At 45.5% G+C, this 72,089-nt stretch overlaps 5 protein-coding genes across 5 annotated transcripts; 1 reads left to right on the top strand and 4 right to left on the bottom strand.

The window, feature by feature from the left end:
* Nucleotides 1–21,200: 21,200 nt before the first annotated feature.
* On the bottom strand, nt 21,201–23,529 carry LOC136480768 (pumilio homolog 1-like). Its single transcript, XM_066478225.1, has 7 exons — nt 23,027–23,529; nt 22,791–22,932; nt 22,528–22,635; nt 22,074–22,286; nt 21,638–21,949; nt 21,375–21,549; nt 21,201–21,235 (listed from the first exon to the last, which is right to left on the bottom strand). Exons 1-7 carry the CDS (start codon nt 23,527–23,529, stop codon nt 21,201–21,203), a joined length of 1,488 nt encoding a protein of 495 aa, XP_066334322.1.
* Nucleotides 23,530–37,537: 14,008 nt separating this feature from the next.
* Nucleotides 37,538–38,092, bottom strand: LOC136480767 (RING-H2 finger protein ATL39-like). Its single transcript, XM_066478224.1, has one exon. It carries the CDS (start codon nt 38,090–38,092, stop codon nt 37,538–37,540), a length of 555 nt encoding a protein of 184 aa, XP_066334321.1.
* Nucleotides 38,093–50,600: 12,508 nt separating this feature from the next.
* Nucleotides 50,601–51,317, bottom strand: LOC136480766 (E3 ubiquitin-protein ligase Os04g0590900-like). The gene has a single exon (XM_066478223.1). The coding sequence runs from the start codon at nt 51,315–51,317 to the stop codon at nt 50,748–50,750; it is 570 nt and encodes a 189-aa protein (XP_066334320.1). The 3' UTR covers nt 50,601–50,747.
* Nucleotides 51,318–57,591: 6,274 nt separating this feature from the next.
* LOC136482809 (protein ALP1-like) lies at nt 57,592–59,032 on the top strand. The gene is made up of 2 exons (XM_066480002.1): nt 57,592–58,699; nt 58,775–59,032. The coding sequence occupies exon 1, from the start codon at nt 57,592–57,594 to the stop codon at nt 58,666–58,668; it is 1,077 nt and encodes a 358-aa protein (XP_066336099.1). The 3' UTR covers nt 58,669–58,699; nt 58,775–59,032.
* Nucleotides 59,033–60,112: 1,080 nt separating this feature from the next.
* LOC136482807 (ethylene-responsive transcription factor 1-like) lies at nt 60,113–61,245 on the bottom strand. Its single transcript, XM_066480001.1, has 2 exons — nt 60,996–61,245; nt 60,113–60,848 (listed from the first exon to the last, which is right to left on the bottom strand). Exons 1-2 carry the CDS (start codon nt 61,243–61,245, stop codon nt 60,178–60,180), a joined length of 921 nt encoding a protein of 306 aa, XP_066336098.1. The 3' UTR covers nt 60,113–60,177.
* Between the last annotated feature and the right edge of the window lie 10,844 nt (nt 61,246–72,089).

The raw sequence follows: 72,089 nt of genomic DNA, 5'->3' as shown, positions 1-72,089 counted from the left end.
ACTTTTGCATCAACAAAACTCCACCTGATCCATGTCCTTGGCCATCTCATACACCTTTGTCCCCCAACTAGTCTGCGTCGGTTGATCACGCTGCGGCTCGTCCTGATTGTCAAAGTATTTGTTCATAATACTTCTTCTATACCTGTGATTTTTTGCGAGGAACCGTCTATGCCTCGTGTACACCATCTTATTGGATCCCTTAAGGTAAGTGTAGCAGGTCCCGTCGATGCAAATTACGCAGCTAGTCTTCCCTTTGATCTGCCCCGACAGTGAGAAGAGACCGGGGTAATCGGTGATGGTGACAAAGATGATTGCTTTTAGTGTGAACTTCTCCTTGCGGGATGCATCCACTATCTGGACCCCAACATCAAATAGTATCTTCATTTCCTCCTTGAACGGCTCTAGGAACACATCTATATCGTTGCCGGGCTGCTTCGGTCCGGAGATAAGCATGGTCAGCATAAGGTACCTACGCTTCTGACATAGATGGGGAGGTAGGTTGTACATGGTGAGCATGACGGGCCAAGTACTGTGCGAGCTGCTAAGCTCACCGAACGGGTTCATCCCATCGGTACTTAGCGCGAACCTAACATGCCTGGGCTCCTTGCCAAACTCTAGGTAGGCCTCGTCGAAATCCTTCCACTGCTTGCCATCGGATGGGTGCCGTAGCTTGGCATCATCGTTCAGGCGGTCAGCTGATGCATGCCAGGACATGAGCTTGGCATCGTCCGGGTTCCCGAATATTGCACGTAGGTGATCGGTCATGGGCAGGTACCACACCAACAGTGCTGGACTTTTCCTGTGCGTGTAACCCTCTTCTTCATCGTCCTGCTAAGCCGAGATCTATTTGGCCACACTGCTCTTCTTTGCCCCCTTCTTGTTCTTCTTCTGACCACCCCGCAAGCCTCCCTCGTCTTCTGCATCCACGCGACAACCAGCATTTTTCTTGTACTGACTAAAGCAGCAGTGCGGACAACTCGTCAAATTCTCATACTCATTGCCCTGATACAGGATGTAGTGGTTAGGGCATGCATCAAACTTTCTAAGCTTCATTGCCACTGGCCAGATCAGCTTCTTGGCCCGATAAGTATTGGCGGGCACCTTGTTAGCCGTTGGGTACGTGGTGGCAAGGTAGCTTAACAACTCATTGAAGCTAGTGTCAGACCCACCATGATGAGCCTTCAATATCAACATATGGAGGTTAAAACGGAGCGCCGTGCACTCCTTTGGACAATCGCCGCCGTCCTTATAGAGAGGATCAACTGCCGCCTGCTTCAACTCTCTGAAATTCTCCAACCACTTTGGGCAACCCAACACAACGTCGTCTTCATTGAAATGTTTGACTAGATCTTCAACAAGCTGCACATCCTCGGGTTGGCTCATAGTATCCTGACCATCCCCACCGTCGCCGGCTTCATCGGCCATGTCTTGCATTAGATCATCCATCATGATGTAATCACGACAACTGTTGTCACTGTCGGCTGGCGCAGCTGCTGCTGAAGATGATGAGGAGCTGGGTGCTCCTAAAGGATCTTTATTCACCGATGGTGCTGTCGTCGTCGGCGTCGAAGAGCTCACTCTAGATGCACCGCCACTCGCACCAACTCTTTCGCCGTGAAATGTCCAGACGGTGTAGCCCTCAACGAAACCATACATGATCAAATGAGTTTGCACCTCACTGTCTCGGTGGGCTTTCAGGTTCTTGCAACGAGAACATGGACATATGGTTGTCATCCGCTTCAGTCTCTCACGGTGAGCTTTAACAGCAGCAATAAACTTCCTTAATTCAAAGAGGTACCGCGGATCATTCACTCTATCGATCCAGTACATCCATTCCGACCTATCCATCATACCTGCGAACATTATCCGTCACAATCAACAAATAAAGAAGAATTAGGAGAAATTGATGATTTTTACATCCAAAATCATGAAAAAGAGAGGAAATAAATATGTGAAAGATGAAGCATGCATCTATGATGAATCTAAGGTTAAAGAAATACATGACATCATTTTTTCCATTAAAATTGATGTAGATCTAGATATAGATCTAGAGAGAACTCTAGGTGATGGAAATAGAGAGAGAGGATGGAAGGAGAGAGGGGGAGCCTTTATGAACCTCTTATGATGTCCTCCTCCCTCAAATCCAAGCCCTTCAACTCAAATCAAAAGTTTCTTCAAATTTTAGGGCAAAACCTCCCCCATGAGTTTGAGAGAGAGGAAGATCCGTGGAGAAGACGAAGGGGCGGCGGTGATTATTTGTACAGGCTTTACCGCGGCGGGCAATATAAAGCGCCCGCCGCAGGAAATGCACTCTTTACCGCGGCGGGCAGTTTAAAGAGCCCGCTACGGTACATCGTATTAACCGCGGCGGGTGATTCATACTGCCCGCCGTGGTAAATAACGATTTCCTGCGGCGGGCAAATAAGGTGGCCCGCCGCCGTAAACCATTTTCCCGCAGCGGGCGCCTCAGTGGCCGGCCTCGCTGGCCGGCCACCGGTTAACCGTGGCGGGCAAAAGAGGTGCCCGCCACGGAGCCCATTTTGGCCACGCTGCGCAAATTGATTCCTGTAGTAGTGTTTACTCATATATATATACTTTATTTCTTTAGAATCTTCTCTAAGTATACACTTGAGATAGTTCTAATACCCCTTTTCTTTTGTCTCGGTAAGTTCCAATTTCTGAAACGAATGACGCTTTACCAAGATCATTCTCATTGAAACTTGAGGACAAGAACTGTTTCTTCTCCAACAGTAGATTAACACCACTACTAGCGAGTAAGGTGCTACCCACATGTAGGATTAGGAAAATAAATTTCCCATGTTTAAACTTTGCATAAATACAATTGTCCTCTACTTTCTCTTTAAACCCAAACTTTCTTATTGTACTGTCAAACTTCAAGTACCAATGTCTTGAAGCTTGCTTTAATCCATAAATGGATTTCTTTAGGCAACATCCCTTATGTTCTTTTCCTTCCACGACAAAACCTTTTGAGTTATGCCATGTAAACTTTTCTATACAAATCCCCGTTGAGGAATGTGTCTTTACATCCTTCTGATGTTACTGTAAATCATAATGTGCCACTAACACCATTATGATTCTAAAAGAATCCTTGCATGCTCATTATAATCTATTCCTTCTCTTTGTGTAAATCATTTCACCACAAGTGGCGCTTTATTGCTTTCCATATTCCCTTTGGAGTCACATTTGTCTTGCAAACCCATTGCAGCCTACTGTTTTGGCTCCATTGGGAATTTCTTCTTAGTCCCAAACATCATTGGTATTTATCAATTTCATTTCATCTTCCTTTGCTTCTTGCCATTTAGACGAGTGAACGCCACTCATGGCTTTTTCAATTGAGGTGGAATTACCCTCCATTTGAATTTCTTTCTTAACATTGACTCCTTAGTCACCAGAAATATCTGATTTTCTTATTCTTTGAGACCTTCTGGGGCCTCATGGCACTTCTTTCATATGGGGCTATTGTTACTCTTCATTGCCAAAAGGCAATTGTTCTATAGCCTCCTATATCACAAGATCCTTATTTACTTATTCATCTTCTTTAAGAGCTAACATCAGGTGTTGTATATGTCATACAACATCAACATGTATTAAGCAATTTGTTGCTCTAAAACACTGTAGTGGATATGTAATCCCACTTCTATTCAAGCCTTAGGTATCTACATACCATGCTCCCCCAGATTACTCTATCTTCTGTAAAGATGGTGTATCTTCAAATTTCTTATTTTGGGTTTAATCTGCTAAAAACTCATATGACGCGTTTAGCACTGCCCTGATAACTCTGAACTCGTCCAGTATGAATACTAGCCGACTATGCTATCTTCCTATTGGAACTGTAAAAGATCTAGGAATTTAGCTATTTCTTTACTTTAGGGGTATCGTTATTATGACCATCTTACTTCCTCAACGATCACATTCATCTTTTATAGATCACTTTTACCTTCAATGCATAGTATGCATTGCATTATCTGAAGTATGGGGAAGTATCTTTCTTAATTGTCTTTCTTAATTAATCTTACATTTCTCCCCCTTGAAATGTTGTATGAACTTTTCTACCACAATTTCGAAACATTCAGAACTCTTGTGAATGAGGAAACTTTGATTACTTACTTCATCCACATGATTACATCATGCAAACAAAATTTGTATGGGAGTACATTTTCCTCATTACACTTCAAAACTCAACATAGTCTATTATTATCAATACTTCTGCAAGTCACGCTTGCATATCATTCTTATCTTTTGGTTCACATGCAACTTTCTTTTGTTCTTAAACTCATTGAGTACTTAATAACCATGACACAATCAGAGTGTACGATCAATACTAGGATAGCATAATAGCTACCCTAAACTTCTCTCCATGTGCCACTCTTAGAGCACATGAGTCATCACATCCTTCTCCCGCCATGCGGGATAAGTACTATGCCAAAACTCTCCTGCCATGCAGGATTGGTTAACATAAGTACTATTCCAACTTTACCCCGCCATGCGGGTATTTTCTCAAACTTTTCCCACCATGCGGGTACTATCACAAACTTTTCCCACCATGCGAGATAATTCCCTTGAACGGACATAACTGTCAGGATTGGCTCGTGTTCAATCATCAAATTCAGAAATAAATCCGAATATTCTTTAACACACATGTTTAATCCAACGTAGGTCAAATTAAACATGCATGTTACTGATTACATTTCTTAAACAAACTCTTATTGCTCTATCTTCTTTCTTTGATCAATATCCTTTAATTCTTTCCTTTCCAAGCCATTCTTTAAAGAGAACACAGTCCCTTAAGCAATGGCATTCTTTCATACATAACTTGCCCTTAGGCATTTCATCATCTGAGTCACAAGTACCCAGCTCATTTCTCTTACTGTCTTCAAGAATGAAAGCATGGAGGTCTTTTGTCTGAAAAAATATTCAACAATAATGCTCATTAAACTTTAAAATCTTTATGTTCTATTCTATATCACCGTTGGGCAGAAATAGAATAAAACATCATTCTTCTACATTAATTCCACATCACCGTTGGGCAGAAATGGAATTAATGTATAGAACCTCAATAATCTTGAAAACATAGAACTGCTCCTCAGAATTAAATTCTCCCGTTGGTTCGAATTTAATTAGAAGACAATCAACTTCATTGCAGCAGAAACATGAAAATACATTTCTCTACTTTAAGAGCATTCCTTGATCTTTATCTTTTCTCTGAAAAATTGGTCACTTTGATGCAAAATTCATCAGAGATTTAAACTTTAAACATAGAACTCATAGAATTATAATATTGTTATCATCAACGTTGGTCAGAAAATAACAATACAATAATTTAACTTTAACTATCAACCGACTATTCCTCCAATTAAAATTTTCCCGTTGGTTCCAATTTTAACTGGAGGATTAACTTTTCATCATTTACTGAATAACTACAACTGCTCTTCAAATTAAATTCTCCCGTTGGTTCGAATTTAATGAGAAGATAATATTCTTTAACTTTGTAGCGATAGCATGAAAATTCTTGAAAATAATACTAATTCAGAAGCATTTTTACTTTACTCATCTATTCTCTAAACAAATTATCACGTTGGATCAAATTTGAGTAGAGATAAAACATTTAAACTTAACTTTATTCATTCAAAATAGCTTCTGAAAAAAAAACTGAAAACATCTCCTTGTTCATTTGGCCTGGAGGCCTGCTTGGCCCGAAGGCCTGATCGCTTGTTCGCCCCAGCAGCCGCTCGTGCAGCGCGCACCCGTGCCCAGGCCACAACCTGGGCCTGGGCCAGGAAAGTGGCATCCTGCCTGGGCCGCTTTCGACCTAACCGTGCTCAGCCGTCGATGGAGATCGAACGGCCGTCCGTGCCCAGCGGAGGATCAAAAGGCACCCGCGGCCGTCGTTCCCCTAAACCCTAGTTCATTCCTTCCCTCCCCTTCTCTCTCTCGCTGGTGAGGGGTGGTGCCACCCGAGCTTGTCCAGCTCCCCTTCCTTTCTCTCCACTGCGCCGCAGACAGTAGCCGCAGCAGCCGCCGGTGAACCGTACGACGATGGTGACCCAAACCCGCGACGTAGGAAGAGATGGCGCCATCATGGCGCCCCTCACCGGTGCATGTGTGCGGCCTAAGCCACGCGCGACGCCGTCGAGCGGTACCGTGGTGGTGCCCTTTTGGGACCCCGAGCTCGTACGCACGGCGCAGCGAAGCGCCGGCGAGGTGGCGGCTCGGCACTTTCTCTTTGCTCTCGCGCACACAGACACTACGGTGACCCGAGGCAGCGACGACCACCCGAGGTGGCCGGAGCGGCAACGGCGTCCGCGTGTGGTGACTCGGCTCGATCCGCCCGCGTGACGGCAGGCCTTCTTACCGCTCTACGGCGGTTCTCTTCCGCGCTACGGCGGTGGTGACGGGGTGGAAGAGACTCGCTGTGGGGGTATTAACACCTATACCCTTACGGCTAGGCTTGGGCCGGCCCAGATCAGGGGGTCCGGTCTGCTAGAAGACGACGCGCGGCCCGGCCAACCTGTTTGGAATCCCGCACAAGGAGTCAAGGCAGATTTGGAGATCAAGCAAGATCCTGGTCGGTTAGAATAGGAATCCTTATCCGGCCACCTATGGCAATTGTAACTGGCTAGGATTAGTTTCCAGATCTGTAACCCTACCCCCCGGACTATATAAGGCGGGCAGGGGACCCCTCTAAAAAACATCTCTCATTGACATACAACAATACAATCAGACGCAGGACGTAGGTATTACGCCTTCACGGCGGCCAAACCTGGATAAAACCTCATGTCTGTCTTGCATCACCATCTTGTTTGTGGCTTGCGCATCTGTCTGCCGACAATCTACTACCTTGGGCATATCCCTAGGTAGACTACCTACCATATTTCGTCGACAGTGGAGCACCAGGTAGGGGGTGTGCATACTGCTCTCCAAGCGAACAAGATGGCCATCATCTCCGGCTCCATGGCTACGCCGAACGGCCTCACGTTCACCGTCGGCCAGATCACCTGGACCACTGGCTCTGACGACTTCATCGCCATGACCATGGAGGAGGCACGGATTCAATCTGCGTCGACCACTGCATCACCTGCATCGGCTACGGCTCCGACCACGGTGGATCTGGCTCCGACCATGATGGATCTGGCTCCGACCACGCCCGCATCATCTTCAGCCATGCCGACAACCTGTCGTCCGCTTCCTCGCTACAAAGGGAAGCAGATCAACAACACCGACCTGCTCGACTCCATCGATCGGGTTGGCACACAACTTGCTGAAACCCTAGCTCTGGTAAGTTCAATTCAAAGTCAACCTAATGAGCAGGTAACCGCTACCCACAACAGATCTACCCGACTAGCTCGGGCCAGTCGTCCTGCACGACTCGGTACGGATCTCGTGGTCACATCTACTCATGAAGGGCGCTTCGCTCGTCGCCGGCCAGCCTCCGCGATGGGTCTCTGGCTCTCCGAGTACGAAGCCTCGATGGAGAACTACTAGGCCCAGCCCTACGGCCTACACAACTTCATCAACATGGTCTGGATTGAGGATTATCGAGAAGGATCCGTCCACACAGTTCAAGAGGGTGGCTCCAGCTCTTCGTCTGGCATCGCATCCAATGCCTCCGTCCACACCGAGCTCCAGCATCATGACGATGAAGGTGTTGAATATGATCTGGATATCCCAGACCATGCCCCAGGGTTCCCACAATTCTCGTCTTTCCCACCAAGGCGAGGGGACTTGATCAATGTTGTCAGTAATGATGAACCACCGGTAGTTGGCAAAACAGAACAAGAAAGGCTTGCACGCGAAGCACGCAATATTGATCGGTTTAATCACCGACAAATCAAAGCCAAGACAGAAGAGGAGGCACGACGCATAAGGGTCTAGCCACACGACCTTAACAATGCCTTCGACAGGGTGGGGGACAAATAGGCCTTTAGGACTCCAAGCGCCAACGTAGTTGTTGCTATGGTGAAATTGCAACGACTACCCAATACCCCGGAAACCCAGGCAGTTCGTGATGATATACAAGCTTATCTGACGGCTGCTATGGCTCAGACAGCAGAGATTGTAAATCAAGCTCGGGCTCCATCTGTCTCAGTCGAGTCAAGCCACAGCCGCCAGTACTCAAGTCGCTCACAGCCACTCAACGAACGTGGCTCGCGCAACGATGACCCCTCAGACAACCGTCAAGGCAGAAACGGTGGCCATGATGGTGGTCGGGACGACAACCGCCGCAACTATCGGGATGACAACCGCCGAAACAACCGTGACAATCGCCGTGATATCCGCGGTCACAAAGTTAACTAGGGTGGCAACCGGGATTACCGTGATGGCAATAATGATCTCTGCCATTACCTCGGAGAACGCGATCTGCGTGATCGCATCAACCAGAGAGCCCACGATCATGCATCACATGAAAGCCATCGCCGTATGGAATACGATACTACCCACGGCCCTCTGGGTTTGAAGCAGTTTACTTCTCACCTTCGCCAAGTCATATGGGCCAAGAACTTCAAGCTCGAGAAGCTTCAGAAGTACGATAGCAAGGAGAAACCCGAATTATGGGTTATGCTCTACGAAACCGCGTGCAGATCAGCCATGGCTGATGAGCACGTCATGTCTAATTACTTCCCAGTCGCCATCGGCCATGCAGGCCACCAATGGCTGGTCAGCTTGCCGGTGAACTACTTCGATTCTTGGCAGGAGCTCAGGCAAGCTTTCATCGACAACTTCATTGCTACTTGCGAGCAACCGGGCAACAAATATGATCTGCAGCGGATTCGAGATCAGAAAGATGAGCCACTGCGCGAGTACGTCCGGCGTTTCTCAGAGATGCGCATCAAGGTCCCGTCAATCTCCGACAACGAGGCAATCGAGGCTTTCATCACTGGCCTCCGCTTCCACGATGCCCTAAGGGACAAGCTCCTCCGCAAGAGACCGGAAATAGTCACAGCGCTCCTGGCCACTGCTAAGAAATATGCGGACGCCGACGACGCTAAAAAGATAATTATCGAAGAAGCAGCAAGGGTTCCACGCTCCGACCACCCTCCACACCACGACGACTACCACGGCAACCGTGGTCGAAACGACAATTTTGACCGCCGCAACCAGCGCAACGACTCCCACGACCACCGCGACCAACGTAATCAGTGGCGTAACCACCGTGACGATTACAGGGGCAAGCGTGCTCGGGAAGATGATGGTGAGGTCAACACCGTTAAAAAAGGTGGCAGACGTCGTAACTACAAAGAAGTCTACGCCAAAGCATTAAAAGGGCCCTGCTAGCTCCATCCCAAGTCAAACCATGCCATGGAGAATTGTTGCATTCTCAAGTCTATCTACGCACGTCAACAGGCTCCGGATACATCCGACAAGCCTAATGATGCAAGGGAACAGCGTAACGAGGACAATGACGATGAAGACGCAGATCCCCGTCACAAGTACGTCAAGCCAACCGATCGCGTGCACACCATCATTGGAGGCAAAGTTTCCATCGAGACCAAGCGAGAACGCAAGCTGCTTGCCCGCGCCTACTTGAACATGGCCAACACCGACAACCTCATCACCGATCCATGGCTCCCTCCTTGGTCTCACCGTGAGATCTTCTTCAGTAGAAAGGACCAATGGGCTACAATACCTAAGCCAGGACGTTTTCCCCTGGTCCTCGATCCTTGTATCAATAAGGTTCAGTTCGACAGAGTGCTGATTGACGGCGGTAGCTCCATCGATATACTGTTCAAGAACAGTCTGCCAGCATTAAAGATAACCCAGGTGGATCTCAAGCCATACGAGGTACAGTTCTGGGGTGTTCTCCCCGGACAGAGCTCTACACCTCTTGGGCAGATCATGCTACCTGTGCAATTTGGGACCCCGGACCACTTCCGCACCGACTACGTCAACTTCATGGTCGCTGACTTCGACAGCACCTACCATGCTATCCTTGGTCGACCATCACTCACCAAGTTCATGGCCATACCTCATTACAGGTATTTGGTGCTCAAGATGCCTACCGAGAAAGGGGTTCTAACTCTCAAGGGCAACGTATACGCAGCTTATACCTGCGAGGACGACAGCTTCAAAATAGCAGAGGCTCACGACCTCTCTATTCGCATGGCCGAGACCATGCTCAACACCAAGAAGACCTCAGCCGACCACCTGGAGATCCCAGAGCTCGAGGCTCCACGCAAGAACATCAAGTCCAAGGAGCACAAGGTGATCCAGCTAGTTGACGGTGACCCCAGCAAAACGGCCCTTATCGGGGCCAACCTGAATCCCAAATAGGAAGACGCGCTCGTTAGGTTCTTGAGGAGCAACGTGGATGTGTTCACATGGAAACCTGCTGACATGCCTGGTGTACCTCAGAAATTGATTGAGCACTCCTTGAATGTCAACGGCAAGGCCAAACCTATCAAGCAGAAGCTATGACGGTTCGCTCGCGACAAGAAGGAGGCGATTAGGGTAGAAGTTACACGGCTACTGGCAGCTGGATTTATCAAAGTGTATCACCCGGAGTGGTTAGCCAACCCGGTTCTTGTACGCAAAAAGAATAATGAATGGAGAATGTGCGTTGATTACACTGATATCAGCAAACACTGCCCTAAGGACCCCTTTGGTTTACCTCACATAGACGAGGTCATAGATTCAACCGCCGGTTGCAAGCTGCTTTCCTTTCTCGATTGCTACTCTGGTTATCACCAGATCGCTCTCAAAAAGGACGACCAGATCAAGACATCTTTTATCACGCCTTTCGGCGCCTACTGCTACACGACCATGTCATTTGGGCTCAAGAACACCGGGGCTACCTACCAACGCGCCATACAGGCTTGCCTCAAAGACGAGATAAAAGACGACCTCGTCGAGGCTTATGTTGATGATGTAGTTGTCAAAACCAAGGAAGCACATACCCTAGTTGACAACCTGGAACGCACCTTTGTAGCCCTTAATACATTCCAATGGAAATTAAACCCAAAGAAGTGCATCTTTGGTGTTCCTTCTGGTATATTGCTTGGCAATGTCGTCAGTCACGACGGCATACGCCCTAACTCGGAGAAAGTCAAAGCTGTCTTAGACATGAAGCCGCCCAAAAAGGTGAAGGATGGTCAGAAGCTTACCGGATGCATGGCTGCTCTCAGTCATTTCATATCAAGATTAGGAGAAAAAGGACTACTGTTTTTCAAGCTGCTCAAAGCCTCTAAGAAGTTTGAGTGGTCGGAGGAAGCAGACGCTGCCTTCACACAGTTGAAACAATTCCTTACATCACCTCCGGTCCTCACTGCTCCCAGAGAAGACGAAACCCTCCTACTTTACATTGCAGCAACTAATCGAGTGGTCTCTACCGCCATGGTGGTCGAGCGCGACGAGCTTGGCCACGCCTACAAGGTACAGTGACCAATCTATTTCATCAGTGAGGTACTCAATGAATCCAAGACTAGGTACCCACAGATTCAGAAACTGATCTACGCCATACTGATAACATCCCGAAAGTTGAAACATTACTTCGATGGATATCGTGTGGTGGTCATGACCGAGTACCCTCTGGGAGACATCATTCGCAACAAGGATGCGAACGGGTGCATCGTCAAATGGGCAATGGAGCTATGCCCTTTCTCCTTGGAATTTGCAAGCCGTACTACAATCAAGTCTCAGGCACTCGTCGATTTCATTGTCGAATGGACAGACTTAAGCATGCCTGCCTCTTAGGGGCCCGATGAGTATTGGAAGATGTACTTCGATAGCTCTCTCAACATCGACGGTGCAGAAGCAGGAGTCCTCTTCGTGTCACCATCCAAGGAGCAGCTCCGGTACATCCTTAGGATTTATTTCCCAGCATCTAATAACGCCGCCGAGTACGAAGCATGCCTACATGGTTTGCGCATTGTGGTCGAGCTCGGTGTTAAATGTCTCTATGTCTACAGAGACTCGTCTCTGGTCATCAACCAATTCAACAAGGACTGGGACACGACCAGCGAAAAGATGGACGCATACTGCAAATCGATCAGAAAGCTAGAAGGCAAGTTCTATGGCATCGAGTACACACACGTGGTCCGGGACAAAAATCAAGCAGTAGATGCGCTGTCAAAGTTAGGATCATCCTGAGCCAAAGTCCCACATGGCGTATTCGTTCAAGACCTGCTCACGCCCTCCATCGAAGAGGAAGATTCCACGGTCGACAAGCCTCCAGACCAGCTATTGGTGGCTACGGTTCCGGTGTCAAGCACCACCAAGCCACCTCCGACCACTAATGAGCCTGACTAGAGAGTACCTTTCATCAAGTACCTAACAGATGGCAGCGGTTACACCGATCGGATGGAAAACGAGCGCCTGATCCGTCGCAGTAAGCAGTATCTGCTCGTCGATGGCAAATTATGGCGCAAGAACGCAAAGGAGGAAATCTTGATGAAGTGTATAACCCAGGAGGATGGTGAACATCTCCTAGATCAAATCCACTCTGGCTCCTACGGCAACCACGCGGCCTCGAGAACGCTGGTTGGCAAGGCTTTCCGAGTAGGGTTCTATTGGCCGTCAGCTGTAGCCGATGCAGAGAAGCTAGTTCGTCATTGTGAGGGTTGTCAATTCTTCGCCAAGAGAATCCACGTACCGGCACATGAGATCTAGACAATACCAGCCTCTTAGCCCTTCGCATGCTGGGGACTGGATATGATCGGGCCCTTCAAACCAGCTCCTGGGAAATTTACATGTGTCTTTGTGCTGATCGACAAATTTTCTAAGTGAATAGAGTACATGCCCCTGGTACAGGCATCTTCAGAAAAGGCTATCACGTTCATCGACCAGGTCATCCACCGCTTCGGCATACCCAACAGCATCATCACTGATCTGGGTACTCAGTTCACCGGGAATGCTTTTTGGGACTTCTGCGATGAAAGGAGCATAGTAGTAAAATACGTCTTGGTGGTGCACCCTAGAGCTAATGGACAGGTCGAGTGGGCAAATGGTATGATCTTGGACGCACTTAAGAAGAGGATGTACAGAGAAAATGACAAAGCTCCCGGAAGATGGCTCAAAGAGTTACCAGCCGTGGTCTGAGGCCTCAGAACCCAGCCCAGTCGCAATACTGGCGTATCACCATACTTTATGGTTTACAGAGCTGAGGTAGTGCTCCCAGCAGATATAGCCTTCAGATCAGCACGGGTAGAGAACTTCGACGAAGACAAGGTCAGAGAAGTGCGGGAGCTAGAAGTGAATAGTGCAGAAGAGAAGCGGCTTGATTCTTGCGTACGTACAGTCAAATACCTTGCTGTTTTGCGCAGGTACTACAACAAAAACATTAAGGAGCGGTTCTTCGTGGTCGGAGACCTGGTCCTGAAGTGGAAGATGAATCAGGCTGGTGTTCACAAACTCGCAACTCCATGGGAAGGGCCCTTCATGATCAAGGAAGTTACACGACCAACGTCTTATAGGTTAGCTCACATGGACGGTACGGACGTACCCAATTCATGGCACATCGACAAGCTTAGGCGTTTCTATGCTTAACTACTAAGATATGTACTCCTTTTGTACTTTCAATTTAATAAAGCTATTATGATTTCTCCGACCACTCTAATGTGTCACTTCGAAGTCTATGGTTATTCTAACTCAACCAGTCAAAACCGACCACCATTCCTTCCTGGGTTTTCGGAGCAGGCCCTCTCTCCGGTTCCTCCCAACACGTGCATGGGATCTGCTCTCTACGCTATGGGTGATCGGCAGGTCCCCTCTAGTTTGACTTGTCTGTGTCTACGTGTGCACAGGCTATGCTTCTCACACTCCAACCACAGGGCAAACCAGGGCCATACAAACCTGTCAGGATGACGTGTCGACTAAACTGGTACAACTAAACAGAACACTAACATGTTCTCACTTAGTTACACCAACAAGAGATCCAAGCTTAAATACGTTTTCTACAAAACAAACAAGCTTATGATGATATACAGTTACGTTATTACAAGCTTGCCTAAAAAGGTCTAAGTTTACAATAACACAACTACATCTTCTTCTACAGCTATAGCCTATCCTATTGGCTGGTTGGGGCATGCGGCACCTGCTGCTCGCTGGTCCTAACATCGTGCTCGAGTCTCGGGGACTCTTGTACTGGTCGAGCTGAAGAAGATGGCCCCGTCGATACCTGGCTGGTCGAGACCGCAGGCTTCGCCGGTTGGCTTAAAACTGATGGCGCTTCCAGCTGACTTATTGATGGTGTACCCTATACAGGTGTTGTCCCGCCTCCACAAAGGTTAATGTCGCCAATTATTTTTGCCGACAAGTCCAGCTGGGTCATCCGAAGCTCCTCAGCCTTGTCTAGATCTACCTCCTTCAGGTACCCAGCCTCCTGGCATTTGAGATCGATCAAGGGGTAGTGAGCACGCACCATGCTTAGTACATGTGCGCCTGTGTACTCACATGCCTCCTTCACGAACTCTTAGAACCATCCCCATGCCTTTCGGCATCTATCGGCCAGTTCGAGCTGTGGCGTCCTTGGCACATCCTCTGTAAGCGCTGGATCGATAAGGTTGAGGACTAGCAAAATGCCCATTGCCACTTCCTGGCACCGTTTCTTCCATGCGTCCCGAACCTTGGTGATCTCTTGGCACTGCGCCTTCCAGCTGCCACGTTCTTTTATCACGGCTTCCAGATGCTTCTTGGCATTGACTTTTAAAACTGCAAATCGCACAAGACAATAAAATGTCATGCCACGACAAGATAAGGCGGGCAACAAAAGTGAGCAAGGGGGTCTGGAACACTTACTTTTTAGTTCCTCTTTCATCTTGGTCGTGTGGTCCTGGAGCTGCGACTGGTCGTGTGCCAGTTTCTTGTTGTCCTCCTTCAGGCGATCACACTCTACGACCGCACGGCTATTCTCCTCTCGGAGACGGACTACTTCGGCTTCTAAGCCTACACTACAGTTGTTACTACCAACAACGCAACAACACTTGTCATGCACTCGTTGTGATAAAGTGACTACTTACTTGTTCTTTCCTGCTCTTTGTTACTGAGCTGCATGACCAGGTTCTAGTTCTGCACCTCTTGCTCCATCCTCTCATGGTTGGCGGCTTCAAGTTGGTGGCGCAAGCATTCCACTTTGGCCACCAGTTCTTTACTGCTTGTTGTGATCCCCTCAATCTGGTCGAAGCACTTCTTTTGGTACCTTGCGGTCTTCATTAAGTCCTGCATGTAAAAAGCTAAGTAAGACAGTTTGACTGGATAGCAAGATCAGGTGGTGAAGCAAAGCATACCTAGACTTTCATCACCAGCCGTTTCGCCGCTCGTTCAACTTTCATGGTCTCTTCGACCTCTAGGATTTCCTCATGAACAACCCATTGGTCGTTCCGCCAGCGCGACACATATACATGTTGTCGTTTGTCCTGTGGATGGCCTAGGACCTCTTCTACTTTGTCCTCTTCGGCCTCTTCTTCGGGTAGCGGTGCTGGTCCAGAGTTTGTAGCTTCTACGATCACTATGGCCTTCCCACGGGCCATAGCATCGACAAACGTGCTCTGTGCTATCACCTCCGGCTGCTGCTCCTTGGTCTGTCCTGTTACCCTTGGTGCTGAAGTGTCGCCCTCAGCAGGGTTAGTGCTCGGAGCACTTGTGCTTGGCTCGACTCTTTCCTCGACCCCCTGCTCGGGGACTGTTGTCTGACCGCTTGTGGTCTGAGGCTCCGGTGGACCTTCTGCTATGTTTTCCTCCATGGCCGGCTGCTGGGCAGTCTTCTCTGCAATTGCTGGCGGAGCCATGCTGCTCCCGGCTAGTTGATCCAGATTTTCGGTGGACGCCGACCTAGTATATCCGAGATATGGTTCTGAAGGCAACCATAATCAATAAAAATTGCAAGCTTACATCAAAGTTACAAATACTTACATATTGGAAGCGCGGAATGATGTGGCAAAGGCACGTCTCTTCGGCCGTGCTTGCTCCACGTGCTGTGCGGGTGACACCTGGTCTCCCTCTACATCCAACACCGATGCTGGGGCTTGGTGCTCGACCCCTCCACCGCTTGTCCTTCGCACTGCAGTGGTCGACAATGTGGGTCCCACCGGCATGGAGGAGCTGCCTTGCTCCATCGACTCCAGTTGCCTCCTCCTCTTTCGAGGGATGAGTTGGAAGATGTCTGCATTCTCTCCCTCCTCTATGTCATCATCCGACAGAGTGAAGATCACCTGACGACGCTTGCTGGCCACCGGCCGCTTACCAGCAGCCTTGGCCGCTGCCTCCTCTCCAACTCCGAGCACGGCCCAGTCGACGTCTTCGATCCTGGTGCTGGTCTGGGCGGTTGGGTCGGCAACTTGTGGCCAATCTACACCAGGGGGTGGCGACACAAACACTGTTGCTCTATCCTGACCATTAATCTAGGAAACACAAAGGAGATAACACAGTAAGTTTCTGTTACAACATAAAACTACGGGTACAAGGCAGGATGATTTACCTTTGGGGGAGGTCGGGTGAGCTTGAAAGCGTGCTTGATGTCGCTCAATCTGACATAATTTGGATCAGCTAAGTTAAATAGCTCTCCAATTCTGGCTCTGACTTCGATCTTGTCAAGCGCCTCTTGCCTTTTCCTCGTTGGGTCTACGCTACCTTGGTACTCGTAGCCGGGGTGTACCCTCCTCTGGCAGGGCTAGATCCTTCGGCTGATGAAGTTCCCAACCATGCTCGGACCGTCCAGTTTCTTCCACGGGATCATCCCAAGTAGTTCTGGGATCTGTTCCAGGTGCTCGGGCTTCTCTGACCAGCTAGTCCTCTTCTCTGAAATGAACCCCACATCGCACAGTGTGATCGTGTTCGGCTCTTCGTGGATGTAGAACCACTTCTTGTACCAGTCATCAAGTGACGTGTTCCAAGGGCAGTGCAGGTACTGGGCCTTCATCCCATCACGAAGGTTGAGGTACACACCTCCAGCTATCTTTGAGCCACCACTTCCTTTCTTCCACAGACAGAAAAGATGGCGAAAGAAGTCGAAATGGGGCTGGAAGCCGCCATATGCTTCGCAAAGATGAATGAAGGTGGAGACAAGAAGAATCGAGTTAGGATGCAGATTGCAAATCCTAATCTCGTAATACAGACAGAGTCCCTGAAGGAAAGGGTGCACTGGAACCCCAAAACCCCGCTTGAAGAAATCTTCGAAAACCACAATCTCACCTGGTTGTGGATCGGGGTACCCCTCGCCCTCCGGCGTGCGCCATCCTGTGAGTTCCTTGTTGTGGAGTACTCCCATGATGACGAGGTCTTCGATGGTCTGCTCGTTGCTTCTTGACTTCCACCACTCCTTCGCCATGACTATGGCTTTCTTCTGGGCGTCACTTTTCGCCATGAATCTGGCCTTGCTGATGAAAGCAGATACGGTGGAGGAGTGATTGATGATGATTTTGGAGGTATTAGTGTTGGCAAGAGGAAGAAGAAGGCTGCGGCGGCGAATGGTAATGGGGTTCGGTAAAAAGTAACTTACCAATTCTATACTATATTTAACCAAGAGTTCCGCCATTTCGTCTGCCCAAGATTCTTTGGAGACGTGCGCACGCGCTGTAGATGGTTGTTTTCACAACCTCGAGATCTATGCCAATATATGCGCCTCTTCGTTACCAGTGTGAGAGGGCCCACACTGACGCACCTCTTTACAGGTGCCAAGTGACTGTTTGCTTGAAAGGACAAGAAGGCAGTATGACGTGCTATACCCGTCTACTTTTTTGACCAGAAGTGTCAGATTAGACTTGACAGAGTAAGAAGATAAATAAATACACCAAATATTAGTACAAGTGGCATTTGGTTCTTCGTCGCACGTCTCGTGCTCAGGGATGGTCCAAACCACTATCGTGCTCGGGGACTGCCCAGACCACTACCGTGCTCGGGGACTGTCCAGACCACTACCGTACTCGGGGACTGCTTCGACCACTACCGTGCTCGGGGACTGCTCCGACCACTACCGTGCTCGGGGACTGCTCCGACCACTACCGTGCTCGGGGACTGTTCTGACCACTGCTCGGAGACCGCTCTCCTCGGCTACATGTGATTTGTACTCACATACAGTTGATAGGCATTTATTTGGACCTTGCTACAAGGCTTATACTTCGCCTTCCAGCAAGCTCGGGGACTACATCGGTACGATGCACCTGCCAGTGCATCTCGTATTGCTTGTACGACGATTGGATTCTTAACTTCAGTGGAAATTCTTTTTAGACCCTGGCACCACGTGCCTACGTCACCTACTACCAGGCTCGGGGACTAAGTGGGCACACTTCACCTTGCGGTGAATGTGTTTATTTTATCGACCCCTACGCTTTGACTGATTACCAGAATTACTACTGTCCAAGGGTCACTTACATTTCTTTTCAGAAATACAAGTGGGCACACTTGATAAGGAAAGAAATCTTTTTCTTTTTTCTTTAAGAGCACCATGCATTCTTCGGACAACCGAAATCTTCAGCTATAATCGTGGTCTACTGCTCTCTGTTCTGACCAGAATGCTGGCACATTCGATTGGTCAATGTTTCAATCAGTTGGAGATGATATGAAGACGGATCGCATTAGTCGAAGGAGATCGAACGGCGTGTCACAGCATAATACATGGTGCTCGGGGACTAGCTGTGGGGGTATTAACCTCTATACCCTAACGGCTAGGCTTGGGCCGGCCCGGATCAGGGGGTCCGGTCCACTAGAAGACGACGCGCGGCCTGGCCAACCTGTTCGGAATCCCGTGCAAGGAGTCAAGGCAGATTTGGAGATCAAGCAAGATCCTGGTCGGTTAGAATAGGAATCCTTATCCGGCCACCTATGGCAATTGTAACTGGCTAGGATAAGTTTCCAGATCTGTAAGCCTGCCCCCCGGACAATATAAGGCGGGCAGGGGACCCCTCTAAAAAACATCTCTCATTGACATACAGCAATACAATCAGACGCAGGACGTAGTTATTACGCCTTCACGGCGGCCGAACCTAGATAAAACGTCGTGTCTGTCTTGCATCACCATCTTGTTTGTGGCTTGCACATCTGGCTGCCGACAATCTACTACCTTGGGCATACCCCTAAGTAGACTGCCGACCATATTTCGTCGACACTCGCGTAGGTCCCCTCCCCTCCATCCTTCCATTTCTTTCTTTTCTTTTAGGGTTAGGGTTCTGATTTGCTTTCGGATTTGATTCGAGATCGAATCCCTTCTTTCCCAAACCAGATCTACAGCCTAAAACCTGGATCTGGTACCATTGTTATTACTATTGGAACATCTAGGAGTGGATCCAGTGGGTGTTTACTTGTATTTGGGATAATCAGTGACTTAGAGATTCAGAGGGAGATAGAGAGAAGGTGACTCATACCTTCAGGCTTGGCAGAGAACGAAGTAATCGCCATGGCGTCGGTGTAGGTAAAGCTCTACGCTAGGCAGCGGCGGTCGGAGAAGAAGGGCACCGCAGTGGAGACCGGGGTGAAGACCATGGTCGCGCAGTGTCGTGGCGGCGGTAGTGCTTCCCGTCACTGGCTGCACCCCTCTGTTAGATCGGAGTAGGGTTTTCCGGTGGGGCGTACGGCTCAGGCCAACCTCGTGCTGAGAGCCGCCGGCCCCACCTCTATTTAATGCGCAGTGTGACGGGGGCCCGCCAGCCGTAGATGGACTGGGTGCCCCCGATCGTGGCGCGAGGTCAAGGCCCAAGTGGCCGTTGGGCCACTGTGGTTGGGAGATCAAACCAACACTCCGAACCCGACTGTAGGTGGGAACAAAGGCACAGCAAGAAAATGATGGCCACAAAGAAGGTGGAGAGCATGGCGACCAGCTTCGGCTCCACCGGGCCATCAGAATCCTCTTGCTGGCCCTGGTCATTGTTGTTGTATGTGACCATGGTGGATCGTCGACTCATCGATCACTGCATGTTCAATCACAGCTTAACTCACTAGTGATTACAGGGATCAATGTTTTACTCCATGGTTAGTCGCCTTTTTATAGGGGCTGGGTGGGTTAGCAACAACTACGAGGATTGTTTGTTGAGAAAATTTCTTATTTGGCTCTGGTTTAAAGTTGTCTTTCTTTCTTGGCCCTGAAACAAAATTTCTTACCTATTTGGCCTCACTCGAAGTTTCGTTTTCCAATCTGGCCTTACCGTCATCTCCTGCCTCTAACACCGTTAAGTGGCACACGAAAAGACCAAACTGCCCCTGAGACGTTATGAGAAACCAAAGGTCACCCAGGCAGCATAACAACATAATTTTGAGCACTTTGAATCTAATTTTCATAACATAGGTCACCCAGGCAGCATAACAACATAATTTTGAGCACTTTGAATCTAATTTTCATAACATATTTATGTTATGAAAATTAGATTCAAAGTGCTCAAAATTATGTTGTTATGCTGCCTGGGTGACCTTTGGTTTCTCATAACGTCTCAGGGGCAGTTTGGTCTTTTCGTGTGCCACTTAACGGTGTTAGAGGCAGGAGATGACGGTAAGGCCAGATTGGAAAACGAAACTTCGAGTGAGGCCAAATAGGCAAGAAATTTTGTTTCAGGGCCAAGGAAGAAGGACAACTTTAAACCAGGGCCAAATAAGAAATTGCCCCTTGTTTGTTTGTTGCCATTGGTGGATCCATTGCCATGGGGTAATGATGAGATGACTTGCATCATCATGATGGCAACCCTCTGTGTGTAAGTTGGAATGATCTTTCCTGTTCCTTATCTTAGTACCTATTAAATTCGTTGAAGGACGTACTTACATGCAGTCAAGTTTGGCCGTCAGTTATAGATTTGACACTAGAGACACCGTACCAACATATTGTGCAAACACCTTATTATCACTAACAGGAGTTGTAATCTTTATTGTTGCATACCATTATATTGTAAGTAAAGTGATAAGAATAGGTGCTTCGGGAGAACAGAACAAGTACCATAAGGGGAATCATTGAAAATTCAAGAACGCACCTAATTTCTAACTACAGATATAAAATTTTGCACACAGTTTTGTTCTCCTATCTTTTGCTTTTTTTTTTAACTCTCCTTTCTGATCACCTAGCATGGCAAAGCTCTTGCCATGTTTTTTTAAAAAACACCTTAGTAGAAACCAATGATGACACATACTAATTACAGTCCATGAGGCAACAGGCAAGGATAATCGGCCGGCCAAATTTGTAGAAGTACTACAATAGAGATTAAGAGGCCATGGGCGCAGAAGGCTGACAGGAGTGGTAGGTTCCGTCCATCCTCTCTGCAGTCTTCTCCTCCTCATTCATTGTTCACCAGAAGTACAGGCCTCCCCTCTGCAAGTGCAACAACAAAATCATCATCAGAAGAAGCCAAGACAGGTCAGTGTTGCTTGTTGCTGGCGAAGAGGCAGGAACCTCATCACCAGCATTCAGCAAAAGGGGACATCAGCAAGGCATGTATATACCACCATACCCTTGGCACTGAGGAGCCTCTCCATGTCAGCGATGACGTGCCTGCCATGTGGGTACCTTTTCAGGTTGTCTGCATTGTTCCTGGCCACGTCCAGCAGCAGGCCCACCTGCTGCTCCTCCGCCGTCACCACCATCTTCTGGATGACAAAGTTCGCGTATGGATTGATCATCATGTCCTGCACACATACACATATATTTTTTCAATCATGTTCTCTGTATTTCCTATATAGTAACTAGTAGGAAAATCTGCCACAGGTAACCAACCACGAGATGTTCGAAGAGATGGCTGCCGGTGTCGCCGAGGATCTCATTTATGATGAGCTGCCGGTCCTCCTGGCTCCCCACCACCAGGCACTTCTCCAACACATTGGACGCAAACTTGTGATAACACATGCTCATCACGAGCCTGTCAAATTTCCTCACTATCATGGACCGAGTGGCCTGGCCTCCATGCTCGAGCAAGTGCTGCACCACGTAGTTTCCGAATGGGTCTGCTGACAGCTTGTTAGCAAACTCGATAATCTCCGCTGTCAGCGTGTGGTAAACCTCGGGGTTGTCACAATGGGCCAGCACTTTCTGGAAACAGCAAGCAGTTGGGAAAAAGAACCGAATCAGATCAGATGATGGTAAGTTGAGTTGAATTAGATGCATGATTGCATACAAAACACTGAAAATACAAATAATCGATGAGCAACCATACCTGAATCACACGGCTTCCATAGGGATGGATGGATAGTGCCTTGGCCCTTCCACAGAAGCTTCGGAAAATGAATTGGATATGCTTCGGTGGCAGGCACTCTACACATTTTTGAATCACATGGCTCGCGAACTGGTCGCGAACACATTTCAGCAATTTGATTTTGAGCTCTTTGGCTATCACAATCTTCTGATCGTCCCCCCCTACAGCCAAAGCCTGAAACAAAGAAAACAATTGGGTAGTAGGATCAGTGATACACTTCCCTGCTTCAAAAATATGTCGTTATTAGTATCAGTGCACATGACTAAGCAATACATATTAATATGAACACTAAAAAACAGAGGTCATAAAAAAAACATGAGTGCATCCTTCCAAGTCACAGAAATACTGTATATGTACATGTACATGGCTATATAGTGAAAATCATTTCTGAATTAGACAATATTGGCTAGCTCACCTTCTGGATGACTCGGCAACCGTACATATCACGGCTTAGGGGAAGCACATGGCCCATCAGACGACTGATGAGCTCACGTTTGCAGGACTGTGGTCCATGCTCTAGAATCTGAAGGCAAAACAAAGTAATGAATTAGTAATTTAATTTCTACAGGCATGCTCAACTTATGTCCTTGTGCATGTGATTCAGAAATTCTAGTAAAAAAGAAACAATGCCACAGCATACATATATAATATATTGGATCGGGTTGGAGAAACTTAAACCTTCTGGACGGCATGATTTCCAAACACATCAATGGCAAGCATACGGACACAAGGCATGATTTCCTCATAAACCATAACGATCTCTTGAGGCGTTGCCACCTCGATCGCCTGCTGTACAAAGCGGCTCCCATTGGCATCAGCACTGCATGCAAAAGTTGATTAAAGCTAGGAATTGAAGGTAAATCATATATAGTGCAATATTGGAATGCTGAAAGTAATTAAATTTTTATGCACACCAGGAAGCTGCTACTTGGCCCTTGATGTGCATGAGCCTCAAGGAAGGGTTCGTCACCGGAGCCACCATTTGCTCCTGGTGAATAGAAGGGATCGTATTGTTCAATCCACTAGCTCCATAATGCTGGACATGAGAGGAGCCAGCAGAAGGAACTCTTTGTTGTTGAACAACCGTAGTACTGGTATCTGCATCCACTAGATTGTCCCCATAACTTGACACCTGAGCATCATGAGCACGGTAGGTGTTCTGCTCCTGGACAACCTGCTGGGGGAGGCTCCTAGAAGTGGTCATGTAAGGGACATTGCAAGCATGAAAATATGCCACATGGACCCCAATCAATTGTTCATATATCTTCATGGCATCCTCGCTCAACGGTGTAGCTTCTTCATAGTCCTCCACATTTCCTGGGGCACCTAAATTCTTGTCACCAAAGAAAGAAGCGGGGGCAGCAATAGGCACAGGGTTTTCGGTAGTTCGCTTCACATTGTTATCCTGCACACACATTCCTTGTGAAGAAGAGGAATGGATGCCTCTAGGAAAAAATGTTGGTAATTGTCTCCTGGCCTGAATATGGAGACACGGTTGCAGTGTTGCAATTGCCTTTGAATCAACCTGACGAGGAAATTAACAACATTGGTTCAGATGTTCAGTACCAGATATAGTGAGAAACTGAATCTTGATGCCCAGAAGAAGTTCCAGCGTGCATACTTGCTATGTATTACCATGAATGCAACCATGCACACCGCACAATGATTCATATCCAGTATAGAATCAAAGAAAAATAAGAATCTCCTATAGTAGATGAACAGTTCCCATGCTAAAAAAGAGTAAATCCCAGCATCTTATTACCATAATAGAATTATATCTTGAAAAGCAAAATAATAGGTAAGGTGACCTATTGTCCAACAAAGTATCTTTTCAAGGGACAATATCACTATTTGTAAGCACAAAGCGTTATTAGAGTAAATACCTGCATGTAAACACTCCATGTAGACCACGAAGGTCACCTATTAGGCAACCTTACAAGAATGAATTGTGATGAATCCACATTGGATTGTGCAAATAGATAACCCCGCTCTCCCCGCCGCTCAACCCCCACCCCTACTTCTATGGTCCATAGGATCTATAGATATTAGATCGATGTGGCCAGTACCCGCAAAAAAAATAGATCGATGTGGCCCGTAGGACAGTTACCGCATCCTCTCTTTGGCCAGATCTAAGATCCCCATGGTAGGAAAACCATAAGCGGTATACTGAACCCAAATCATAAACCACTCTTGCCTTATGTGATTGGATTGCCTCGTCCACTACTTGGTTAGATCTAGAATCTCCACGGGTAGGAAAACTATAGGGGTACATCAAACTCAGATATAAGACCACAAAGGTATCCTTTGAGCTACACCAGGCCTCGATCTTAGATCTTTGATGACCAACAGGGTCTTAGGAACTAACAAGAAAAAAAATATCATAGGTCAACACTCATATAAAATGATATTAAAAATCCTCATCTTCCAAGGCCCCAACTTGCAGAAGGTGGTGTAAGATATAGTGATTTACCTTCTGGTGACCTTAAAGGTGTCATGGTGTTAAGCAAAGTAAAAGGAGACCCCGTAACGATAGTCCACACTATAGATCTGGTGGGGAAGGCGCAAGCATGGTGCCAAGGAATATTTGGGGAGTATGTGTGTTGTGGCGGCGGAATTAGGGAGATGTGATTCAGGAATGGGAACCAGGCAACTTTATATAGAAAAAACATAGTTATGATGGTGCATCGTAGTGGGCCGAGCTTATTCATAATGCTCAGCTTGGGCTAAAGTTTCTTCTAGTTGGGCCTACCATATACTTAAGCACGGTGTAAACCCAAAACAAATTTTGCCTCTGAAACTAACTGGGCCAGATATTGTAGAATCATTATGCTGATGGTTCAGGGGACATTAGAAAATTTGGGATAATGAGCCAAAGGACATCCTCATCAGCACCCTACAATGTTGACCTCTCGTGATGTGGTAATTCAACCAAGGTTGCGACATCTACTCTCACTCAATTTTCCCAAAATTTCTATTTTGGGAAGAATCCTTTACCCTAGTAGGAAGGAGAATAGTCAACCACCTCCAAATGAGCACATAAATGTACAAGTCTAAAGTGATTGTAGGACCAATGTATGTCTTCTCGGTGTCAACCAAATCCTATGACATCTTAAATGATCTTAAATGTGTGATGTATGGTTTAATTATGAAAAAGCCCACCAAATAGCTTGCACTAGCATAGGCATGACCTTCTATCGTACATCCTAGTCAACATTTGATTTGGTCAAGTGCCACCTTGTAATCCTTTACTTGCTACGATTTTCCAAATTTGCCGCGTGTTTGGTAGCAAGCAAAAAACTTGTTTTGCTAGGCGATCTGCTTAGCTCATCAAGGATTTCTTTGCCCACTAGGGCCAGCCAAGTAAGCGCTCCTATGAAGGTAATATTTGGTGCAATTACCAAGTCTATGAGTCAAAGGTGGATGTCCACAATGACTTCGACAACACTAAAATTCAATCTCCACTAGTTCCACTGGTCCCCTAGTTGGATCAAGTTACCATGGTGAGCTTCGTCAATAGAATTGTAGTACTTGGGCGTTGAATGATGGTCTAAGATAATATGGTTAAGTTTCTCTGCGTGGGATTAACAAAATACTAGTGATGCCAAAAATGAACTCTTTGGCACGTCAAGATAGTCTACATCATGTGGTGCTAGTGGCCTCTACGTTCTACAAGCTTGGAACTACAATTACCAACGGAAGTGAGAACGATAAAGAATGTGATGTGGTTCATTAAAGTAGACATTGAGTGGAGGATTCGATTGAGTCCTCCAAACGTGATCTAGTGATCAACAACTAAATTGTCGTCCTTACCTCTAGAATTGAAAAAACCTCTACCAACATGGAGGTACTACCATATGAGTCACTTGGTAAGGCGTCAGGGGAGGAAAAAAACATCAACGAGGAAACCAAATAAGTACACTAAAGCATGCTCTGCTTTGCTATGCAAGGATATGGTAATCTTGATTTGCGGGGCAAGCTGAGTAACGGTTCCAAACATAACCTAAGGTATTTTTATAGGGTATTCTTGATTGGTGAAATTTTTCAGTGTTTTGAGATAGCATGAGTTAAACCCAAGGTGTTATCAAATACTCCCTCCATCCAAAAAAGAATACATTTACGTCTCCAACAAGGTTTACTATGAAAAATATTACATAAGTAATTTAATGGTATTTATTTTGTATCGTAAATGTTAGTATGTTTTTATTTAACTATGGTCAAACTTCAAATAGTTCTATTCCTTGAAAAGTGAGAATTACATTCTTTTGTAGACAGAGGGAATAGTTCATCATGTATTCAATGAATATCTATATCATGGTAATGTGTTGAGTATCAGGATTTAGGGCTTGTGCCACGTAGAATAGTTCAGATGGCCTATAGTACCATGCTTTGTATCTTTTGACTCTGGTTATGGTAGCATGGATGATATAATGAATGCTCTCTACTCTATGCTGCAACTTGTGCATGACTTGATGTTTCCATGTAGGTAGGGTAGATCTTGCATACAACAACAACATATGAGAGGTGGGAATAGTCATGACCAATGAGTGGTATGAGCGTGAGTAGTGTATAAGAAATTCGGCGCATTAGTTGGAACAAGCAAATGGTCATGTTTCATTGATTGTCCCTGAGGGTCACCTCCGCCACCACCTCCACAGTCCTCATCTGATGCTTCCACCACCGCATGCTGCCATCATTCGTTTGACTTCCTCATTGTAGTACCAGCTCACTACACTACTATTGCAACAGTTTTTGGTGGCGTCCATTTTGGCTTTACGGAGGCAGATAAGGAAACTGCCTCCGGCAAAAGCGTCACTGTTAATCAGGCTTTTCAGAGGCGGTCGGCTTAAGGCGTCCACCTTTGTTAATGAGATTAACAGAGATGGTCATCATAGTTCGGTCATCTCCATTAATATATTAACAGCGCCCACCTATGTTAATCTATTAATAGAGGCAGTTGTACTAAGATGTAACACCCTAAAATTTGCATAATTTTAAAATAGGGGAATTTAATTTATTATACATTTTTGTGGGCATTTGAATTTAGGAAAATAATAATTTTGTTAAAAATGAAATCAAATATAAGGTTACCTATTTGCATGTGCATTCATGCTGCTGCATAGTATTTTTGAATTGTGTGATTGAAATCAAATTTCAAATGGATTTGGATTTGCATTCAAAACTTGTTTGGAAATTAGTTTAGAAAATGGAAAAGTATTTTTTCTCTTCTTTCCCTGAATTCGGCCCGCCGTAGCTGGTTGGCCTGCTTTCCTCGGCCTGCTGGCCAGCCGCTTCGCTTTCCTCCATTTCTCCACGCTGGCCCATCTCCCTCGGCCCTCTATTTCCCGCGTCGGCCCAGCAGCAGTGCTAGCCCAGCTTCGCAGTCACGTCCGCGTTCGTCTCCTACCCCGCTGACGCGCTGGGCCCGCTAGTCAGGCGTATCCTCTTCCTCCGTCTCGTGTCCGACATGGACACCATCACCGCCGAGTCCGCCTTCGCTACTCCCTCGTGGTGGGAGTGCTCCCCACATCGCCCCGCCTTATGAAGCCCACGCCCGAGCCTACGCTGCTTCCAATCCCGAGCCCTAGAGCAAGCCTCCACCTCGCCGAGACGCCTAGCCCTAGCCGCCGTGAGAGACGCCTGCCTCGTCGAGCCCTGCGCCCGCCCTGTTCCCTCTCCGCCGCCGAGGAAACCCTAGGTGAGTTCGCCGAACCTCCCTCTTGCTCCCCGTCCTTTTTCCGTGGCATGTGGGGGCTCGGATTTGCCCAAACCGAGTTCGTCGCGGAGCTTTTCGTCGCCATCAATGGTGGACCATCGCGCCGTCCCTGTTCCCGACCGACAACATCCTATTCCCTCTCTCTGTTTCAATTTTGAGCCGTCCACTCTGAGATCAATGGTCCATATCGAAGGATACCCTTTCGATGGCATATTTGCAAAAAGGTCATTACAAATATTTGAGTCTTAACCCACAGTCCCTGTCTTTCTTTCAAAAGGGACCCACGGATTTTTGTTTATAAAACCCGCAGTCCATAGCACTTTTTCCAGAGTACGTTTTCTTCTTTGGGAAGCGTAGTTTCATCGGTTTAGATCCAAAATACGTTTTCACCTATTTACAGTTTTGCCACTAATCTTGTTTTAGCCATAAAATCTCCGTTTTAACTCCGATTTGATCCGTTCAACTTGCGTTAGGTTCGTAATTTCATAATCTACCTGTTCATACTACTGATAAGTATGTTTTCAACTTTTAAAATTTAAGGTTAGATTAAATCTATTATTTTACTAAAGGAAATCTTGTTTAATTCATAACTTCTTCGTTTTAGCTCCGAATTTTGTGATATTCGCATCTGTGTGATCGTAGCGAGACGTAGATTCATTTTACAAACTTTTCATCTTGATTTTATGTTGATTGGTGTACTGTTCTAATCTATAGCTTTTGTTGCTATGCATGATTGTATGGATGCCTGTGTGGTGCTGTTTGACCTCGAGTAGACTGTGAGTTTTGTGTTGGTGATCGGGAGCAACTCTTTGAAGATCAAGACCAACAGCAATACTTTGAATTAAGGCAAGTATAATATGAGACTCCTTGTTACCTATTCACTTTAATACAATCTCAATTCATATGCATATGTTAATGAACAGCTCGGAGTCTACCTACCTTGATATTAATTATCCTGTCCTTGATTTACCTATGGGTTTTGCATGTGGGTAGTATGCTCAGTTTGTTCCAACTAATATTGATTAAGGAATACAACTAAAGATATATGCAACATGGTATTAAAAGATACTTTTTAGCAACATGGAACCAAGGGGACTAGAGCATTGGGCCTTTTCTTATGGTGCTCTAGTTTCTCTCCATAAGGACTCATCTTTAAGTGACAACTCAGGACTTACAGTACAACCATGAGGACCACATGGCTCTGGTCTTAGTCCAGTACCTTGCTCTTTCTAGTTTGTAGCAGTTTACCGAAAGGGCGAGAGGGGCATACCAGGCTGGGTATGGGCCTCATCCCCAGAGTGTGTACTATGCTACGTGTATCAGTGCCACTTTTGGAGATGACTCCATAACACTTGGGAGATGGAATCCTTAGCGGCTGCTGCTTATTAGAATGACTGGGGAAAAGCTTCGTAGTGTACCCTGTCTGCTCACCTTGGAAGAGTTTTGGGAGTAAATAACCCGGGCATATGTGTAACACAACTCGTGGTGAAAGTGTACAACCTCTGCATAGTGTAAAACTGATATATCAGCCGTGCTCATGGTCACGAGAGACCTAGATCCTTACTGAATAGTTGGTTACTCAGATTGTTTGGGTTATGATTAAAATTGCTGATATCTCTAATTATTCATATTTGGGAGCCTAAGCATAACTTATCAACTTATGATTAATAATAAAATATGACCAACTAAAAGTGCTTACCGCATTTCAGCAGTGTCAAGCCTTTTCAGCCTGCATCCCCTCATGTTATGATTGCTAAGCGGTAGTAGCTTACGCTTGTTTTATTTCAACACTTTGGCAAAATCCCGGATGGGTACCAGATGGAGGTTCTTCAGTGGAGTTTTCCAAGAGGTGTTAGGCTTGTGATCAACCAGTTGACTATTCCTGTGGTGTTGGAGGCTTCGCCAGAAGAATAGAGTTATAGCAGTAAAGTAAGATTATGTCTTTTGTAACGAATATTTATGCGTTATATAATAAAGGCATTGTCTTTGATATTACCTCTTCATTTGTAGCTATATGTGTGAATTGAATTCCTGGGCACGCATATGGTGTGTATCTGGTTTTGTCCTTAAAACCAGGTGCTACATAAGACGACCGCCGCCATTAATGTATTAACGAAGGCATCTAGAGAATGAGGGATGGTAGCTAATGAAGATGGAGGCTCATGTAGACGTTGCACGATAGTGAACAACCAAGGCTCAGGAGCAGCATGTCTAGGTAGAAGCCGGACACCACCACTAGCATCGGTGATGCCTTTGTTAGCTCCCTCCTCATCCATGTCGGCACACAAGACTCCATATTTTGTGTAAGATTGATTGACCTTGTTTTGTGTGTGTTCTTAATCATGCCATATTCATTTCTTCCTGTAGAACGAGGAGAAGCTTTGCGAGGTGCTCGAGTTCTCCAACATGTTGCTAATCACGGCCTCATCACGAAGCAGAGAAGAAGCATGCAAAGGCATCTTGCATCTTGTTTAGGTAGTGGAAGAAACAATCATCATAAGAACGTTGTTGGAATGGTGCCTGTGGATGTGTAGTGATGTCGCCATCGCTGCTTTGTTTGGAAATGAGTTCCACATGCAGGTGACTTAATTACCCATCTATGGAAATAGCTTGTTAGATAAGGAGGACTGCAACCGACTATGCAAAGTCCTCGTTTACATTTTTTAGATAATGGATTCATTAATCTGACCTCTATATCCATGAAGGATATACACAGCCAAAATGATACAAGAGCACATAGAATCACACCTCAACAAAGAGGAGAACACAAAACCAAAAAAAGGAAAAACATACTACGACCTTGGCACATCCCTCCTTTCTGGCATCCTCTCCTGAAATGGTCAGGTTCGGCGAGTGTAAATCTTCAAGTCATCGCCGCCCCTAGTGCGCCATCGCTGTGGACCTCCGCTAGTGCCATCTTCATCTGCTTTATGTGAGGTGACGCCACTTGTTGCCGGTTAGCCCACCTTCATCCACCGTCATCTAGTTAGAACTACCTAATCAGACGCGAGCCCATAGGATCCGCCTCCGGTTTGCCAGATTCCAAGGCCTCCGCCGCCCAAAGGGCAGCCGTCGTCATTGGGATCAAGGCCATCACCTCTGCCGGAGTCCTCTGTCACTACCTCCGAGGATATCCTCTTCCGCCCAGACTCCTAGGCCTTTATTGCCCCTAGGGCTACCGTTTCCGACAGGATCTGCCTCTACCTGGTCCGCCTCCTCCTTGCTGAGATCTTCACCGACACTCAGGCCGGTCTCACCAGATCCAACCTCACGGCCGCTTGATCTAGTGAATGGCGCACCAGGTCCATTGTGGGACACTGTAAGACGTCGTGCCACTGTCGCGTGGCCCAAGGGGTGTGAATCCGTCCACAGCAAGCCAGATTCAGCAATGAGATCGCTGGATCAGGATCCCAAAGGCTCTGTCAAAAGGTTGTCGGCCTGGGTGACTCGACGATGGCATTGGGCATAGCTGCATAGGAGAAATGGGTGGCGGAGGGCAACGAAGAACACCGCGGGCGACCAAAATGTCGAGGAATACCATGCATCTTGTAAAGGTGGTCTATTCAACTATCTCAGCAAATCACTTTTGCCCTATGGAAATAGAGATTATAGTTGTGCCTCCCTTTCAGGCCAGTGGTTACCACCACATCGCCATGTTGCCCTGTCATCCACTCTCTACCTCCTTGACCCTGCCCCACCTAACCTCGCCATCATGGTGCCCCCAACCTTAGTTCCCGTCTGCAGTGGTCTTTGGGGGTGGGGTGGGGGAGGGTGGAGCAGACATCAAACCCTTAACTTAGTGGCTCCTCTTCATTATAATTTTCTTGGAGCAACATATATGACATAAATTGAATGACCAAGAGATAGCAGGCAAATCGGCTAGAGTAATCGGACAGAGGTGTGCCAACTAACCAGCTGTCAGGTACGGAGAAAAAGAAAAGAACCAATTTCAATTTGATCAGAAGAGAAAACGGTACTCAATAAGGCATATCATCATTAGCAAAGCTGTCTAGCAGAAAAACTTGTATCATGCCATTAATACATTAGCAGATAATCAAGCAGTAGGAAACGTAGATGAAAATATATACAAATCAGCCGGGAAAGTAATTAATAAGTAACAACTAGCGCTAGCAGGAAATAAATGAAATCAAAGCAGATATGGAGTATATATCTAATAGATCTGGCAAAGAATTAAATCAAAGATGACAATAAATATAATAGCCAGTTGGGATATATACACAAAGGAAAGGAATTAATTAAAAATGAAGAGGGATACCTCCAGCGGCTTTGGCTGCTGGCGATCCGCAGAGAAGAGCTCATGGAGCTGGAGGCTGCCATTGTTGCGCCCTGTCTCCTCCGGGAACAGGCAGTAAGAAGAAACTTCAGCCATTGCGCCTACAGCCGATTGCTCGCGCATAACCTCCTTGTGCTTGTTATCACGTCCAGCACCAGTGGTGCTCCTCCTTGATGAACTTCCTTGGCATGGATCCATGGATCACTTGCCTATATATATATATATTTCTTAACTTGTTATAAATAAGAAAATCATGCTTATCTGTTTAATAAACGGAAATACAGCAGATTGTAACTACAGAGATTGTAACTACATGTACTAGCACCTATATAGTAGATCTAGAGCAGAGAAATTGAAACAACAGTACCCGCGCGCTCTTTATTTATACAGAAGGAGCACAAACCTCTCAGAACAGGAAACAGACCTGAAATTCTTGACAGAAAGAAGAACCGGAACACAGTTGAAAATTGATAGCGTAGCTGTACAGGTACAGTGCCTGCGATGAATCGCAAATAAGAGCATATACATATAAATAAATACACACACATCGAAATATAGATTAACATGATTTGGAGACGACTCACCTCTCGATCTGCTTGAGACTGAGAAAAAGCCTGCTATATCGGAATTTAAGAAGTGAATAGCTAGAACAGAATGGGCTCTAGCTATCCTGGGTACTGCTGATTTATTCTGCTGCTAGCCTGCTACTACTAGTTAATAAAGCTAGAGTAAAGTTCATGGCCGATCCTCGAACTTATAGGGGTGTGTCATCCCGGTCCTCGAACTCAGAAAGTATGTCATTTCAGTCCTTCAACTTTGTTTGAGTCTCGTATTCATCCAAATGGGTATGGATTCGAGAAACAGCCATGAACTTTACTCTTTGTACTATGGAAAACAATAATAATTTTTAAAGCAGTAGCACTATATGACATAATCTGGTAGTTGTGGCTTGGATTTCATCCTCAAAAGAGAGAAATGTCCAAGTAACAAGCACACCATGCGTGACAGATCAGTTACTAGTGGAGGCGACGACCAGAGAAGAGAGCAGAGACCCTGCATGCATGGCTGCAGGTTTTCGTGAGGATTTGGTTGGAAAGGTAGTCACGTAGTAGTAACGGATATGGCTAGTGGCAGAGACCACTGTCAAGGCGGCGTGCCATAGCCACAGTAGGCTACAAGATTTTGGCCGAAATTCACTTATTTCAGTGTTTCCCGACTTGCAAATATAATGTGTGTTACGGTTCAATATTTCATTTTTATATGCGAGTTTGAAAGAACCCAAGAATCAGTTCCAATGTCTAATATAGTTGAAAGCAAATTCTTTGTGCAACACGAGCATCAACAAATTGATTTCTAGTTGCTGATACCCTTGTCATCAGTGGCGGAGCGTGACCCGATATTAAGGGGGGGGCTAATTCAATTCTAAACACTACCACAGTATTGCCTACTCTTACGTCTCTTGCTCTCTGTTGCCCCTTCCCAGATACTACTAGTCGTTACCTACTTTAGTCTTCATCAGCCTGATACTACTAGTCCTTCATGATTTTGCAAAGGCAAGCAGGGGCCGGAGCCCAGTTTCGCCTCTACTGAGCTCCGTCCCTGCTTGTCATATATTTGTCTGAGATTATTACTAGTAGGTCCCACCACTTGTGTACTTTTTTGTCATATTTTTGTGACTTTACATGGTTGGTATTTGAAAATTATTTGTGGTAACTGATAACTAGAAAATCTAAAATATCAAAAATCTATCAATGATAGAAAAGAATAATAAGCCAAATCTAAAAGGATCCTGGTATCAAAAATATTTTTCTATGATTATTAGCAGTGGCTCTACTTCTACAAGAAATCAAACTTGCAACCCATATAATGTGTGTTCCCTTGTAAAGCATCATGGTAGATGACTTTTTTTAAGATTATATCTATATCTATATCTATATTTGTATCTATCTGTATTCGTATCTGTATCTGTATATGTATCTGTATCTGTATCTATATCTGTATCTGTATCTGTATCTGTAGTATTAAAGAATGTTATTTTTGTTGTTCATCTGTCACCCTCATTCTCCTCCTGGTTCTAGCTATCAGTGAGCCCTGACCTCGTGCCGTGTGCCACCGAGAATCAGCGATTGGGATGCAAAAGGATTGGATACGAACCGATATTGTTGATATCATATTTGTTTTCATATTTTTCCTTGGATTCGGTGTCAGACACGGATAGGTAACAACTTACGATTTGTATCAGATATGAATACGAATAATATATATCGAATACGGGATGAGTTCGACATGGATACTGTCAGCTATGAATATTTCTCTGGACATTGAGTAAAATCGACATCCACATATATAAGATGTGCTGCAGTCATTTGACCACTATATGATTCCTAATTATAACTAGATTATATGTGTAGAAGCACATTATCGTTCATATACAAGTCGCATTGTCATGTTTTTTTGAAAGTTGAGTTGCATTATTGTCATAGATTTCATAACTTATGCACACCTAAGCCGATATCTTATGAGTAGTTGAGTACATATACAAAAATCATACAAAAATAAGAAAAAGAAAATGAGCTGCCACATACAAACTAATTAGACTTGACCAAGCAGGCTGTGGTGTTGTGTGCTTCATGGGCTTGGGCCAACACATCCTGCTAGTCGTGTTGGGCCTGTGCCGTGCGGATGCGAGCAGTCAAGTCTCAAGACTAAGCAGCGTGGGAGTATGCTAGTTTTAGGCCTCGTTTGGCACGGCTCCGGCCGGCTCCGGCTCTGCTACTGTAGCGCGGAGCCGGAGGAGTCCGAAATTGTGGCTTCTCCGGCTCCTCCTCTTTTCAGTTCATTTTCTGCCTCGGTTTCCAAAACGGCTCCTGCTACAGTGCTAAGCAGTGTTGCTGCAGTACGCAGAGGAGGAGCCGGAGCTGCCCGGAGCTGCGCCAAAGAGGGCCTTAGTGCCACCTCTATGCCCCAGCTAGCATTACGGGAGCAAGCTTCCTATATGACTATGAGGCCACAACACCAGTAAGGCTGTGTTTAGTACGCGAATTTTAGAAATTTGGCTACTGTATCACTTTCGTTTTTACATGGCAATTAGTGTTCAATCATGGACTAATTAGGCTCAAAACGTTCGTCTCGTAATTTTTAACCAAACTGTACAATTAGTTTTTTTCGTCTACATTTAATGCTCCATGCACGTATCGCAAGATTCGATGTGATGGCTATTGTAGCACTTTTTAAAAATTTGGTTGGGAACTAAACAAGCACTAAGGCCACGTTCGTTTGACCGGGAACGAGCTCCAGCAAGGATTCCTAATTTATATAAGGTTTTACTACCCTCATAATACCTTAACCGAACGAGTCCTAAAGGGGTGAGCCACAGGGCACGGCCACATTGCTGGGCTACCCTGAGGCTCAAAGGATGGTTAATAATATTGTATTATTATGTTAACACATTTGCACATTTATATTATATTTTATTTATGTTTATATTTATATTTATTTTAAATTTGAATTCTTTTTTAAATAAAAAAAATTAGTTTATATATATTTAAAAGTTTAAATTTAGATATGGATATTTTTTTTGGATATCATTCAGATATCTGATATCCTGCAGATATTGATGAGATTGTATTTGCATTCATCATCCGTGTAAAGAATTCTAATTTGTATTCGATATATGAGAAATCATCTGAACATCTGACAAAAGTATTGACAAAAAAAATCTGTATCAGCATGTCAATCCGATTCGATAATATCTATACCGTTTGCATCCCTAGTCGCCGAAGTGCCGAAGCGAGAGGAGCATCGTTCCTTTGGATACACACGGCAATTAAATATAACGGAGAGCTTATTCCTAAGCTGTCCTTTTCCTGATTTTAGGAGTAGATACCTAATAATATTATTATTTTTAGGAACATTGGTATTGTTATACTATCTACTCGGCAGTCCCGTCTTTATTAAGCAAAAAGGCCCAACCAAGACGAAGTGGGCCAGGGGAGCTATACAGGAGGCTCAAATTGGGGCTCAAATTGGATAGGATACTTCATTTACGTGGTGGACAAGGCATACCAAGGTATACTTAGCAACCAACTCTATCGAACTAGACTTTTTCATAACAAGCTAGTGTGGCAGAACCTCTCGAGTTATGTTGTCTTGGAGACTTCTGACCAGTAGTATGTATGGTGTCCTTGAGGGATCCCAAATCATCAACTTTGTTCAACTGTTGAGGATCATTACAGATAAGCATTGCAGTATTACAACAGTTGATATAAATATTTTACATCAGAGTAAATGTGCGGAAGTATTACAAACCATTTATTTAAGTCTTACAAACCATAAGTTTTTTCCTTCTCAGACATAGTAGGGTAGCATGTACTAACATAATATACAACACACAACAAAAGATCATCCTGCCCATGTATGAGAGGTAAAGCACAACACTTACTGCTGGCTATCTTCTTCCAGAACCGTCATACAGCATGGGCAAAAACCACTTGCTGCTGAGGTTCACCTATAGCAGGGGTTAACAAACCTGAGTACTAAATTGTATTCTTCAAGACATAATCGGAAAAAAGAAAAAACTCGAAGGGTATGAAAAGATTTAAGGTATACAAGATGGTCCATAGCAAGTATCAAAAGTAACTTTGCATAAAAGCTTACTATTGATGGATCCTTATTTTCAAGTTTTAGCTCAAATTAAGTCATTATCAGTAATCCAGGTTTGCACTATACTAATTCAATCACTTCATTAAGTCTCGCATCTCATGTTCATAAGTATCCTTGCCATTAATTAAGTATGATCATGGTGCGAGGATCAAAGGTACTTCTTATCCGGGAAGAGACCGTGATTTAAATCGATTGCAACCAGCTGGGTGAATCTAACCACACGATATATACAGTTCCAAAACCTACATATATCAACCATTCTCTCGTATCCTCCAAAACACCGAGAGCATAGTACTCCACCACCTAGGTTCCGTCCCAGGTGGTGGTAGTAGTTGTGTGTACACGGTACTCTCGCCATCTCTCCACTTCCAATGTGCTGTTATTATAAAAAAAGACCTCGAGTGAGAATATTTTAAGAAAAAAGCTACAACTGCACCGTGCTCTTTTGGTTTATATGTCCTGTGTGCATACGAGGTACCAACACTGGAACAACGAACATGCACCAGCTTTGCCGCGTGTCCACTATGTGGAAACCTCAGAATAGTCACCATTCGAGCTTGGCTTATCTCGGTCTTTTGATCAGGTTGAGGACGTTGAGATCATGATCAAGCGTAGTATTAAATTAATTTCATTTGTCCTGAACGTATGGATTAAGTCACCGTACATTGACGAGCACGTATAGAAAGCGCAGTCAGTCAATCTGTACACACACATGGACAAGTTAATTATGGCGCCGGGTTGCTCATGGATCGCTCACTAGGCGGCAGTATCGTCGGCGGCAGGAGGAGCGAGCGGGGCGCGGCAGAGCGGGCAGGTATCATGCGCGCGCAGCCACTCCCCGACGCAGGCGGCGTGGAAGTAGTGCATGCACACCGGCAGCACCCTGAGGGCGTCGCCGTCGGCCAGCTCAGCCAGGCACACCGCGCACGCTGCCTCCGCCGGCCACCCGTCCGCTCTCAGGTACGTGCAAACCAACGGGCCCATCGCCCGCACCATCTCCACGGCCACCGCCGCCGGCGCCGGCGGCTGCTGACGTGGCGCTACTACACCGTCCCCGCTTCCGATGCCGACCGTGCGCACACGGCGGCGTTCGGCGTCGCTCGGTGCTCGTCGTCCACTACTGTCGTCGGCGGCGTCAGCCTCCTGCGCGTCCTTGAGGGAGCGGAGCCAGAAGTGGAGCATCTTGGCGAGCAGGGCGATGAGGCTCAGGGTGACCACGGCGGCGGCGGCCACCTTGTAGAACGGCGAGAAGTGGTGCGATGGCCGCTGCTGCGTGTTGGAGTACGGGTTGCCGCCGGTGCTGGTGGCCATGGACGGATTGATTCGGCACTCAGGAGTGACGAAACTGCAATCCTGCTGATGAGTTGTGGAATCAAGGAGGGCCAGGCAGTCGTCCTTTTTGTTTGTTTATATAGGGAACCTGAGCTAGCTAACGGCAAAACGACGACACCGACGTGGCTTGGTGCTGAAGCGAGAAAGCCTGGATCTCTCCGATTCCTAGAATCCCACGATCGTGCCGGCCGGCCGGAGCGATCTTTGTGATCACTAATTAACTGCACACATTTTTACTCCGGACAAATATGTGCTGGAAACCACCGTGCAAACATGAAAACCATTTTTAAAAATGTGTCTTAGTAGTTCCAATATTTTTGAAATTTGATATATCCATAGCGCATACAAATATGTACTTATGTGAAAAATAAGTTGGGATTCAAACTGAAATTAGAAAAACTTATACAAACAACGATGATTTTTAGATGTTCTATAGATGCATGTTTTTGTCTTTTACTACATATGTACCTCAAATTTATCATTTTCGTATGAATTTTTCAAAAGATAGTTTGCATCTCAATTTTGCTAGATTTTATATTTTTTTAACAACCAAAATACATTTTGTGAGTTGATTTCCGTATTTCCACTTAGTATGTGGTTTGTGCCACGTATTTTGCCTTTTTACTCCCTCAGCCTAGAAAGAATGGAAGTCTCACGGAGCAGGTCAAACAATCCTAAATTTGACCAAGCACATACAAAAACTACTAACAATTATGATACATAACAAGTATCACTAAATTAAACAAAACAAATATTTTCATAGTATAAACATATTTGAAAGTATAAATATTGACAATATTTTTTATAAATCTAATTAAACATGGTTTTATTGACTCCTCGAAAAATGATATTTCTATTTTTTAGAATGGAGGGGGTACCCTGTTCATTGTTAGGGCTACCAGTCTGTTCTATTGTGTCTTGTTTTTTCCAAACAAAAAAAAATAGTACAATTACAGTGTGTACGCGTATGGATATATATGATGTTGAGTGCTCGTATCTTCGTCGTATATCAGAGTTTTCCATTTGAAGTTTAATTATTCCTTTTCTTTGTCTTTTCCACAACCGGGATTCCCTCTATTTGCTTTGACAAACAGTCAATTTAACACGTCCTTAGGGCATGCACAACCCACAGACGGGAGGCCGTCTACAAGAGCCTCGAATCCGATGTACAAACAGCTAGAGAGACTGACCGTACAACCCACAGACAGGAGTCGTCTGCGAACGGTTTAATACTTTGCATGTAGCCAAGATCATTCATGAATATTATTTTGTAAACAGTCGTGCTGCCACTAGAATCGATCCAAGAGAGCAAGGTGGTTGCACGAAGCCACTAAAGATGAGGAGAAATCGGGCTGCTACCAGTGCATCCTCGATTGCTGTCGAATGAGGATAAATCGATGGTGCCAGATGAAGGTGTGGAGGAATCCGTCGCCACCAAGCCATTGCCGCCACCCGTGAAGGTTGGGACCCCGCCGCAATGACTACATCCTTGCTCTTCCTTGTCAGTGCCACGCCCTAGCATTGTTCCATCATCGCGCGCTCCGATGCTCATGGCGCCGTCGCCGGCGAGCACCGGTGACAGCTCCGGTGCTCTGAGCCACCAGGCGCGGCCGCAACTGGATCCCGAGCGCGTGTAGCCTAGAGACGACGCCCGTACAACGCTGCATCTGCCGTCGCGTGAGCTTGGGAGCACGAGCCGCAGTCGTCGCCTCGTGAGACGACGATCCCGCCCGTCTCCAAGCTTGCCAGGGACGTTTTTGCAAAATATACGGTATACAGACGGCGTAATTATTACCATTGTACATGCCCTTAGTGGTGATGATTAACTGCTGACTTCATTGACCTAGCTAGTGGTAATAATAGTTTAACATGTGTCCCTCTATTGCTCAAGGGGGAAAAGCCTGGATCTCTCCGATCGATTGTACCGGAGCAATCTTAGTGGTAAGAATAATTAACTGCTGACTAGTCCCCTCTCACTCCATAAAAGAAGGCAACTATGATATTCGTGCCTATTAAAATTATTCAAGTTTGACTAAGTTTATAGTAAATATATAGTATTCAAATTTACATCTCCAAATCGGTTTATGAAAGTATATTGCATGACGAATATAACAATATTTATTTTGTATCATAAATTATTGTATTTTTTTATATAAATTTAGTCAAACTTGAAAGTATTCGGTTTCTCAAAATGCGAGAATTACATTTTTTCGTGGACGAAGGGAGTATTTGGTGACTTGGATGTTTCGGTACGTGTTGCTCTTGCAATTACTATACCTTGTTTCGAATTCTTTTTTTTTTAGCTAGGATTACCATCGGCGCTATTCCGTACGTATTAGTTTTCATCATTATTGCACTAGAAGATTAAGATAGATCTGTAGGTGTAGAAACGTTGGCAGCCCTGTTCGTTTGAGCTTGTTTGACTTATAAGCCGTACTTTTTCAGTTAACGAACAGTATTTTTTTCTCATACCAAATCAGCCAACAATACTTTCAGTTATGGCTTATCAGTCAAACAAGCCCAAACGAACAGGGCGTTACTTGGTTGGTCTGTGATGATTTCAATGACCGTGGCATGGAGATATGAAGTAAGCCGGTAAAATGTCAAATTCGGTCAAATGTTGGAACAATAAACTAAACACTATATTAACAATTTTCTTTATGGGTGGGCTCGGCTGCTCATATACAAACGAAGAAAATAATGTCGATCTCACCTTACATTTTTAACAGTTTAGATAGTGCCCAAACGAACAACTTGCTGATCAATCTCTTGCATTGACCAATGACCATCAGCGTGCTATATCTTTACTGGGAGATAGTTCCAAAATTTGAGCAAATGATAATAGGCCCTCTGTTACAGCACTGCACAGTGCAGGGGCGGATTCAGGGGAGGCTCGAGCCCCTACCGATACCGGAGTCCTGGAGCCCCCTAAATTTTTAGGCAAAGTTCTATCGTGTAGGTGGGGCTGAGACTTAAGATCGAGTAACAGTCGGAGGTATGTTGCTGTGGCACTTTTATTTAGCCCCCTAAAATTTTTCCTGAATCCGCCGCTGGCACAGTGATTCATGTGGCTGGCTGAAGAGTGGGAAGCCAGCCGCAGGTGTCCCTCCATGCATGGTGTCCACCCCCAGCGTGAGCCAGACAGCATATATGCAGGCATATAGCCGGTGCATGGACCATGTCCAGCGCCTCCAAGTGGCTCCTGCAAATTAAGTCAGATGGATGGAGCACGCAACGCAAGGGATGAGATCAGCAGGAGCAGGAGCATCCACGTCCTCGGCCAATGTCAGAAAGTTTGTAATCTGCAGCAGAGAGGTCCTGGATCGCAGCTGAGCAGAGGAGCGGATCCAGACCCGACCGAGCAAAAGGAAGGACGTCGTGCCTAAGTGTGCCGGCCATGCGGGTGTGGCGCGCCCTCAGCACGCGCCTCGGCCTCCGCCAGCTATGTGGGAGATGCTCGGCAGCAAACCCAGCAGTGGCTGGCGGCAGAGGCATGCACTACTACACAAATAATTTTGTAAGACATATACATTTTTATTGGCTGAGGTGGTCATAAAATTCAACCGTCTCAGTTAATGCCTACGATTAACGGAGGCGGTGATTTTTTATTTACCGAGACGGATAAAAAGTGACCGCCTCGGAAAATGGATTTATGGAGGCGGTCGTCGTAAGGTAACCGCCTCCAAAATGGTCTATTTTCAGAGGGGGTCGTCTAAAGATACCCGTCCCATAAATCTATTTTTGCAGACGGGCACGCTATAAGGCCCGCCTCCGGAAAGGCCGAGGCCCAACAGGCCCAGTGATGAGTACAGGCCCGATCTTCCGAGAGGTAGCCGGTAAGTTCGATTTGTGGAGATCTCGACGTTGGCGATCCGGCTTCAAATCAGACACGATTCGAACCCTGCAACCGTTACACCACTGCTCCGTTGGTTATCAACCAAGCACAACTTGATTGACCTCGCCAAGAAGGCTTTTCCTGCAAGCGAATCGAAGAGCACAAGCAAGAAGGTAAAACACGCAATCTGAAATTGCAAATATGAATGACGCGGATATCAATAGAGGATTCAAGAACTCGGTTCCAAAGGACTAATCGACACAGTGGAGGAGATCAAGAACGGGGGCCCTGGATCACTGTAAAAGGATTTGTCACCACAGTTACAATGAACGATTCAGTTTCTCGATGGAAAACTAAACTCTAAACAAAACCCAATTGTGTAGCAGCGGCGGCGGCTGTGTTTATAGTCTAAGACTCGACCTAGGGTTGGGGACGGCCAGGGGTTGGGCGCCCACAACTTGGGCTTAAGGCCCGACACGATACATGGCCAAGTTGGCCCAAATAGGTGACGCAGCACCTTGCCGTGGTCACACAGAATGATCCACGGACCTTCTGGAGCTGGGACCAGATCCAAAACGACGGCATCGTCGTCCCCTTTCCAACGCATCCAAGAACGGCCCGTTTCGATGTCGTATGAGGAAGTTATGACCGAAACAGTGACGACGTGTCTGCTGAATCCGAGGACGACGTGGCAGCTGAGTTGGAAACGAATTGCAACTTGGGGAAGACCATGGCGTCGATGTGTCCAGCGTGGCGATGTCCTCATCATCCTCCCCTTCTCGAATTGGAGTCGTCCTCGACTCCATCTTGGCGATGTCCTCATCATCCCCTCCTTGTAGAATTGGAGTCGTCCTCGACTCCATCCCATCATCAGCGAACTCCTGCAAAAGGTTAGTGACAGCAGGCAATGCACCAGACATAAAAGGTTGACAAAACATAGTATAACATGGTGCATCAGGATTATCACATAACTCAGCAGTAGCAGGAGTTGTAGCAAGAAAAGCACCTCCTTTTAACTTAATCCCATTATTTTTAGCAATGTCTGTTGGAGGTTTATTTTTTATCTCATTAGCATGTTTAATAATATCCGTAGGAGACAAAGGCAGCAATGTAATTTTCTTGTCCTTATGTATGATAGTGTATGTATTAGTTCTACCATGGTGTAAAGCATCATTATCAAATTCCCATGGGCGACCTAACAAAATGGAACAAGCTTGCATAGGGACAACATCAAAATCAGCAGTATCATGATAAGAGCCTGTGAAAAAGCTAATGCGTGCTGATTTAGTTACCTTAGTCTTACCACTATTATTGAACCATTGAAGTTTATATGGATACGAATGTTGTCGTGTGGTCAAGCCAAGCTTGTCAACCAAATCTGAACTCACCAAGTTGTTGCAACTCCCGCTATCAATGATAGTGAGAACACGACAACCCTACACAATGAGATACATGTGGAACAAATTATGGCGTTGGATCTTCATCTCTTCTTCATGACCCACACGTGTACTCAACACACGCTGCACAAGAAGGCTAGGGTAGTCCGCGGCAGCAGCCACAGAGTCAATGGTGATGGCCTCCTTGTCATGATCGCCCTCGGTGGGATCTGCATCAATGTTAGCAGCAAGGGCTAAATCATCATCAACATCACTAGCACTTACATATCCATCCTCGGTAGCAATGAAAGCGCGACGACTGGGGCATTCCTTCATGACATGTCCCATGCCTTTGCATCGGTGGCAAATGATTTTAGAGCTGGACGAAGAGGAGCTAGTAGAAGCACCCGGAGTGCCACTTTTCTTCAGCTGTGGAAACTGCACATTAGACAATTTACTTACCCCGGAAGAAAATGGAGGTGTAGATGGCTGTGGTGCAACAGGAAGCTTAGGCGTCTCCGGCTCGGAACGCTGCTGAAAATTCCTCCCATTGTTAGACCTGAAAGGCTGGTGTTGTTTGCGTCCCTGTACTTCTCGTTCGGCCTTAATAGCAAGATGATACAATTGGGAAAAATTGCGCCATTCTTTGTAATCAAGTATGTTCTGTATATCATGGTTTAAACCACCAAAAAATCTAGCACTAGCATCATCATCATCTTCATTTATACCACAACGTGCTAAACCAATAAGCAATTCTTGATAGTATGCTTCTACTCTTTTATCACCTTGTTTTAAAGTTTGTAGTTTCAAACGTAAATCACGTTGGTAATAAGGAGGAACAAAACGAGATTTCATACGTTGCTTTAAAACATTCCAAGTTTGAGGCACAGCAGCAGCATTATTGGCATTGCAAAGATCACTCCACCAGAACAAAGCAAAATTAGTAAACTCACTAGTAGCAAGTCTAACTCTATGCTCAGCAGGAACATTATGAGAATCAAATTTTTGTTGAACAGCAAGCTCCCAATCTAAATATGCCTCTGGATCAACATTACCAGCAAAAGGAGGTAGACTAAATTTAATTTTAGCAAAAGGATCATTATTACCATAATTATTACCTGCCATACCGCGACGATTGAAGTTGAGACGGCGACGGGCACCACCGTCAGCATACGCATCTTCATCACCAAAAGCATCCGCATCTTCATCATCAGCACGATAAGGTGGAGGGCGTTGCTCAAGTTGTTCAATACGGGTGACCAGATTGTTCATGTTGCGCGTCAGCTTGGTCATAAGATTGCGTTGTTCAGTCATGAACGTTGCAAGCTCGCCCTTGGACACGCACTCATTGAAGTCCGTCGGAGTTCCTGCCATGGTTAGAAGATAGAAAAAGACAACACCAAAGTATTATCCCTATCAACTAAAAGGAAACAAGTGGTGGTGATGGTGGTGAAAGTGGAATGCAAAATCACAAGCGGCTTACCACCGTCTTGCCTGTATTCTTACCAACGCCAAACAGGAACAAAACCAAAGTGGCGAAGCAATCTATTGTTGAGCGTGGGTAACAGTTGCAAGATGAACCTGTGCTGACAGAAGAATATGTGGAGCTATGGGTAGGCACACAATATGACAGCAAGGATTAGCAATTAACGAGTGCAGAGTAGTGATTGTTCAATCTGGATCCAAAGTACAAATCACAGGTGCTGGCTAAGACGTGTCGAGACGTAGCGCAACAAGGTGAAAACAAAGGACGATCGAAAGAACTCACAGAACAAGCAAATAGCCCAGATATCTCCTTTTTCCTGAATTTTTCCCGGATTTTTTCAAAAGGCACTAGTAGGAAACCAACTTTTTTTTTACTATTTTTTTAATACTTTTCTCTGAACAAGGATCACAAAAGATGCAACCACAAAAATTGGCACCTACAACTGAGGTGGGATGTGGTCTACAGAAATTCAGCACGTTCTCTGAAAAGCGTGCAAAAACTTTGACAATTTTTTTTCTATATTTTCCTGAATTTTTTGGCAATTCTGATGAAACCAAACAGGACGAAGCCGAGTTTGGGTCGGGTCCAAATGGTGTCAAGAAGCTGCACAAAAAATTTCAGATTTTTCTGATAAACGAGCGAAAAGTTATGCCTGTTTTACCGAAGGTATCTCAAGGTATGTTTTCCGGGAGGCACAACACGGCGGCGGTAGTTAGGGCAAAGCGTCCCTAAACTCTAACACCGATCACAGCAGTAGGTATTCGCCTGATGATGTAAGGAGGGCTGCGATGCAGGCAAAATAAAGAGCGGCTGGCAACCTATCTAGGGTTTGCGCGGCGGCGAGAAGTTACACAAGGCGGCTAGTGGGGCAAGTCGAGTAATGTGGTGGCTACGACTTGTTGTTTGGGAACGGTGGATGGGATAGCGGCGGAAAACAAAATCACAGCAACGGGCGATTGAACTACGACCACGAACACAATCCTAAACCAGCAACAAGACTCGACCACGGACACAAACTCAACAACACGAATCTGAAACGAAATTGCAAAGGCACAAAGGGCGATAGGACAGCGGAAATTGAAATATTTTTGGGCTTTTTGTGGACTCTAGGTAATGAACAAATATGAATCTAAGGCAAACGAGATTATACCTCGCGGTAAACCTGAAATATCTGATACCAATTGATGAGTACAGGCCCGATCTTTCGAGAGGTAGCCGGTAAGTTCGATTTGTGGAGATCTCGACGTTGGCGATCCGGCTTCAAATCAGACACGATTCGAACCCTGCAACCGTTACACCACTGCTCCGTTGGTTATCAACCAAGCACAACTTGATTGACCTCGCCAAGAAGGCTTTTCCTGCAAGCGAATCGAAGAGCACAAGCAAGAAGGTAAAACACGCAATCTGAAATTGCAAATATGAATGACGCGGATATCAATAGAGGATTCAAGAACTCGGTTCCAAAGGACTAATCGACACAGTGGAGGAGATCAAGAACGGGGGCCCTAGATCACTGTAAAAGGATTTGTCACCACAGTTACAATGAACGATTCAGTTTCTCGATGGAAAACTAAACTCTAAACAAAACCCAATTGTGTAGCAGTGGCGGCAGCTGTGTTTATAGTCTAAGACTCGACCTAGGGTTGGGGACGGCCAGGGGTTGAGCGCCCACAACTTGGGCTTAAGGCCCGACACGATACATGGCCAAGTTGGCCCAAATAGGTGACGCAGCACCTTGCCGTAGTCACACAGAATGATCCATGGATCTTCTGGAGCTGGGACCAGATCCAAAACGACGGCATCGTCGTCCCCTTTCGAACGCATCCAAGAACGGCCCGTTTCGATGTCGTATGAGGAAGTTATGACCGAAACAGTGACGACATGTCTGCTGAATCCGAGGACGACGTGGCAGCTGAGTTGGAAACGAATTGCAACTTGGGGAAGACCATGGCGTCGATGTGTCCAGCGTGGCGATGTCCTCATCACCCAGTGAGGCCTGAGATCTGACTTCAAGTATAAATACATAGACTTTAGGGTTTTCACTGCTCTCTCCCTCTGTCTGACCGCCTCCCTCTCCCACCGAGCGGCCCTACGCGCGGCCTGCGCGAGACCGAGCCATCTCCCTCTCCGAGACGCTCACCTCCCTCTCCCTCTCCACTCCTGCTTCCCTCTCCACTCCGACCTCCCTCTCTCGGTGGTGCGCGGAATCCCCATGCGGTGGCGGCGGCGCGCCTCTCCTCCCACCGGCCTCCCTCGTTGCAGAACTGGCAGATCCAGTTGGGGCACTCATGTCCTGGCGGGCGAGCTCCTCCCCCTGCGGCACGAGCTCCCTCCACCATGGCTACTGTGGCGCGGCGCACAGGGCCGCGGTGGCTGGCGGCGCATGGGCAGCGGTGGCACAGGCGCGCGGAGCCGCATTGTCGAGCGGCGCGCGGGTCACGCAAGCAAGGAGGACGCGACGGCGGTGGAAGCCGGCCAGATCGGCCTTGGGGACGGCGACAGGAGCTGGAGCAGCAGACGGCGATGGCGAGAAAGCACGGACGACTGCAGTTCTAGAAGCTGGAGCCAGCTCAAGGGCCTGGAGTTTTTTTTATTATTTTAATTGGTTTACGCTGACGGGCGTCATACTATGCCCGCCTCTATTAATCGAATTAACGAAGGCGGTTTACCATCTTTCGTTAATCGATTAACCGAGACGGGCAAAGCAACCGTCTCCGTTGTTCATCATTAACGGTGACCTTTGATTGGAGGCGGTTGCAATGCCCACCTCGTTTAATAAAAAAATGTCCGCCTTCGTTAAGATTTATGTAGTAATGGCGGACTGGGAGAAAACCTGTGGCCGTCGTCGCCACTGGCGTTCTACTGCTGCGGGCTTTGATGATGTCATCTGGCTGGTGTGCTCCGGGCAGAGCACAACCGAGCCCCGAGCGGAGGCAGCGGAGTTGCTCTGCATCTGCTCCGTGGATTCAATTCAATTTCAAGACAGAGGGAGCGGCCGGTTCTTGTCCGGCCTTCTTCCTTGCTACTGCTGGTACGGTGGCGGGTCTTGTCAGAGTTTGTACATACATATACATACTGCTGATGATGACTTTGGTCCATGTATGTCCAAATCCGGTGCTATTGCTGTGCTGTGTTGTTTACTATCGTTGGAACGAAACAGATTTTGTTAGGTTGTGTCAATTTTCCTTGCCGTGGTTCTTTGTTTCTGTGTGCAGTTACCAATGGGTTAACGATCCTGTTCGGCTGGCTCAAAAAAACAACGGATGCTGATGCTGATTCGGCTGATAAGTTTAAGCGAACAGATCCTTGAGTTTGAGTAATAAAAGAAGACGACGAGTTGGAAACATTAACTCACTCACTGACTGATACAGGCACAAGCTCAATTGATGGCCGTCTTCTCTTGCGCACCGTTGTTGTACGTATTGTATGTGTATGTGCAACCCTTGGTCGTCCCAGACAGACACAGTTTGGATTCAAGTTCAACTAACGTGCTTTTCTTGTGTTGGTTGAAGCAGCCGACTGCTGACACCGACAGGGATTTCGATCAAGCTAATTAATCACCCACGCATCCCCCTCCCTCTACTACGAAATACGCCACATACCACAGAGCACAGGTCTTGTTCTCCTGCGATGAAGGCCCACCAAACATACTTTGATTGAACACGCACACAGACCAACTGAGATGGGCCGCGCGCGAGACCAGGATGGGCCGGGCCTTTTCTGCTGCGTCGTCGTGTAACGAATGGACCCCGGTGGTAATCAGCATAAGCATCAGCGAAAGATATAATCATCACTGGTGGTAATTATAAATAAATAAATAGGGTCTCCAATACAGTGATCCTACTGCTTGAGTTCAGGACCGTCACTGTGCTGACACGCGTTGTGTTACGGGTTACGGCGAGACCTTATTACATATTACGTGATTTTTTGTCAAATTTTGCTGTGGGTTTTAACGTACGCGCGACGTTGTTTGGAGAACCTGAGATATAGCACGCGTTGTGTTTTTTTTAGTATTTAATAGGAAATTAAATACTATTAGCGTGCTGTATCTTTACTGGGAGATAGTTCCAATTGATAGCCAATGCCAAGCATAGGTAAACGAGAATTTTTCTTTCTTCATCACAAGATCGGTAGAAATGATGGACAAGCTAACTTAAAGCATATATATCACAAAAAATATGTTGAAGGGATTGTTTGGAGAACCTGAGGTGACTTCCTTTACTCTTGATGAGTCTATAGGAACTTCGAAGCTAAAAAAACATTTCGATAAATGCTAATGATGATGTTAGTAAGCTTTTCCAAACAAAGAAAGACATTCGATAAGGAGGTTCACTTTCTGCTCTATCATTTTAATAGTGTCACATACCATTGATGATAATTTATCTATTTTACAATATGCGGATTATACATTGCTACTACTAGAACATGATCTGAAGCAAGCTCACAACATAAAATAAGTACTTTGTCCATTTCACCAAGTATCAAGTCTACAAATAGACATCCATAAAAGCGAGTTATTCTGCTTTAGTGACACCCTTTAGATCAAAATTAGGTAAATTTCAAACAAGATATTCAGGTGTTTGTATTCATTATAGAAAATTGGCAAATACCCATTGGAAAATGGTGGTGTGTTTTGAAAAGTGACTCTATAGATGGAGAGGCAAGCATCTCTAAGTAGGGGTCGTCTAACATTGATAAATTCAGGATTTAGTAGCCTTATAATATATATAATTTCATTTTTTTTCTATACAAAGGGGTATTTTACAAAAAAAAAAATCATTACTTTTGCTCGAGATTCATTCCTGCAAGGTGATGAGCAGAAGACTGCCTTCCCAAATAGAGTATTGTGTGATACCCTAAAGATCAATGCGGGTTATGGCTCCATGATTTGAACAACAAGAATCCTGTCCTACGTGGCAAATGATTGTTTAACGTCCTAATAAAGGTTAATAGAAGTTCAAAGGAAATCCAGGACTCTTATTTTTATTCTCCCCTCATAAATGTTAAGTAGGATTTTGTTGGCTTGGATCGTTCGTAGCGAAAGGTGGAACACATTTCATGTTTCCTAAGATAAATGGCTGTGAAATGGAACATTGCAGCCCCAACATCCTTGCCGGTCCTTCTATTTGTATAGCAGAAACTCTTCTTGTAGGTTGTTTGGTTTTAGGAATCAAACTATTGTGGACGAGATGGTGCATCACGAATTCATTCGTTAAATTTGGTGAATAAGGTAACGATGCATCAACCCATTTTATTCCACAAATGAAACAAAAATGTGAGCAATGACAAGATGAAGAACTAACCCATTCCTGAAACTAAACATCCTATCAGTTCCTCCAAATTTTTCTTGGCGTAGGCAATGTCACTGGTTGTATGTTAGTATCATAAGAGCGACAAGTTACGACACATTGCTATATAACATTGAAGTAGAACAGGAGCAAGATTTAGTTTATTGGAATTTAAATCCGAATTCATAATTATTCTCAATAAAAATCACTTTATATTATTTAGCACTAATTGATGAGGGTGTCCCTAATATAAACAAATGTGTGTGGAAATTCAAGGCACCTTTGAATATCTAGATTTTTCTATGGTACCAACACCCAGAGGAATAGTGGCAACAAAGCATAATCTTGCCAAGTCTTCATGAATTAGCAAAAACTTGCTAGTTTTAAAAAGTAAGAATCTCTAAAATGAATTTGAGACCAAGAGAAGAAAATATCTCCAGCTAATTTTAAAATCTTCCTGTCCTATAAAAAAATGCAAGAAATCCCCGCCATGCGCCCTTACTCTGCTTCCATGCATACAAACAACCAGCACTCTGCTTCGCCTTCCTCCTTTGGTTGCTCTGTTTCTCGCTACGCTTCCGGGGACTGGAGCTGCAGCCGCAGCCTACGCCTACGCCGTCGGTGCTCCGAGGAAATGGTCCGAGCGCTGCTACGTCCGGACGAGGATCTCCTCGAGCGAGACGGAGAGCTCGAGGTGATGGCGCACGGACGCCGAGCTAGGTGTTGGCGTGGGCGACGGCGTGGGCGTTGTCTCGGCGCGGCACATCGGGCAGCTGGTGCTCCCGCGCAGCCAGGTGTCGATGCACTCGGCGTGGAAGTAGTGCATGCACTCCGGCAGCACCCTCAAGGCCTCGCCGTCGTCGAAGTCCGCCAGGCACACCGGGCACGTCGTCTCCTTCCAGGCCTCCTCCTTGCGGTACCGGCACACGACCGCCGCGGCGACGAGGTGCGTGCGCGACGTCGCGCTCACCTCCACGCTGACGCTCGCCTCCTCCTCGGCGTCGTTGTCCTGCTGGTGGCGCTGCGCGTCTGCCGAGGTCGTGGTGACCACGCCGACGACGCGGCGGTGGTGGTGCTGCCTGCGGCGCCGCCGGTCGGCGTCGTGGCAGCAGTTGACGAGGACGCAGTGGTGCAGCAGCAGCACGGCGGCCACGCACAGCGCGCTCACCAGCGCGATGAACGCCGGCGACTTGTATGCGTCGCCGCTCGTCAGCGACATGGCGGTGGCGATGGATCTAGGAGAGGCACAGCAGCTGAGGCAGCGGCGGCGCCGTGGCGCATGGTCGATTTGACGGGGCGTGATCGGAGCGCCCCCCCGTGCAGTGCCTTATGAGCGGCAGGGCAAGCGGCCAAGCCTCGCAGCGATGGTTACGAGGGACCTCTCAGCTCTTGTTGTCTTGCCGTCGGATGCCATTGATGGAGACGTCCATGGCCGTGTTCATGTGCCTTCGTGTCTCCTTGTGCTTGGAACTAAACAGCTCGGTCTCCTGCTCTCTGTTGCATACGTTGTTTCTCCTTCCTCGCGTCGTTTGTTTGTTTACACATGCATGTTTCTTCTACTCATCAGTCGCCAAGATACTTAAAAGAACGATCGACACATGATCCACTGTGTTGGGTCACTAATGACACGACTAGAGAATTACATGGCCGGCCGGACCCGGACGGGGAGTCATCAGTGAATCACGAGTCTCGTGGAGAATAATAAATTAAAATTAAAAAAAAATCTGCAGAAAAGCCTTTTTCATCTTCCACCAGCGTGCATGGGCCCATATGTTCACCGTGATAGCTTGTTTGTCTTCTGGGCTTGATTCACGAGCTGCTGCAGCCTCTGTAAAAAATGATTAGGCCCAGTCGTGACAGGCCAGACAGGACATAACGTTGGGGGATGGATATCAAGTGAGGCCGGCCCATTACCTCCCACCAGCGCGCCAGTCATTAAGCCACCCCAGCCCAACAATGTACTAGTAGGCTTGTAGTCACTACAATGTTAGTTTTTGGGCCCTGTCGGTTTCAACTTTGCAGAATCATCTGAACTGATCATAGTTGGTTGGGTTCTTTACGGTGAAATCTGCCCATCCGGGTTGAAGTCATCGACTTGACATGGGTGCTCGTATTTTCCTGAATTTATTATAGGATTTAACGACACAATGCTTTTCCGTGGTAGGCAACGTCCCCGTTAACAGCGTGGCGCTCGTGGTGACTTTGTGAATTTCAAGATCTACCGGCTCAGTCCTTCAGAAGTGCTCATAGAGGTAGGGTTTTCATACCTGTGTTCATTGGGTTGAGTGTGCGCACGTGCGTGTTGTAGGCGTCTATATTGTACTGTGTAATTTTGAAAAAAAAATTATTGCAATAAAGGAGAACAAGCTAGTTCAAAATAAAAAGAAAGGAAAAAAGAGAACAACAAGCTTAATTAAACGATTTCTCTGCTGTAGCATCAAAATTGACAAAAAAAAGAATAAGCTTAGTTAAACGATTTCTCTGCGGTAACATCAAAATTGACAAATAAGTTTTGCGAACTGGGCTGTGTAATCGCCAAAAAAAAAAGTTTTAGAAACTGGCCAGGTCTGTTTTGGTTAGGGCAGCCCTGAAAAACTATTTTTCTTCATCTGGGCTTTAAATGAGATGATCCAAATATATTTTCTGACTATCTCGACAAAAAAAACATCATGGCAGAGTCCACTGTACACTTTGACTACCTTCAGTGGCGGATGCAGAACATGATTGAAAGGTGCTGGTTTCTTTTTCTTTCTCTCTGTCTCTCCATTTTTCTTCTTTCGTCCACCTCTTCTCTCTCATCCTCTCCGTATTTCCATTGATGCACCAACTGTAAGGGTGGGAGGCCTGTAGATTCGCCCCTGACTACCTTTGATTGTCAACTGAGCGTTTTGCTTTCCCCTTGTTTTTCTTTAATTGCTTATTCGATAGCGGTGCCGTACAATTCTTTTTTCAGTCCGATAGGGCAGTCTAGGTGTGGGAGTTCCACGGTTTTTCCGTTTACCTTGCATGCTTTTTGGCCTATTCGATATTAGCTATGTTTAGCTAGCTAGTTGCCGGCTAACAATTAGTTGAAGAATTGGCTAAATAATTAGCCACCCATTAGCTCTTCTATTTGGACGCACTAGAACTAATTCTGACTAATTTTTAGTTAGTTAGTAATTAGCCCTTGTATCCAAGTAGGCCATTAGTTGCATCACTTGCAATTGCAGCTATCTGCAGACAGAACATAGTCACCACTGAACAACCCGGGCACTGTGGCAATGCTTGCTGGTTAGATCCTTGCTAGCAATACCATGGGCACTTCCAGTCCACGGGCCGTAGGCGGCGGTCCGAGAGTCCCCTGGGTTTTCTACTCCCACAGACTTTGCCACTTGCACAATTGCATAACCTACAGCTATTTGCAGAAAGAAGGGAACCACGAGGTGCATCATCCCCACATCACTTGTATCAGACCTTGTCATTACCCCATTTTGCAGAAAGTGTTGGGAGCCCTTTGGTTTGATGCGTACACACATGGAGTCACATTACTACTTATAGCATCCCGGGCCATGTACATTTCCTCATTTGCTAGCTCTTCTCAGTTGTCAGATGGAACCCTGTCCAAGCTGATGCCTCAACTCTGAAGAATTGCCAGCATCGACTGTATTGGTTTCGGCAGAAAGAGGTGAATTTAGCGAGGCCCCTCAGCCCTTCTTTTACATGTAAGTGACGGATCACCTACATTTCGTCTCTCTTTTTGTTTGTCTGACTAGTCTCAACATGAACAGGTGACCCAGCTCAGATTACGAGGAAACATATTCTTCAGAAAAAACCATGTTGCATGCCATCTCTTCCAGATTTTACTTCCAAGGAATGGATGGTCGATCGGAAGCGTTTCCGGCTCTGCAGCTACAGAGCCATCCAAACTCTCTTGCAGAGGCTACAATCCTTGCCTATAGGCAAACTTGTAACAGTCACTCGCATTTCTCTTTGTCCACTCCAGTGCTGATTTTTCAGAGCAAGAAACAGATACATTGAGACATCAATTACAACATTATGAACTTGATTTACCTACAAATCATAGATTTCAGAACTTGAGAACAATTCTTGACCTTTGTTGTCGACTAGCTAAAACTGGAAAATCAGATGATTATTATTTGATCGACAGGTATGCAATAGTTATTCTTTTAATTTAGTCGATTACATTGTATTGATTATTATTTTAAATGCTAATAATAATTTTCTTGGTAGGTTAATTCGGCTTGTTCTAACCCTACCATTTTCAACAGCAACAACAGAGCGTGCCTTCTCTGCAATGAAACTTGCTAACACAAGACTTCGAAATAAGATGGAAGATGGGTTTCGAAGAAATTGCTTAATAACTCATATTGGAAAGGAGATAGCAATGAAGTTTACAACAGATAGACTTATTGATGACTTCGATTCAATTCAGTCACGTCGAGTACCATTCACTTGAAGCATGTAAGTTCCTTTAATACTTTTTGTTTGTATAGAATTTTACATTATAGACTTGCTGCACGTAATTAACGGTGTTACTGATATATGTAATATATGGTTAATCCCTAACTATATTGGGATTTACATTATATTATTATACTATATGTATTTTGGTAGTACGCCCCCGCCCCCTCTATAAAATTCCTAGCTCCCCCTGTTTCCACATGCATGGACAAGTAGCAGTAACAGACGTCTGAAGATGGTAGAGATGCTTAGTCACTGATGGTTGTATTGATCTTGCAAGCTCTTTGCCAAGGAAAGCATAAGCATGCCACGACCTTTTCACGCAGAAAACTTACTACAAGTTGGAGTTACGAGGACCAAATTATGTTCTTTTCATAGGATTAGGATGTGTTGGGAGAATCCTCATCCTCTAGCTAATGGAACAGGTGGAAGTAGCCAAATGAACTACTGAGGACCTAGAGAGCTAGTATTTATTTTACCAGCAACAATGCATGAGGATCTAATCGCTGTGAAGAATCATGGGCCGTAAAATCAGGCCATCATCACGGGCAGATTCCATCATTAGTATTTATTTTACTTGAGCCAGGTCGCTGTTGCCACCACACCGAGGCAAGCAAGATGTGCAAATTGCAGTCTAAATTGTTTTCTTTTCAGCAACTTTGCCGCGCGACTGAATTATACCGTACCCATGCTGCAAAACCAGCTGTGTATTGTGTGGCGGTTTTTCGCACCCGTCGCATGACAATTTCTGGGAAAGTATCTAAGAAAATGATGCATTCATTTGCAGGAGGTCAACAATATGTGTCATGGAATTAAACAAAATGGAAAACAACGGTTGCCAGCGCATTGGAATATTGTATCTTTGTTCGTTTGAAAATGAAGAAGAAAAAAAAGAACTATGTTTGTGTTCTCTGAACTCCATCGGGAATCAGGAGTGCTAGCTGGCATAAAAAAACGCTAAATCTATGCGGCACTCGGGTGTTTTAAGCGCTCTTCTCACTCGATCTTGCTGGCCGTCTTCGTTTGCTGGTTTTAGTCCAGGTTTATCAGTCAGTTAATAGTATTTTATTCTCACAGCAAATCAATATTAGTCGAATATCAATTCGTGGTCTGTTTCCTAAACTACAGGAGGACCCGTGACAGGTGCATGTGGCAGCTTTAGAGCAGGTACAATAAGCCATGTCAGCTTGGCTTATAGTCAAGACAGCTCAGCAAAATCCTAGGTGGATGAAAAAGAAAAGAGGAGAGAGAACGAGCTTGGCGTCACAGCTTGCGCCGAGCGCCAGCGCGAGAAACGATGCCGCAGAGCCGATCAAGCGCCGAACTCGTCGATTACGGAGGCTGTTTGTGGGCCCCTTTTCTTCTTTCTCGATCCCGTGCGCCTCGCCTGCTTTCTCCCTCCCGCCGCGATTTTCCCCGAGCGCGCTCTCTCCCGCTGCGATTTCCCCTTCGCGCCAAATCCTCTCAACCCGGCACCAAATCCTCTCAACACGGCGCCAAATCGTCTTCTTCAAGTGACGATTTAAGTTCTCCCGAAAATTTGTTCTATGATTTTCCATCTGCCGTAACCGCGTAACCCTAGCCTTGGAATCGGATGTCTCGCCGGTCGAAGAGAGAGATGGCGCCGCCGCCTCAGCCCTTTCCATGTTCCTCTCCATCCGTCCCCATGCCGCCCGCGGCACCACCTGGGTCCTCCGGACCTGGGTGTTTCCTTGCGCCACCAGCTTCCATGAACACCACGATGGGGGCTGCAGCTCCCCGCCCTTGGTGGTGCGGGCCGCCGCTGCCCCAGCAAACTATGCCGTGGTGGCCTGCGCCTAGCTGTGGTGGTGGCGCCGCTGCGTCGTCTTCCCAACCAGTCCAGAAAGATGACATCGACTCTGATCCAAAGGAATGGCAAGTACCTCCTGTGCACATCTTTGCATCTTTATTTTGGAGATCCTCTCGTTATTAGTACAGCCGGGCCGGCCGAGCTCCCTGCCTCCGTGGTGCCGCGTCGTTCCTCTTCCTCCACCCCAACCAGCTACTGCATCATCTTCCCTTTGCAGCGCCGCAGCTTCCGTGCCCTTCCTCCATGGCTCGCCGCCGCCAGAGCAGCCCGGCTTCAGGCCGCCGCTGTGACAGCTGCAGGGCGCTCGTGGTCGGGCCGCCATGGGCAAGCCCTGGCCGTGCTGAGCCTCGCCACGGGGTGCGCGCTAGCCTCCTGGTACTCCCCCACAGCTCCACCGTCGCCGGCAAGCTCCCCAATGGCCGGATCCGCGAGCTACAGCACCTCCTCTGCTTCCGAACTGCAGTATTGGGGAGATACTTGTTCATTCATTCTAGTACACTGCAGTATTCTTGGTTTGTTATGCTATAATTTTTTAATGAAAATGCAATGCCGTCGTATATGCTAATGTATCGTATATGCTAATGTACACTGCAGTGCCGTCGTATATGCTAATGTATCGTATATGCTAATGTACACTGCAGTGCCGTCGTATATGAAAATGCAATTAGTACTCCTGGTAATCATGAAGTTATTACTGCTGATAATCATGCAGTCAACAGTAGTAAATCAGCTTCCTATTTCAATGCATACAAATTAGTACTGCTGATAATCATGCAGTCAACAGTGGTAAATCAACTTCCTATTCCAATGCATACAAATTAGTACTGCTGATAATCATGCAGTCAACGTTAATAAACCACGTAACTCTCTTCTATGCTCCAACTTTATATATTGCTCTTTCCTCTCCTCTCCTCTCAAACTCATCTTCTTTCTATCTCAAACAACTCTCCCAACTATGTCTGACTCATCTTCTTCTTGTTCTTATGATTCCGAGGAACTAGATCCAGCCAACATTATAGAAGAGTATATTGCCCAACAAAATGTCCTAGGCTCCATTGCTACACAGCTCATAGACACCTTCAACTTAGGACCTTCTCATCGCCAAAGTGGTCCAAGGAAGTGTATCCAAAGGGACCATGAAGGTGCTCACCAACGTCTTGTAGCAGACTACTTTGCTGAAAATCCCCTCTACCCTGAAAGGATGTTCCGTACTAGATTTAGGATGCGAAAGCATCTCTTCCTGCGCATCGTCAATGCCCTGAGTGAATGGTCTCCCTATTTCACTCTAAGAGCAGATTGTGCAAATCGCCAAGGGCTTTCACCTCTGCAGAAGTGCACATCAGCAATTCGCATGCTTGCATATGGCACACCTGCTGATGCCCTTGATGAGTACTTGAAGATTGGGAAGAGCACTGCATTGGAGTGCTTAGACAAGTTTGCACAAGGTGTGATCGAGGTGTTCTCAGGGGAGTATATGCGTGCTCCCACAGTTGAAGATGTGCAGCGTCTACTTCAGGTCAACGAGTCTCGTGGCTTTCCTGGCATGTTGGGAAGCATCGATTGCATGCATTGGAGGTGGGAAAATTGTCCTACGGCTTGGAAGGGGCAATTTACCCGTGGCGACTATGGAGTCCCTACGATCATCCTAGAAGCAGTTGCTTCACAGGATCTCAGAATATGGCATGCTTTCTTTGGTGTGCCTGGTTCTAATAATGACATTAACGTGCTGAATCAGTCCCCATTATTCATTGAAGCATTGAAAGGTCAAGCACCTCAAGTTCAGTTTTCTGTTAATGGGAGGCAATATAACACAGGCTACTACCTTGCTGATGGAATATACCCAGAATGGGCAGTCTTTGTGAAGTCGATAAAAGCACCTCAGATGGAGAAACACAAGCTGTATGCATTGAACCAAGAAGGGTGCAGGAAAGATATTGAGCGTGCTTTTGGAGTTTTGCAGTCACGTTTTAATATCGTGCGTCGTCCATCACGTCTGTGGAAAAGGAGGAGTATTGGGAGAATAATGAAAGCTTGTGTCATACTCCACAATATGATAGTCGAAGATGAGAAAGAGATGGTGAAATTTTCTATTGACTTGAATGAGCAAGGTGGATCATCAATTGCTCTACCTTCAGAAGTACAAAAGGGTGGAGGCCCAATTTTCTCTGAAATTTTACGTAGAAGAGCAGATATCCATCATCAACCAACACATAAACAATTGAAACAAGACTTAATTGAGCATATTTGGCAAAAGTTTGCCAATAGGAGAAATAATTAGCTGTGCATGCAATATCCTCTTTCTTGTACATGTAAGATATAACAATTCACTAGGTTTATTATTGTTTGTCGTACAGTCCATTAATATACTTGTCATTTTTTTATAGGTTCATGTTGGGGGTTCTTCCTGAAGACCTGAGTATCATCGACGACTGCTGGTCATCAAGAGATATGGCTAAATAAATTGATAAACAGTGGATGCTAGATTTATTTCCAGGTCATTAGTGTAATAGCTGCTCATGGTAGTAGCCTTCTTTTGTTGATCAAGTTTCAGTTGCACTGCAGACCATGTTTTGTTCCTTAAACTTTTAAGTTTGTGTCGTCCTTGGTCTGATGCCGCGAATTTGGTTGTAAGAGCCATTATATTTTCCAGTGAACAATATTATTGCTTGTGAACAATATTATTAAACTCAACCTGTTTGATTTACTTGTGAATATGTCCATGCAACACAAGTGGCTACATAGATGTGTTTAGTGTTGATCCCCTGGTCCAGATGAACTGCAGTGACTTAAATATGTTGTACAGCCAAACTAATAGCCAAGCTGTTGTATAACTTGTCTCTTGTGTTGTCTCAAGATGACATGGACTTGGCTTATAGCCAAGCTTATTGGCCTTGCTCTTAGGTGCATGCTGATCCATGGTTCTGCGGGTGCATGCTGACCCGTGGTGCAGGTCGATGCTCTGGTGTGTGGTCCTGAGACGTCACTTCACCATACATGTATATAGATATATTTTTTTAATAGGACAAGATTACATCTCATTGCACCGTATTTTTACTATTTCCGTTTATGTGTAAATTCTATATTTAATTGGTGTAAATTGACTATTCTTAATAAAAATGGTCAGAATTACTCGAACAATTATCTAATATTTTTTGTTTTTTTATTTTCTGTATGTTTTATTTGGTTTCCTTTGAAATTTTCTAAGGTACCTTCCATAGGAATAATCTGGCTAATCTTTTTGTTTTGTCTATTTAATATTTTGCAGTGTTTTTATAATTTTTTTGGTTCATTTGATCTGGATCTAATGTTCATGAAAATCAAGTGTTGAATGGATCAAAAACACCTGATGCGCCATCCTACACTCGAGTGTCCAAGGCCCCTGGAACACCCGACCGCTGATTAGATAGACCACGGCAGGGGACACTCATAAACACGATACCATACCATATATATAGAACCAGGTTCACAAGCTTATTTGGCATACACATGCAGTATAGATGCAGAATCTAACGAGCAAACACATGCAGTACTATGACATATATGATTACAAAGGGAGATGGAGTGGACGAACAGAATCTGATAAGGAACGGCTGCGTTCCGCTGGTGTGAAAACCAGCCGGATTTCACTGTTCCCAAATAAAAAATACTATTCACGCTCTCACAAATTCCTCTGGATTCATCCTGATTTCTCCAGATTCCTCCGAGCGAACAGAAAGCTGGTGAGTTGGTGATGAATTCAGATGCGTACAAGTTACAACTGAGTAGTACAGCTGATAGCTAGGGCATGTCAGAAAAGAGAGCCGTCGACGGGGAAGTCGTCGAAGCTCCACAGCCTGACGCCGTTCATGTCGGTGTTCACTTCCTGCTGCACGGCCTCTGCGGCGAAAAGGCCGTCCAGGGAATCGTACTCGTAGCCGCCCGAGTAGGTCATCTGCAGTAACATAAATCGATCCAACGCCAGCTCGTGACCGAGCTCTAGCGCGGAGCCACCGCCACTGCCGGCGAAGGAGCTCTCCATGGCCGGCGGCGCGGCGGGGAAGGTGGGGAAGGTCACGTCGAAGAAGCTGCCCACGTCGAAGGAGTCCATAGCTTCAGGCTTCACGGCAATCCCTTCCTGCCTCTGCTTCTCTCCTGGAAGCAGCAGAGCGGGCTGTGCTTCTGCTGCTGCTGCTGCAGCAGGGTGCTGCGGTTTCGGCGCGGTTCGTGGGTTGCCGCGGCGTGCTCCGGGGAAGTTGAGCTTGGCCTTGCTGCCGCGGAGGCGGCGGGCCTCGACGTCGTAGGCCCGGGCGGCGTCCTCGGCGGTGTTGAAGGTGCCGAGCCAGAGGCGGGTGCCCTTTTGCGGGTCGCGGATCTTCGCCGCCCACTTGCCCCAGGGGCGCTGCCGGATGCCGCGGAAGGGGTGGCGGCCTCGCTTGTTATGGCTCCCCGCCGCCCGCGCCGCGCGCCCGTCGTCGTGGGCTATAGCACAGCCAAGAGTTCTTTCCCTTGAGATTACACTAGCATGCATGCAGTTCTTGCCAACGTTCCCCACCTTACAACATTCTGTCCATACAGATTACAACATTTGCACCTTGACATGAAAGAGAAACGATCGATGTTGGTTACCTTGGGAAAAGGCGGATTTGGAGGAGAACACCACGTGTTCCTCGTCGTCTTCAAGCACGTCAAAGTCGTCGTTGAACTCCTCGAAGGCGGCCTCAAAGTCATCGTCAGCGTCTTCATGGTGGTGCCTCTTGTCCCTGCCGCTGCCGGCATTCTTGGAGCTCGCCGGCCAGAGGTGGCCTTCAGTCACCTGCTTCGACGCCACGCGCCGCGTCGGCTGGATCAGCTCCGCGGGGATGACGCCGCCGCACATTGTTCCGTGAGTATTTTTGAGAAAGTGTTTACTCGATGCCTTGCCAGTAAGGTTGCCGGCGGAGAGAGGAGATTTATAAACCAGCTAGGACCGTTGGTGGATGACTTGGCATGGTGACTAGCAAGGTATGCCACATGCCTCGCGCCTAGCGCATCAGCTTACTGGATGGCACGGTGCATTTTGATGCCACGTGGTCAGCCACGTTAAGTTCCCTTTTGTTTTTACTGTGGTTAGCCACATGTAGCAGGGACTACTGTTGGATCCAGTAAGTCATCCTGAAAATTACCTGCAAATAAGTATGAGACTTAGCCTAGTTAAAGACCACATCATTCTTGTTTAACCATAAGGCCCAATAGATAGATGATATCTGTTACAAAATCTGGTTTCGAGGCTTAGGACTAAAGCCAGTTAGCCACGAGCCAAACATATTAGAGAAACCGGTGGGTGGTTGAATTCCAAATGTGATGCGCACTGCTTTCCAAACAAAGTTCAGAAAATGGCAATTGAAGAAACAAATGTTGAATAGTCTCAACAGCACTAAAAAACAACATTTGACATTTCCTTGTCATTTTCTTTTTGCTAAGTTGTCCTTAGTAAGTGTAACTCCCTGTTGTAGGTACCAAAGGAAAATCTTGATTTTGAGTGGTACTCTTAATTTCCAAAGTGGGCTTTTAATCCGGATGACTCCTTGCCTATAATCATAGTCCTGTACATAGACCGGAACGTGACCAAGCTATTCTTCTTTCTTACAAGTCATACCAAGAGTTGAGATTTTCATTCACTAAACCCCTTCTAAATGATACTTGGTACAGTCCGTAGAACATTTGCCACCATACCATCCTTCTTCCTTACAATTCTGTAAAGATTACTTAGGCTAAGCATGTATTACGTACCGTTGCTGATTACTTTAGCACTAACGGAGAATCGTTCTACTGCTCAGGCTCCTGCAATTGGAGGAGCATCTTTTATTGCTGTTTGTCAGTTTGTGCCACTTGTTCTCCAACTATCTAGGCAAGTGTCCCTTAGCGCCCTCCTCGTCGCTCCTCGGACCAGAGCCTTGGCGAGTGCCGACCATCCAGAGCAACCTGTGACGGCCACCTTCCGCCCAACTGGCCTTCAACAGTGATAAACTTGTGAAAGGATGACGGCGAGCTAACCTGGTTTACCTTGTAGACTGTATTCTTGTTTCACTGCACTTGTCCGTGTCGTTGAGTACTCGAGCAATGATGTCACGGTCACATGACAGCAACTGTGATAGCCGTACGTCACCATCCAGAGCAACGCCGACCGCCTCTACAAATTAGGTATTTCTAGCAACAGTTCCGTAGGACGGCTGGCAAAAGCGCCTTTACAAATAGTCTAGAGCCGCCCCTACAAATAACGCATGCAGTAGTGCGTCACACCCAGGACGCATGAGCTAATAAGGGATTTGAATGGGCACATCAGCTAAACAGAAATCTTATGTGCCTAACCCCTTTATTAAGCGCGTCTCAATCATAGTGCAGTTGGCGCTTTGACTAGTTTATCTATCTTGAATGGAAAGTTTAGTGTTCCTATGTTTGGGTATGGCTTGTGCTAACCACGTTCCGGCCATGAAGCGCGTGATTTTCACGCGAAAAAACAACGCGACTTGCGACGGAGCAGGCTGGTGGCTGACCGGTGGGGTCTCTCCGGATTAAAAAAATTGCTATTCTTTTGGCACGGATTCGTGAATTACAAATACGATTTGTAGGGGCGGCTGGCCAACCGCCCCTACAAATCAGGCATTTCTAGCAACGGTACCGTAGGGCGGCTGACAAAACCGCCCTTACAAATAGTCTAGAGCTGCCCCTACAATTGATGACTGCAGTAGTGCAACACACCCAAGACACATGAGCTAATAAGGGTTATGAACAGGCACATCAGATAAACAGAAATCTTATGTGCCTAACCCCGTTATTAAGCGGGTCTCCATCATAGTGCAGTTGGCGCTTTGACTAGTTTATCTAACTCGAATGGCAAGTTTAGTGTTCCTATGTTTGGGTATGGCTTGTGCTGACCACGTTCCGCTTACCTGGCCGAAGCACGAAATAATATATATACTTCCTCCTTTTTATAACATGGTGGGTGTTATGATTAAGAATGATCTTCAACAAGTGAGTCTTGACCGTTGGTTTCTTCTAGCATATATGATTAGAGAAAATTCCTTATTTGACTAAAAAAACTTGTTCTTCCAAACTTAGCACCTAAACTTGAAATCTTTTTTTTTATCTAGCATCTCTTCAAATTTTTATTCCTAAACTGACACTACGGTGAGATGAGCACACAACAGTGTTACGTTCTATTGGGAAAGGACATTTTTGCCCCTCCAATTGTTCCAGCTATTTTTTTTTTTGGCGATTTTCTTTTTCTAGGCACTTGAACAGCATGTAAAATTTTTTGGGTTGCGGATGTTGGACGTGTCGGGCCTGTGCCTGCTTGGGGTGGCCGTGGAGGCCTCGCCATGGGTCCGCCGGGTGGTCTCGGGTGCCAGGACGGGGGCGCGCGAGGTGGCCGCAGGGGGTGGGGGGCCGGGGTTGCGCGAGGTCACGCGCGGGGTCGCGTGTGGTGTGCCCATGTCGAGGTAGTACGTGCGGGTTGGCCGTGGAGGCTATGCCGTGGCCTCACGCGGTGGCTGTGGCAGCCACACCGCCATCCATAGCCGCTTAGGGTTAGGATGCTAGCCTCGCGTGCGAACATCCAAGTTTCAGACTTGATTTATGTATTAAGCAGACAGGGCATCCTCGTATTTGTGCATGTAACCCCACATGACAGTTCATATTATATGATGCCAAAACAGACGGTATTGTCAGTTTGGGAACAAAAAATTCAAGCGGCACCAAACAAGGAAGATTTCAAGTTTAGTTGCTAAGTTGGGAAGAGCAAGTTTTTTTTTGGCACATAAGGAATTTTCTCATATGATTATCTGTTACCAAATCAATATCATATTAATATATATATATATATATGTGAAATGCAAATATATATATAGATATACAGATTTTAGGCACTGAACATGCATACCATTTGTTGATCAAACCCAAAAAAGTTTGGCATTTTCAAATACTAATAACAAGCTATAATCTGGCTTCCTAGAATTAAAAAGTACAAGTTGGGTCAATTTCTTATCTAGACGAGTCATACCATATACCAAAACCGCCATATACATACTTGGCTGCTAGAAACTTGTATAGCGTCGCCGCTGTTTGTAACATCATCCATGTATGTGGCTTTAGCCTAATCTTGTTAAATATTTGTTCTTGGTGTGGTACACCCAAACCGCTGCCGCTATCTATTTTGTTCCTGGTATTGCTATAAGGATCGGACTACATTATATAGCGCTGCTCTGCTTTGGGATAGGCTATTGGCTACTCATTAAAATTTGTTTACTTTAGATAGGAAAGCATATATAATTTATACAGATACTTTACACTCAAGAAGGGAAGGTTACCTCTTCGTCATAGCGTTGCAACGGCCTGATGCGACTATGCAAGCATCACAAAACCACAGCTAAAAACCGTAGGACGTGTTAGTCTATACTTGTTTTAAATTTTTATTTACATTTGTGTGAACATCGCACACTTCTTTTTGTTTCTTTAGCATCTATACCTTCTATTTCTTTCACATTTCTCATATAAAGGTTTAGCCTAATAGCTCTAGCTCCAAGAGTTATGAAGGATTTGATGTTTTTCCTCTGTATATAAAACCATTTAATTATAGGATCGCTCAATCGAATACTATTAATGTGGTGGCTCAGGAATTTCAACATGTAAGTAATCTACTCCGTAGCTAGAGCATCTCCAAGAGTCTCCAAAAGCTTCCCAATCTAGGATTTTTGGCAAGAACAGAAAAAACCCATCTCTAAGAATTCCTAATCCCACCACCCAAGCTTTTGGCAATTGGAAAAAATCATCGAAAGCGCGGATATATCCGCGCGTTGAGAAGACGTGCGTATCCGTCTGCCAATCTAAAGTGAAAGGGCGTGCAAAAGAATAAAGAGTAGGAAATGATTCCTAATGCAAATATACAGGATAGAATGAATATATAAAAATGGTTAGGATAATTTAAAAATAGTATATGATTGCTGATATAAAATTGTCTTCTATATTTTAGGAGTGAATTATAGAAAACTGTTGAATATGGTCTTATTTATTTCTCTGAATACTTTTTGGCGAGTTGGAAAACTCAATGGTTTTGAGAAGAAATTCTTGGGAACTCTGGGAGACGCTCTAAAAAATACATAGTTAAAGCGTCAATTAGCCCCACCTGCTGGTAACAATAATTCCACACCGATCATGGGCCATCTTGGTAACAATAATTCCACACCGCTCACGGGCCATCTCAGTGCAGACAATCAGAGGCAGATGGTGCATCTCCGGACAAAATTCCAGGGCTTCGTGAGTCCACAGCGCCATCCAACTTGTGCAACTCAGGACGAACTTGTGTTGCAACTTGCAACGGTAACTCGTCGTTCATTTGTCCAAGCGATCCCTAGCACATCGTCTGCTGACAGGCTTGATGGACATGAGCATCTCCATCCCCGTGAGTTCACAGTACCAGATGTATTAACAAAAACCATATATCTAAAAAAGCAAGATTGATTCACAATTTGAAACAATGAAGGGAGTATCAATGAACTAAACTTGCAGCCAGCTTGCGTCGAGTGGTTTAGTTTATTTTACACCGATGAAAATTAGTTTTTCTTTGAAAAGCGAACAATTTCTGTATCTGCGATTGCACACAGCCAAGTTCCGGATTGTCGTATATTAGGACATCTCTAATAGGACAAGTCAGCTAACTCTAACCACAACATTTTTTTTCTTACGCGTCATTGCCAAACTACGTCTTATAAATTGTTCTGAAGACGATAAAGGTCGTTTTCTGTGTTCTCCCTCTGTAAGGTCCTGTTTGGATTCAAGAAGATAATAGTTAGCTGATAATAATTATCTTCTTGGATCGAAATAGATCTTGCTAATAGTTTTGCTAATTGTTAGCTGAGTAGTCAAGTAACAACTATTTCACTAGTTGGGACCAAACTAGCTAATAGCAACTAATATTCGTTGTGGCCTATTAGCTAGATAACTATTAACAACTAATAGATCCAAACAGGCCATAAACACCAAGCATTTTGGCTTGTGCAATATTACTCAATCATAGAAGGTAGCTCAGTGCAGACAATCAGACCAGTTTGGCCATGTATGCACGAGTAGGAGAACCAAGAATGGAGGGCTCCCCACCTGACCCCAAAGGATAGTGTCCTATGTATACTCATAAATGATTGTGTAGTGCATTGGTAGGAAAATATTGTTTGTGTTGAAGGTAATTGGTTTGAATCCTAAAAGACATTCATTTTTTAATTTTGTCTTTATTATTCGATTTAGGCGGACATGACCTTTGTAAGTGGGCCATTAACAGCGCCCACCTCTATTATGCTTCATGTACTAGTGATAATATACCGTGTTATGTTAACACAAAAAAGGGGGACGAAATTCGATGAGTAGTACTTTTTTTCTTGAAAAAAAACAGAAGTCAAACTTGTGTTTGAATTAAGAGACCATATAAGGATGAAAAATTGGTGTTCTAGTAGAAGATATCCCGCGTGTTGCTGTGGGGATTGTAAAGAATTTGGAATGAAATTAAGTAAAAATGATATGGCGCATTGCTGTCGGATTGTAAGGAATTTCGAATGAAATTAAGTAAAGATGATGTGATAGCTTGCAATTATAAGAGGTGATGTGGATACTTAGTGAAGGATGATGTGGATGGCTTGCATGTTGTGATAGACTTGCAGTGGGGATTAACTTTATAAGAGATATAGATTTGGCTCCTCTTATGCGGGAATTGAAGAAATGAATAGCTGATGGTACTAAAGAAAAGATTCTCACCTGCTTTTCTGCCCGAACACTAATCCAAGGTTGCAGTGCCACACATAATTGGGGAAAATGGCTACTTGGACACATGTGTCACAAATAACCAAAAATAGACTTATTAGCAAAAGCCTATTTTTGCTTTTGATCTATAACCACTCCTTTTCACTACGCCAGATTTGCACATCACTGCCGACCTCATCACTGCCGGATTTGTGAGAACCGGCAGTGATGTAACTTCACTGGCGGTTATGAGCTTGAAAATGAAAAAAATGATTGGTGCTGGGCTAAAACCGGCAGTGAAGGACCACATCACTGCCGGTTTTTGGCTTGAACCGGCAGTGTTATGGTGGGCACTCATCACTGTCGGTTTAAGCCAAGAGCTGACAGTGATTGAGCACTATCACTATCGGTTCTAGCCAAGAACCGACGGTGATAAGCCTACAACACAAAAAGGCTACAGCCGTCCTCTCCTTCCTCCTTTCTTCCATCCCGAGAACAGAGGCGCGCGTTTGGACCCTTCCCTCCATTGTTGCGGCTACTCTTCACCATGAAGCTAGTGCTTGGATTTTGAAGAATGGCTTGATCTTTTTGCTTTAAGGTTAGTAACAAACATCCACTCCTTTGATTTTGTTGCTTAATTAGCTTCGTTTTGATGGCTACATTGCTTGATTCTCATTTTAGTTCTTTCTCCATTCTAGAGAGCACTTTTCCAATTGGACATTTGTGCAAGGCCCAAATTATGGTGAATCCGTCATCCAAAAGGTTGGTGTCTATGAACACATTTAAATTCCTAGCTAATTATTCCATGGTGGTCAAGATCATCATTGTTAGTATGTGATGCTATAATTAGTTCTTAGAAGTAGAGTAGAATAGTTGTTCTTCAATATTGTGCAATAATTATTTTTACTACGATTTTTAATTTACAGGGCCGGGGCTACCAATTTCAATTTTTCAATAATTAGTGTACAATAATGTTTTTCAAAAATGGTACTTTCGAGCTACAATTGTTGTTCATGAAGCTTGATTTCTTATTAATTCTTTGTAATTACTGTCTCAGTTTTTTTTTGTGCAGAGATGGATCGAGAGTGGATGCATCTGTCCCGAACGGACAAGCGATATGTGCATGGCGTCAGCTAGTTTATCACCGATGCCAAAGCCCATGCTTGGAATGGGAACTCTGTCTTCTGCCCATACAAAGATTGCAAGAATCATAGGAACTTTCGTCAATTTGAGTCTATACGATCGCAATTGATAATATGTCAAACTATACGATATGGACTATGCATGACGAGGTTGGTGTGAATGTTCTACAGGGAAACGATGATGATGTGGACGTGCCTGACGTAGCCATCCATGATGCTGACGAGAAACCCGATGTCAACATGGAACCTATGGCCATAGTTAATAATATGTTTAGGAACATGCTAGCTGATGACACCGAGGATAACGATGGCATTTCTCAGCTGCTACGTAATGTAGAGACCGGATGTCTTAGTGAAAGACAGCTGAGAAAGCTAGAGAAAATGAGACAAGATGGCAAAACACCATTGTATAGGAATTGTCCAATGAGCAAACTGGAAGCCGACATCATGCTGTTAGAGTTCAAATCGACAAACAGATTGAGCGATAAAGGCTTCGATCAGTTTTTAGGTATAATAAGAAAGAATGCTCCTAGAAAAAATGAGTTGCCATAAAAGACATACCTGGCCAAGCAAATGATCTGCCCCATCAGCCTCGTGGTTGAAAAAATCCACGCGTGTTCCAATGATTGTATATTATACCGTGGAGAAAAATACAAAGACTTGGACAAGTGCCCTAAGTGTGAAGCTCCATGGTATAAGGAAGGACCGTCAGATGAGGGTACCAAGACCAGAGGAGGTCCCGTAAAGGTCATTTGGTATTCCCCTATAGCTCTCCGGGTGCATAGGCTGTTTGCATGTGCAAAGTCAGCTAAGCTGTTGCGCTGGCATGGCGAAGAGCATAAGAAAGATACAATGATGAGGCACCCCGCCAATGGGCATGACTAGAGGACTATCAATACTATGTTCTATAAGGTCATTGGTGGAGAGGTAATGCACCTTTGGTTTGCTTTGAGCACAGATGGGATGAATCCTTTCGACCTGGTTAGAAGCAATCATAACACCTAGCTAGTGATGCACTGTATATACAACCTTCCACCTTGGGTCTGTATGAAGCGGTCATACATCCAGATGCCACTACTGATCTAAGGGCCAAGACAACCTGGGAATGGCATCGATGTGTTTCTGGAACCAGTGATTGATGAACTAGTAGAGATGTTTGAAAAGGGTGTGCCAGATGTTTGGGACAAGTACAAAAAGGAACATATCACGATCAAGGGAATACTTATCGCTAGAATCACCGACCTGCTAGGTCGAGGTTCGTTGTCCGGAGAGAAGACAAAAGGCTATACTGGATGTGTCGAGTGCTTGGACGACACCGATGCGGTAAATCTACCAAATAACTCAAAGATAGTTTATATGAGACACCGTAGGTTCCTACCTAAGGATCACCCTTACCACAGGAATAGAAAAGATTTCAATGGCACTATTGAGAAACGCTTAGCTCCAAAATATCAAGACGAGCCTGCGATACTTCGAGAACTCAGCAAACTGGAGGTTATCCTTGGGAAGGGGGATAATGCACTAGCAGCGCGTGATGGGAGTGTTTGGAAGAAAAAATCAGTTTTCTGGAAACTACCTTACTGGCCATTTCTGAGTGTACGCCACTATCTTGATCCCATGCACATCACTAAAAACGTGTGTGCTAACACTCTTAACACCTTGATGGACACCGGAGGGACATCGAAGGATTCACTGGCCACATGCCTGGACATGCAACACTTGGGAATCAGGAAGGAGCTACATCCCGTGGAGCTAGAGAATGGCCAGTTTGAACTTTTAGTTGCGTCATGGACATTGAAGAAGGAAGAAAAGCATGTGCTTATTTCTTTCTTCAGTGAACTCAAAGTCTCGACGGGCTACTGTGCGAACCCAAAGAGGCTAGTGTGCGTGGCCCGCGATCCCGATAGTGATTCCGATAGTAATTAATGTTTATTTAGCTAGGTTTTCAAGATCGTAGTTTAATTGGGTTCTAATTTTAATATGTACGGCTTTGTGTGTTTAGTTATTGTCATGTAGGTACTTCGTGTAATATTTGTTGGGCAACTAAAAATATACATTCCGGCGTCGTATTGGTCTCAAAATTATTCTCAGGCTTGCATGTGCCACGTGTGAAGGAAACACCAAGTTTGGGATTTTTCGAAGATTGTTTGCTACTTTATGAGGTTTAATTGAATTTCCGCGTGATGACACCTATTAATTATAGGTTGAACTGAGTCTATCCACGAAAAGATCTGGAATGGTGCCAAACCTTTACACATGCTCTAATGTGCCCTAGGGATAAGAATTTTGTGGAGGTGGATGAAAAAATCTGTTGGGTCCAAGATGAAATTCACCCTCTTTTGTCTCATTTGGCATAGAGAAAAATATAATAAATAAAAAATGATCAGAAAAACCTCAGATCCTGTGTGGGGTCTTCATTTGGGTGTACATGCTTGCCAAAACAATTCAAGCCATTTCGACATAGGCGGAGGATACATGCTTCATAGAGGTACATTTACCTTTTCATCGAACCATGACTATACACATAGGTTATCAAGGTTTCTGTGGTTCATAGGCATTTCCGATGTCGTATTGGTCTCAAAATTATTCTCAAGCTTGCACGTGCCACGTGTGAAGGAAACACCAAGTTTGGAATTTTTCAGAGATGGTTTGCTACTTTCTGAGGTTTAATTGAATTTCCGCGTGATGATACCTATTAATTATAGGTTGAACTGAGTCTACTCACAAAAAGATTCAAAATGCTGTCAAACTTTTACATAGGCTCTAATGTGCCATAGGGATAAGAATTTTGTGGAGGTGGATGAAAAAAATTTGTTGGGTCCAAGATGAAATTCACCCTCTTTTGTCTCATTCAGCACACAAAAAAATATAATAAATAAAAAATAATTAGAAAAACCTAAGATCCTGTGTGGGATCTTAATTTGGGTGTATAAGCTTGCCAAAAAAATTTCAAGCCATTTCGACATAGGAATACATATGCTTCTATTTATTCAGTATATAAAATAATTTTTTTAATATATACAAACATTACTGTCGGTTTCAAAAAATCGGTAGTGATGAGAAGAAACTGACAGTGATGCTGGTTATCACTGTTGGTTTATTTTAAAAACCGGCAGTGATATATAAAAAATTAAAAAAAATTATGCTAGCCCTCGGGTTTGAGCTCGGGTCTCGGACTGTAGAGTTCAAAGACTTAACCGCTGCATTAGTATAGGATGTGTGCCAAGGTTTATTTATTTTTTATTTTTAACCTTTAGACCGCTTAATAAATTATAAAATTAAACCAAAAAATTGGGCTAGTAGGAGGTATTCGAAAGAAGTGAAAAAGATAACTTACTTAAGCTAAAACTGCTACACGTCAATCACTACCGGTTTAAAGAATAGCCCGGCAGTGATATTTCTACATCACCGTCGGTTTAGACTTACAACCGGCAATGATGTACCCCATCACTGTCGCCCGCGCCAACCGTTCCTAGCCCCGCACTCCTCTTCTTCGATGCCGACGCCCGTGCACTGCCCCACGCCGGAGCACCCGTCCACCGCCCCCCGCGCCTCCATTCCTAGCCCCGCGCTCCTCTTCTTCGACGCCAATGCCCGTGCACCGCCCCACACCGAAGCACCCATCCACCGCCCCAGCGCCGCCGTTCCTAGCCCCACGCTCCTCTTCTTCGACGACGACGCCCGTGCACCGCCCCACGCCGGAGCACTTTCCACGCCATCCACCGCCCCATGCCGGAGCAACACCGAGGCGTTCAGGAGCGCGCGGACAGCTGCTTTCCCACCTCCACGGTGAGTGCGTGGCTCACTGCCCACT

The sequence above is a fragment of the Miscanthus floridulus genome, chromosome 9, assembly GCF_019320115.1.
Source record: "Miscanthus floridulus cultivar M001 chromosome 9, ASM1932011v1, whole genome shotgun sequence".
In the NCBI taxonomy this organism is placed as follows: Eukaryota; Viridiplantae; Streptophyta; class Magnoliopsida; order Poales; family Poaceae; genus Miscanthus; species Miscanthus floridulus.
The sequence above is the reverse complement of the archived record's forward strand: the minus strand, read 5'-3'. Positions and strand labels throughout refer to the sequence as shown.

Coding starts and splice junctions, on each gene's coding strand:
- LOC136482809 (XM_066480002.1), top strand. CDS start 57,592: ATGTTCCGTACTAGATTTAGGATGCGAAAGCATCTCTTCCTGCGCATC.
- LOC136480766 (XM_066478223.1), bottom strand. CDS start 51,317: ATGTCGCTGACGAGCGGCGACGCATACAAGTCGCCGGCGTTCATCGCG.
- LOC136480767 (XM_066478224.1), bottom strand. CDS start 38,092: ATGGCCACCAGCACCGGCGGCAACCCGTACTCCAACACGCAGCAGCGG.
- LOC136482807 (XM_066480001.1), bottom strand. CDS start 61,245: ATGTGCGGCGGCGTCATCCCCGCGGAGCTGATCCAGCCGACGCGGCGC. Junction 60,849..60,995: donor CAAATCCGCCTTTTCCCAAG/GTAACCAACATC, acceptor GCTGTGCTATAG/CCCACGACGACGGGCGCGCG.
- LOC136480768 (XM_066478225.1), bottom strand. CDS start 23,529: ATGTGTGTGCAGGATAACAATGTGAAGCGAACTACCGAAAACCCTGTG. Junction 22,933..23,026: donor GGCCAAGTAGCAGCTTCCTG/GTGTGCATAAAA, acceptor TTTTGCATGCAG/TGCTGATGCCAATGGGAGCC. Junction 21,950..22,073: donor ATGGAAGCCGTGTGATTCAG/GTATGGTTGCTC, acceptor TGCTGTTTCCAG/AAAGTGCTGGCCCATTGTGA.